The sequence below is a fragment of the Sapajus apella genome, unplaced genomic scaffold (assembly GCF_009761245.1).
Source record: "Sapajus apella isolate SASKATOON/1434 unplaced genomic scaffold, GSC_monkey_1.0 scaffold42, whole genome shotgun sequence".
Taxonomy (NCBI): Eukaryota; Metazoa; Chordata; class Mammalia; order Primates; family Cebidae; genus Sapajus; species Sapajus apella.
In genome coordinates, this window is record NW_022436982.1 from 9,451,612 (window position 1) to 9,523,700 (window position 72,089).

The 72,089-nt window shown below is 34.1% G+C and overlaps 1 protein-coding gene across 2 annotated transcripts; it reads left to right on the top strand.

The window, feature by feature from the left end:
- The first annotated feature begins 32,574 nt into the window (after positions 1–32,574).
- Positions 32,575–35,446, top strand: IZUMO3 (IZUMO family member 3). Of its 2 annotated transcripts, XM_032299855.1 has the most exons (7): positions 32,575–33,050; positions 33,187–33,261; positions 33,409–33,498; positions 33,710–33,727; positions 34,180–34,260; positions 34,685–34,775; positions 35,051–35,446. In XM_032299855.1, exons 1-7 carry the CDS (start codon positions 32,819–32,821, stop codon positions 35,184–35,186), a joined length of 723 nt encoding a protein of 240 aa, XP_032155746.1. In that variant the 5' UTR covers positions 32,575–32,818; the 3' UTR covers positions 35,187–35,446. The 2 variants fall into 2 exon arrangements, with proteins under 2 accessions (XP_032155746.1, XP_032155747.1); XM_032299856.1 differs by lacking the exon at positions 33,710–33,727 and having other exon boundaries at positions 32,797–33,050.
- The last annotated feature ends 36,643 nt before the right edge of the window (positions 35,447–72,089 follow it).

A 72,089-nucleotide genomic window follows, 5' to 3' on the forward strand; every position in this document is an offset into this window, starting at 1 on the left:
TGGCTTTCTAATCTTAACAGCACCATATATCAAACAAGACATTTCCCTCTTCTCCAAAGTGCTCCTATTTCTTTTTCATAGAATGGCAGCTACATTTTCAACAAAATTACTCATACTTTTAAATGAGGTAACTGCATTTAACAGTGGTTAAGAGGTTTGTTCAATGTCATTAATTGATGGAAATTTCAGCCCCTTGACCTATAAATTAGTTTGCTTGCCAGAGTATTAATTAAAGGTGATGAAAAGATAGTAAACATTTAATCAGACAATTAAAATTTGCTGGAGACTTTTCTATATTACCTTTTGAAATTAAAAGAATGAGGTAGGCATTATTAACTTTTAATCTCTAGACAAAGAAAATAAGACTGTAAAAAGTTTACCTAAAGGAATATACATCAGTTTTCATGTTATAAAACAGAAAAATCAGCATTTAAACTTTAATTTGAGTGATTAAAAAGTTTAATTTCTTCTAATGATTTATGTCAATGAAAATGCAAACTAATTTTAAAAAGGATGAGAGTCAATATGTTTTAAAAACTTTATAACTGGGAGTGAATTTTTGAGAAGATACCATTTACATGCATTAATGTGTTAAATTTATTTTAAGTTTATATACATATATCACATAAATTATATATATATATATATATATGTATGTGTGTATACACACACACACACACACACACACACACATATATTTATATATAGTGGGACAATGCATACTCCAAGGTAGACATGCATATCCCTGCACCAGCTAAGTGCTGCAGTTAAAAGAGCAAATACACAAGGTTTCACCATACATTTTTGTAGCCAGTAAATACCATTTACTGGCTACAAAAATTTGAATTTTCATTAAAAATGTCATCTAATTTGACTAGCAACTACTAAAATTGTTTCCTTGCACTAGACTTTTCCTTGCACTGCTAAATCATGGGGAAATAAAGATGAATAGGAATTGTAGGTAGGCAGAGCTGTATAAGCAGTGTGATATGCACGACTTAAAGTATTTGGGGAACACAGTGGTAACAGGCTCGAGAGAAGAAGGGAGATCCAAGACACTTTAAAGCTGATAACAGCTTTTCCATATAGAGTAGATGGAGTGGTCCTTTCAATAGAGGAGACCACATGAGTGAAGATGTGGAAATCTACATGGGCACAGTATGCTCTGGGTGATTCTCAAGAGCCCAGTCCCATCAAACATGCAAGGGACCCTGTAAGACTTCCCCTCATTGCCTGCCTTAAACTGTGGTCTGAAATATATGGTAATAAAAGTCATGAAAATAAGCTTAGGAAAACAGGAAGAAAATATGGACTTTATGTCTCACTCTTTTCAATTATGTTAAACTTATGTTTCAAATTCAACCTTTACCTATACGCCCAATCAAAAGCAAGAAAGGGACAAATTATTTATCTTCTTTAGTTAACAGTTTGCATCTCATAACAGACTGTTTTTCATAATTCCTAAATTCTCCTCTCTTCCTGACATTTCGTAGTTACTTATTGTTCTTCCTTAGATGGTGATGATCAGTTACAGTGGTCATCTATTTATTTACATCTTCCATCTCTTGCTTTAAATTGCACAATGATGCTGAGTAAACAAACTTTTTCTCAGCTTTCATTCTCATAGTTTCAACTCTCCTTTCTTCTCGTTTTGATAGATCTGAAGGTATTTTGAGTCCCATGCATTTCTCTTTCCTTTATCCTCTTTGAGTTTACTTTGGAGGATAAATCACAGTTTCTCATGCCTTATGGCAGTCTGTCATTATAAAATATTTCATACCTGATGACCTTTGAGCATTTCTTATTCAAAGATTCATGAAAGCTTAGCATGAGGTACGTCTAATGATCCCTGTGTAAACATACTGAAAGCTCCCTCCTACAAAGGCACAGGCAGGTGGAAGACATATTTTCGACACTCTGTCTTCAATCTAAGCGTCACTGGCAGTGCCTGACAGGTCTCATTTGCTAAATAAAGTACAATGTGTCAATTTGAAATAAATGTAAATTATCACCTTTCTTCCTTGTTAATTAAGGTCTGATTAATGCAATACAGGCAGTTGTTGAGAGTACAGTAAAAGAATGGCTTTTGTTGCAAAAACAAAACAAAATCCCTCAAATATAAATCATAGTCTGCCTCATCCATTGAACTTTGAGTTAGAAAGGTTATTTGGAATGATTTGTTCTATTGGAACATGGACAGATGTTCACATCTCAGCCTCTTAATAAATGAATCCCAAGGAGCAGATAGCAAAAGGCACTGACGCGTTAGAGGTAAGAATTAGCAGTAGAATGACCTAGACTTATGAGAAATCATGAAAGTCTAAATTCTAGGCTTAGTTTTACCAAAAAAAAAAAAAACACCAAGGGGTGTGACTCAAAAATCATGCATGTTATTTATGCATAGGATAAAGTTGAGGAATATTGTATTAGGCTAAATCATGAATTTTTATCTGGGTCCCCTTTTTCTATAACTTTTTTGTTGTTGTTTAGTCTTATTTTTTAAATTTATTTATTATGCTTTGAGTTCTGGGGTACATGTGTAGGTCATGCAGGTTCGTTACATAAGAATACACTTGCCATGGTGGTGATTTGCTGCATACGTCGCCAGTCATCTAAATTAGGTATTTCTCCTAATGCTATCCCTCCCCAATCCCCCCAACCCCCTGCTATTCCTCCCCTAGCTCCCCATCCCCCATCATTCTCAGCAAACTGACACAAGAACAGAAGACACCACATGTTCTTATTCATAGGTGGGTGCTGAAAATGAGAACACATGGATACAGGGAGGGGAACATCACACACCATGGCCCTTTTTCTACAACTTTAAGAAACGATGTGTGGATGAGTAGGAAAGGGCTGCTGAGTAGAAATCAATAGAAGCAAATTTTAGAAGGACTATCACTAAATAAGAAAACCTAATTTATTATAGTTTCAAACTCCATTTGATGAGCTGTATAATTCCAAAGTATCTCACAATGCATAGAAAAAGTGCTCTCTGAGTCATGGAAATTTTAGAAACTAAATAGGAATGCGAAAAATTATCTAACTCAATTTTATGAGGCTACAAAAGATAACAATTATTTTCATTGAAAGTACAGTAAGTTAATGGCATAGTCAGGTATGAGATACAGGTTCCCAGGCTCACAATTATAGCGTTCTAATTTATTTGTAATTTTGCTGTCTTTTTTTTCATAGATTTTCTTCATATATGTTGATTGTCTGAAATAACACTGTTGGAAAACTATAAGACCCTTCTCACATTTCAGCTAAGTATGTTCATATATGGATGTAACAGATCATTTCTTTAAATATGAGGTTTTAAATGCAGTGGATAATAGGTTTCTTTGTTATTTAATATTGTTTTCTGGGCTGAAAAATCTAAATTTTTACACCAAAATATTATCTATAATTTCACATAAATATCATTCCTGGGAACTATGATCACATACTTATGATCATATAAATAGCAGTCAGATCTATATTAACTCAAAGCTGGTAGAACAAGTGGTCTCTCCTCAATTACAATTTATCATGCTTTTGCAGAATGAGAAGCTATGCAATTTATTTACTTATTCCTTCATTCAAGAAATAGGGCTGTAATATTAGAATAATTAACAAGATTCTAAAATTCTAGAAAAGAAGCAGTTGCAATATTAGACGTTTTTAAGGGACAAATGTTATTACACTCCATAACAATATTGAACTGACCTTTAAAATGTTCCCTCTGTGCTTTTTCTTAAAACAGTCAGAGGTAGTGAACACAAGAAATAGTTATCATAGGTTACATGAAAATATATGTATACAATGACAGTGACCTTATAATAAATCCTCCATTTAATTTGTTTGCCTCCTGTTAGGAGCATAGATATAAGATGTAAGTATTAGTCACAGATTCAGAATTTGTTAAACTTATAAATGAACTCTTCCTTTGTAATGGCACCAGATTCAATATGTTAAAAAGTTGTTAAGTGTCTTTCAAGTGTCTGTTAATAATAGTGTTTGGAATGATAAAGATTTCACCCAATGAAACTGAAAACCCTTTAGCACAATTGGAGTGACTACCAAAAAGTTTTTTTGAATGATTCAGAGAATGATAGTCAAGAAAATTAATCCTATGCTTACTCTTAAGAATTACCTGAAAAAAAAAAAAGGAAAAAAAATGATGCTTTGCAAAGAGTGCAGGCTATAAAGTAACAGGCAATGAAATACTGATCCAAATCTCACTCTATGTGTATACTGGGTACTCAAGACACTTTTCTAGAGAGGAAGAAACTAATCAAATATGTGACTGGAACTTTGCACTTATTACAATGTTTAATGTGCTGAAACACCACGCGAGGCTGGTAGTATTATTTATATTTAAAAAATAACACTACTAAGATTCAGATGAAATTAAACAAATTCAGTTTATGGGGCTAGGGAAGACAGTTTCTAGCAGTTCAAAATCTATTTTTCCCAGGAAAACCATTTATTATAATTGTCCCTGCAAAAGAGGAACAATACAAACTAACTCTCAATATTGTTATAGAACTAACAAAAATGCAAGGGATATATGTTAATATTCTTCTTCTCTCTGATAATCCCCACTAAAATGTACTAACCTTAAAAAAAAATGTACATTTCAGTAGTCGCTTGATATGCCAAGTGAAGAATTGGTCTGTCCCTGTGGAGAGATATGTGGACTAAAGAGGCAAGTAAGAAAGAATAGTACACTATAAATTGTCAAGTTATTAGGGCAAGAAGGAGCAAAACAAAGAAATGTTTTATAGTAGCCAAGACTCCTAAATATGGTTGAAAAATATGTAATAAGGAGCTAACGCTGAGGGGTCTGAGACAGTCTCTTGGACAAAAAATAGCAAAAATCATTTGACTTTTGTCTAATATGCTGGGCTTCTGTTTATTAAGCACCTACTATGTGGAAAATATTTTTTACAAATATCTAAAAGAAATACCCATTTGGTAAAAAGTTGATGTTATAACTATGAAGCCAAAAGTAAATCAAGATAAATCTATAAGAAACTACTAATAAACAATTCCAGCTATGACAAAATCACTTGTATTGGATGTACACATCCACTAACAACACGAACACAGTGTATAAGACAACTCTTTTCATGTATTTCACATCAGACAGTACTGTCTGTCTGACTCTTGAGACACAAAAGCAAATAGTCATTCTGGTTTTCTAACATCCTGTTTTCTAACAGAAGAGGAATACAGCCCCCAAATAATCACAATCTTCTTAAGCAAAGGAAGAAAATATTGAACTTACTGGAATTTGTATGCAAGGTATTAGAGAAGGTAAAGTTGCTAGGAGTAATAGCATGGAAGATTTCAAAGGGGTCAGCGTCTTGTCTTTTGCCAATGTCTGGGTTTCAAGTATGTAAGTCAACACTATAAGAAGGAGCAGAGTAACACTTACAGATGCAGACTGAAAAACATACCAGAGGTATCACAGTGTTGGGAAATATTGGAGTTTCAGCTCTGCAAGAGTACAGAGATCCTAATGAGCACCTTATGCATTTAAATGAGACATCAAAAGTTAGAAGGGTCATTTCCTAGAGCACAGGACACATTAGTAATAAAAACAAAAAAATATACTTGCTCTTGTAAAGAGTAAAACCGAGTGTGACAGAATTTTTGTTTTTAAAAAGGCTCCTGAGATGTTCATTTTTTTTTTTTCAGAACAAATTTCAAGACCTTTTAAAAGAAGATGGCATAATTCAGACTACAGGCAACATAGTATTGGCAATGGCCATTATATAATAACTGCTATATATGAGAAAAAACAGAGTATAACAACCCCAAATTAAAAAGAAAAACAATACTGTATATAAAAACAGACTATAGAAAAGAACTTTGAAACTACTAACGTGAATATGTTAAAGGACTTAATGAAAAAAATGTGAATTATGTGTAAGCTTATAGAATCGGTTCATTTTATGTATTTTTAGGCTTTATGTTTATAAATAAGTGAAAGTTGAGAAAGTCATTGCCAGCTGGCCTGCATTAAAAAGTACAATAGTTCCCCAGTTTCTTTTAAAATAAAACACAGAAAAAAATTGAATTTATAGAGGTAAAGAAATTATAAATATGTTAGCATGTATTCTCAAAATTGAAAGATTTATTTAAAGCACAAAATAACTGCTGTGGTCTGCATGTCTGTTTCCCCAACCACCCAAACAGTTATATCTTGAAACCTAATCCCAAGTGTATTAGCATTAGGACGTGGGGATTAGTAAGTGGTTAGGTGATGAGGATGGGGCCACCATTAATGGGATTAGTGCCTTACAGAAGAGGCCAGAGAGCTTGTTTGCCACTCCTACCATGTGAGGACACAAAGGGTATCATATAGGAGAAACAGGCCCTCACTTGCCAGGAAATCTGCCAGTGCCTTGATCTTGGACTTTCCATTCTCCAGAAGAGTGAGAAATAAATTTCGGTTATTTATTAGCCATTGAGTTTAAGATATTTTGTTACAGAAGCCCAAACAAACTAAGGCAATAACATGTTATGAAATTTATAACACACATAGTAATATGACAGTAGCACAAAGGATAGCTGACTAACGGTATCGCACTGTTGTAAGGTTCTCGAATTTTACAGTAAGTACTACAATATAGATTTTAAATAGAATGTGAGAAGTTAAGGTTGCATATGTCAAGAATAATTACACAAACACACACACACACACACACACACACACACACACACGAGCTACAAGTTAAAAAGAAACACTAGAAGAATAAAATGCAGTACTAAAAAACCATCATTCCATTAACCCAGAAGAAAACATTAAAGGGAAAACAGAAAAATTAGAAAGCAATAGCATGTTTGCTATAAATGCAAATATATTGATAATTTTTATAAATATAAGGCCTGAATACATCAAATGAAAGTTAGATTGTAAGATGACATTGAAAAAAGTGACATTTAAATGTATGCTATCTGTAAGAGAGTGTACATTTTATAATTTAAGTATAAAGAAACAGTTTGACTATAAAAGGAATATAAAAAGATATGTCATTCAGACATGAAATACAAGAACTTTAGAAAGACTATGATCATATCAGACAAAATAGAATTTTCAAGAGGTGGGAAGGGAAATTTAATAATGCTAATTATTATTCAGGAAGACAAAAAATGACAGATGTGTATGTATTTTGAATAGAGTTCCAAAATAAATAAAGTCAAACCTGGTAGAACTAAATGAATAGACAAATCTTTAATCATAAAAGAGGTTTTAGCAATACTCTTAGTAACTAACAAAAAACCAGACAAAAGTTTAGCAAGAATGTAGATTTTAAAAAGAGTACCAATTAAATTTAACTAACAGTCATTTATAGGACACCCTCTATAACTGACAAACACACATTATTATCAAGAGCATATTGAATATTCACCAAAATATACCATATACCGGATTATTAAAAAGTTTCAATAAATTTTAAAGAATTAAATTTGTACAGTTATATTCTTCAAACCTCTAACTTTATGGAAGTAATTAAAGAAAAAGAAAAATAAGACAATGAAAATTTTCAAATATTTGGAAATTAAACAACACATTTCTAAGTAATCAATAAGATAACAAAGAAAACACAAAAGAAATTAGAAACTATTTCAGAAAAAGCAAGACATAGGCGAAATTTTGTTGTGATTTAAAGTTTTTGTATTAAAAAAACTTAAAATGAAGGATCTAATTTTTTACCTTAATATGTTTGAAAAAGAAATGGAAATAAAACCTGAACTAAAAAGGAATAAAGTACAGTGCAGTAATCAATAAAAAACTAATTGTATAAAGAAAAATCAGCAAGACTGAAATTGGTTCTTTGAAAAAAATTTATAAAATTGATAAACCATAACAACGTTGATCAAGTAAAACAGAGAAAACACACATTAAGCTGGAGCAATCGAAGAGACATTTCTGTTACAGAGCTGAAATCCATTAAAAGGATAAGGTAATACGATGTACAATGTGATGTTAATGAATTTGGCAATTTAAATGAAATAGATCATTGTTTAAAACAATTATTAAACCTGATGTTAGAAGTGAAAAAATTTCAGTATCCTATATCTCTTTTAAAATTTAATTTGTGATCAAGTTATTTCCCTAAATAAAACCCTAAGCCCACATCTTTTCAAAGGTGAATTCTTCCTAATATTTACAGAATTTTATAAGTCAATTTTGGACTAATTTCAAAATTAGAGGTGCCAAGTATACTCTGACTGCTTTTATGAGAAAATCATAATGCTAATCACAAAACCTGAAAAATAAATTATCAGAAAAGGTAATTACAAATTGATATCACTCCTGAACATTGATGTAAAATCATAAAGAATAAGTATTTATCAATCTGTAATTGCCTTTTCTGTTAATTTATTTTTCAGGTAGTGAACAGACAACCTACAGAATGGCACATGTTTACTTATGTAACAAACCTGCATATCCTGCACATGTACTCCTTAAGTTATAGTAAATGTTTAAGAAAAAACGCAGACAAAACAAATAAATATTAACAAACCCAGTAATATATAAATAAGATCACATGAAATGAGCTCTTTCTCAGCTATGTAATATTGTAGCAATATTCAAAAATCAGCCAATTTATTTCGCAACTTTAATAAAAATTTTAAAAACAACTTGATTAATTAAATACATTTTAAAAAAGAATTACCACATTTTTACACCTTTATTTTTAAATTTCTAACAAACTAGGAGTAAAAGAAACCCTCAACCTGAAAAAGCACAGCAATAAATAAATCTAGTACTAACATCAGACCTAATGGTGAGAAATTAAGAATGGAACAATTCAAGAACTTCTGCTCTTGCCACTTCTAATAAACACTGTCTTGGAAGTTCTCACCAGGAAAATAAAGCAAGATAAATAAATAAAAGATGATATGAAAGAGAATTAAAATTCTATAGCAGATGACATAATTAACTACTTAGAATATCCTAAGAAATCTACAGAACTACCAAAACTAATAAGCTGTAGTCTATAAATTCACAATTTTTAAATATATTTTTACACTTTATCAGAAAACAATTGGATAATAAATTTTTAAATGTCATTTCCAATAGTATCAGAAAACATGAGCCATTTAGGAATAACGTCACAGGATTTCTTTCCAAAACCTACATAATAACTCAGATAAATTTTTTTAAAAACTAAATAATTGGAAAGACATACTCTATTCATTGATTGGAAGACTCAACATTGTTAAAATGTCAGTTCTCTCAATTGATTCATATATTTATTACAAACAAAACTTACAAAAGATGTTTTGCAGGAATAGACAAGTATAGCCTACAAATATATTAAGATGCAAAAAGAATCCAGAGTCTTCAAAATGTACAAAATTGAAGAACTCATTCTATCATATTTAAAGACTTCATGTAAAACCACACCTATCAAATGTATTTTATTGATTTAAAAATAGACAGATCAATAAAACATAACAGAAAATTCAGAAATACACTTACATATATATCGTCAAATGATTTCCCTCAGTTTCCAAGGCAATACACTGAAAAAAATCTTTTCAATAAATGATGCTGATCCACCAACATATATATGAAAAGAAATATATTTGACTGCTACCTCACACCACACCCCAAAATTTAAGAAGCAACAGCAAAGCAAACATAAAGCTAAATGCATAGCTTCTAGAAAAAAACCTACGTTACCCTTGCCACCTTGAAATAGATAAATATTTCTTGAATGGGTGACAAAACATATCTGGACAATGCTGGACTGGATTCTATGGATACTAAAAACTTCTATTAATAAAACGTGGTACATGCAATTGGAGAAAAATACTTTTAATATTTACGTCTGACAAATGGCTTTTAACCAAATTATATAAGGAATTCTTACAATTCAATAAGAAAAAGAAACAACTCAGCAAGGAGACAGATGAGGATGAAGAACAGAACAGATGGCTTACATATATACTTCACAAAAGAAGCCATGTGAAAAGCCAGAGTACTAGAAAAGGTGCCCAAAATCATTAATTCCAGGGAGATGAAAAATTAAAATCACAATGAGACACTACTTTACTAGAATGGCTAATATTTAAAAGACCAGTATCAGAGCTGTCAAGAAACTCATATAAATATTTTCCTGATAGATGTGCAAAATTATACAAAAACTTTAGAATAAAGTTTGCAGCTGGTGTCATAAACGTATCCCATGACCCAGAAATTTTCTCGTTCTGATATTTATTCAACATAAGTAAAAGTATATGTCCAGAAAAACACACACACACAAATATTTCAGCTTCATACATAATAGCTGGAAATTATAAATCATTCAAATACCTATCAATAGCGTGAATATTCAACTTGTAGGACATTCATGCCATGTAACTACCACTCAGTATTTTAAAAAAAATAAACAATGGACATACGTAATAACACGTATAAATCTCAAGAATGTTTTGATCGGTTAAAGAAACTAGACACAGAAGAGCATGTAATCCATGATTACATTTAAATAAAGTTCAGTTAGCAGGCAAAACCAACCTATGGTGACGGAAATCAAACCAGTGCTGCCTTGTGTGGGAATAAGGATTGGAAGGGGTGCAAAGAAAATTTCCAAATAGATAAATGCAAATGCTCTATATCTTTATTGAGGCATAGTTACAAGTCCATATACATTTGTCAAAAGTCATGGAATTGCATACTTAAGATCTGTGCATTTCTATGTTAATTTTACCACAATATTTTTAAAAGACATTTAAATGCCAAAATATGTGATATGCAATATAAGAGAAATAGGAATTTAATAGTAAGTACGAATATAATTAGAAAAGATTCAATGAGAGAAAGGATTATGTGTTCAAGCATACTTATAAGACCTCGACGTTTTAAAAAGCCACACCAGGGTATGGACACAAATATGAAATAAGATGCCCAAAAAATAATTGTCCAAAATAAACAGTAAAAATAAATGTCCTACACTCACTTTAACTACAGTAGGTTACTTTATCAATTTGTTTGTTTGTTGAAAAATGCATTATTTCTATGAAGATTCAAAATAAAATCTAGTGGAATGAAAATGGGTTGAAAATTGCTAGGTGAATATCTGTCTTTTGTGGCGGCATTGTGGCATCAAGGGTGCAGACCTACAAGGACATCTTCACCTTACTGCTGACCTGCTCCTTTAATAAAATGTTTTGCATCTGAACCCTAAACCAGACCATCTAGAATAGGATCAGCCTAAGTTCAATCTAAATATTCCTGTGATTTAGGCATATGTAAACTGCTGCAACACAGCTTATATCTAAATGCCCGTACTGAGCCATCCTGTCAGTCTTGGAATTTAATCTGCTAAACTAGATCTCTGTTACACATTGCAGTTCTTCTGTGGTAGATCAAATAGTGGCCCTGATTCTTAACTTCTGCCATCATATGCACCCTTTCCATGGCTCATTCTTGGGCTTGGCCATGTAACTTGTTTTGTCAATGGAGTAGAGTGGAAGGGACAATATGACAGTTTTGAGACATGGCCTCAAGAAACCTTGCAGTTTCTGCTTAACTTTATGCACCTTTCTCAGCACCCTAAAAATATGCCCCATCAATTCAGCAAATCCCATGTGAGGAGTAAGAAATACACGGAGCAAAGTTGTCAAGCAGAGACCAGCTGCACGAGCTGTCCTCCAGCCTCCAATAGCCTAAAGCAGACCTATGGTAATAAATTACTGTCATTTAAAATCACTTAGCTTTAGGGTGCTCTGTTATGCAGAAATATTGCTGCAATACTTAATTGAAATATTCTTCCTCAGAATAATGCATACAGCACTTATGCCCATCTGCTGGAAAAACGGAAATACACATCATCTTTCCCTTATTCTATAAGGTAAATTCAAAGACAGAGGGATGATATATAAGCCAGAAAACTGAGCAGCTATAACTCTGAGCTCTTGGTTTAAAGTGACCAGAGTATGGACATACATGGATGCCGTTTTTGATATGCTATTTGTAAATTTTTGTGACGGGACCTCCATTTTCATCATAAAGTTATATCTTTTATTCTAAAATCACCTACTTCCTGGATTCTCACTTGTAAGATCTCATATTCCCCAGTAAACACTTTGGCAAGAGACCCTGTCCTAACTGAATACTTCAAACTCTTAGAATGTTGCATTTGATTTTTCATACTTCCTGAGAGACATCACTATGAGTTTCTTCGTCCTAACCTCAGCTGTACAATCTCTAATTTTCTCACCAGCTTTATGAGTGGAATGCCAGGAACTTTACTGATGAATACATCTCCATTACGGCAACATAAGCCTGGAATAATGGAGCCTTTTCCAGTTACCTTTTGCTTTGTAACAAACTCTGTCAAATGTAGTGAAATAAAACAACAATCATTTTATGAAGTTTATGAATTCTATGGTTCAGGAATCCAAAATGGGGCATAGCAGAGATTTTCCATTTCTGCTCTACAATGTCTGTGACCTTAGCTAGGAAAATTCTGTCTGGAAGTGATTCATAAAGAGCTTTCTGTTACATCCATCTGTTGTCTTCTTCACTCATGTGCCTGAAACTTTCCCTGTGGGTGAGGGTTGGGAGTGAGGGACTCATCTAGGATTATCAACCAGAGTTCCTATATCTGGCCATTCTATGTGAGGAGGATTTCTTCACAATATGGTAGTCTCAGGGTAGTCAGACTCCTTATATGATTCTCAGGTTTGCAAGAATGAGTATTTCAGCAGCAGAAGGCAGAACTTCTCATCTTTTACGACTTAGACTCAGAAGTCACATATTGTCACATCCACTGAACTCTACTGTTTATTGTTAAAGTAGTCACAAACACGTTCTGATTCCAATACATAATCTACCACATCGTGAGAGCAGTTCAGAATATTTGTGGCCATGTTTTAAAAACCCCATAGACACCATGAAAATTGATAGAAAAAAGAAGAAAGAAATTCCATATAGTAAGTCCATAATGGACAATTCACATGACCTGGGGAGGTAATCCTACTGTTTTACATGTTCACAGGAAGTCCCTTCCCATCCTCAACCACAACTGCCCAGATCTGAGAATAGCACATCAGTTTTCCTAGGAAGCTATTTTATAAAAAAGAATTATACTGTGCTAGCACATTTATTTTAAGATAGAAAACCTTGACTAAAATTTGGTCAATTTATCTTTGGTCCCAAATACTCTGTGTTCTGTGCTGTCATTTTGGTAGCTGGAAATATGTCCACGATAGAGGTATTTACACATGGAAATTTAGAAATGCCAAAAATCAGGGCTTTTTTTTTTTTTTTTTTTTTTTCCATCAACACGGCACTGCCAAGATCCATCTCACTTGAGGTGATTAATGTTATAATGAGTCTGAGGCAACTGGAATGCAGCTACCACATAGGCTAAGCAGAAGAAAAGTTCTATCTGCAGTATGCAAGAGAAGATAAATGAAACAGATGTTAAAACAAAATTAAAAGTGAACAAAATACGCCACAACACTGGGAGAAGGATAGTATCATGGACAGAAAGGGGACAATTAATGAATTCCAGTTTGATGACCTTAACTAGTTTCTTTCAGGTCTCTAAAATATCTCTGAAGACTCAATAAAGATTAATTTCACAAGACTATACTGAAAAAAGAAACAAGTTACAAAATGCCACTAACTACAAGATCAAAGGAGTTTATTCTAGTCACTTTCTTTATAGCATCTATTATTACCTGACATATTATTTATATATTTGTTCATTTAACTGCTGTCCCTTATTAGAATAAGGGAAAGAACTTTGTCAGAAATATTCTCTAAAATAACATCAGCACCTAAATAATATCTAGCACACTAAATATTACCCACAATAAATATTGCTGGAATTAATGCATAAATGAGAAAAAAATCAATTCTGTAGATGGAAGTTAGGGTACCTGTTCTGCTATCCAATAGGTCAGATCTTAGAGAAGGAGGAAGTTTGGTCATTGGTAAGGGATTCAATTTTGATCCTGCTGACTTTGAGATATATAGAGGATAAGTGTTGGTGGAGACCCACAAGAGACAGTGAACTCTGTGGCTTAGATTTTCTGGGGAATACCCAGAAATTGACACACAGGTTTGCAGCAGAAGTGATGACAGTCGTTGACTGAAAAGAAATTTCCCCAACTATTTTGTTCTTTGTTATTTGTTCTTTTATCCTTAAAGAGAACTTTGGGAGAGCCATATCCTAACCAAGCCTAGGATTTAATCTTGTTTAATGAATATGGAAAATATATTTTGAGTGTATATTAATTTCAAAAAGTAGCTACCAAGTGATTCACTGAAGGAAGCTTTAAAAACCAAGAAAAGAAACAAGCACACAGATTCAGGAAGTTACTTGTTTTCAGTAATTTCTGGAGGAAAACGATTACAAAAGAATGCCACTTACGGGAAAAGTGATAAAATCCTGCTTTGAAGTAGGCTGGCACTTTCTTTAGCCTCAACTGATGCTGTTAACATTCATTCCAGTCATAACTTCACTTTTTGACAAAGAGATAATCAAAATCTGAGAAAAAGGTAAAGTCCCTGAAGTTTTTCCAACATTGTAGAATAAGCAATCGCTATTGCTTATTGAACCTACTGAACTCAGTCTCTCCTGCTCCTTCCTTCTAACATAATCATCTCCATTGCATATCCCTCAAGAAAAAAATATTCTACCAAAAAAATTAACCTTATTGACCCCAAGATATATTTTTGTTGTTGTTTGTCTGCATGCAGTAAAGATACTACCTATTTCTCCCCAAATAAAAACTATCTTTAAAAAAGACCTTAGGATGGGATCTTTTTATCTTGAATAAATAAATCACTATCTTAGACTTATAATACCAAATTTTTCCTGGGAAATGTGTATTTTATTATTTATTGATGGGCCTGTGCTTTTCATATAAACCCAATGAAGATGGTGAAAAAAGTATATCTGGGGTTCATTTTTCCCCTGTATTCACAATGGTGAATAGAGAAAGAGAAACCCTCCATCCCTGTTTGTTTTTTCCATTTATCTTTCTCAGTAGGCTAGGTCAGAATGAATGGACATTACCAACAGTATCTGAGACAATCTCCTAGGCCATTTCAAATACGGTAACTCATCACAACCTCACAATAAGCACTGAGATAATCATCTAGAGATCAAGTCAGAACGGTTGTGTCCACTGTTATGTTAGGTTGGTGCAGCAACTGCTTCTTCTGCACCAGCGTAATATCTGATAGGTGAAGTGATCAAGAATTTCTTATTCACTTCTCTACCTTCACAGAATTAAGTAGAGCATCAATGATTAAAGGAAACTGGAGGTAAAAGATCTCTCTCTCTTAGAACCTACCATTTCTAAGAGAGACAGAGAGAGAGAGAGAGAGAGATAATCTTTTACCTCCAGTTTCCTTTAAAACAAAAAACAAGCATTACATAGCAAAGACATGGAATCAACCTAAATGACAGTTGATGGAAGACTGGATAAATAATATGTGGTAAATATACATCATGGGATACTCAACCATAATAAGGAATGAGATCATGTCCTTTGCAGGAACATGGAGGGAGCTAGAGGCCATTATCCTCAGCAAACTAACAGAGCAACTAAACACTGCATGTTCTCACTTATATGTGGGAGCTAAATGATGAGAACACATAAACACAAAGAGAGAAACAGCAAACACTGGAGCCTAACGAGGATGGGAGGAGGAAGAGGAGCAGAAAAAATAACCATTGGGTACAAGGCTTGCTACCTTGGGTGACAAAATAATCTGTACATCAAACCCTAGTGACATAAGTTTACCTATAAAACAAACCTGCACATGTACCTCTGAACCTACAATACAGATTTAAAAACAAAAGCGTTAGAAAGGCTAGACTTACATATGAGCTGAATTATAACTCTTTTCATTAGCACAATGATACATATAATGATTTCAAACTTGTTTCAGTTAAATATTTTGTGTTGTTTGTATTTTTACTACAAAGAAGCAGAATCACTGGATTGCTGAAATTAAGAACAGAATACATTAATTCATTGGAAGGACACTGGGGTTTCGCACAAAACTAAGATCCATGAATAGAAATTTGAATTGCTTTTTCCTACCCTAAGACCACACAAGGCCCTTTGCAATCTTACTTTCCCACAGTCACACATTTTCTTCAGATACCTGGAATTTCTTAAACACTTGGAATACCTGGTTTTACTTAAAAGGCCTGGTTTTACTTCCAGCCTTTGCACTAACCTTTGGCCTTTCCTCCTCTGCTTTTTCTGTCTTTCCTAATCCATATTCCTCTTTTAAGTGTCAAGACATGTCCTGTTACTATTTCAGAAAGTCTTCGGGGATGCTTCACCTCCAGTGCTCCTTCCCTTGTCCAGTATCACTATGTGTCTTTTTTATACAAAAATAAATAATAACAAAAATGCAGGCTAACCTACTATATGCCAGGTACTGTCATAAACAGCTGAATCATTTTATCTAATATTTACAGCATTTGTGGGTCTCAATTACTGTTGGTATCTCATAGACAGTAAATGACTACCCAAGGCTATATAGTCAAAAGTGATTGAATTTAGACTCCCAACCTAACTGTGTTGGACTCCAGAGCTTAGACTCACAACTATTCTGCTACATTCTTATTTATCACTATGTATTATAACTTTTTATTTTCCTGTATGTATTAATGGTAATAAACGTGAATGCATGAAATATGCCTTTTATATTTGAATTCCCAATACCATGAAAATTACCTTGCCCAATAGGTGACTGTTTAAATGTGTGAAATGAAAGATTAGATGCATAAATCATACTCTCTTTCTTGCGATACCTATTGCTTCAACTATCCTATTACTAAGTGCTAGAGAGAAGTGGTGAGAACAAATGAGAACTTAGGTAAAAGGCAGCAAGATCCAGCATTAAGAATCATATATCGATGAACAGTATTTAGTGCTTCCTTTGTGCCCATCACTCTATAATTTTATGTTGACACACTGGTACATTCAAGTGGCTCACATATTGGGTTTATGCTTAAACAGTTCTCACCCCCAATTTCTTCCCATCCTCCGCTCACAACTGTTTAAAGTTACTGAAGATTTAAAAATACATTATCAGTCCTAGTAGCATGCAATGGACTCCACTATTACTGGCTTCAAGATAGGACATGACTTAAAACAGAAACTTATCCATTGCTATTTATAAAGTAGCAGCAGAATAAATAATCTAATAAAAATAAAAATAATTTTTCAAGATTTGTCATTATCATATGACCATCTCAAAGCTGATTAACTCAAAAAGTCTAGGAGGTCAGGCTACACGAATGGCATTTGGGGTACATAGTCCTGGAAGTATAACAAATAATACAAAGCAATCATAAGTATATTCCAAGCACCATGCAAGATGCTCTAATCTGACCAGCAAAATTAGATAAGCATCACTCAACTGTAAGCATTTGACAATTTTTTGTAATTTGAGGAATTTAACATATTCATATTCAAAATATAGAATTGCGACTAGATAAATTGTGGGGAAAATCTTCCAAAGTTCCTATATAGTGTGAAGTAAAATCACTCATAAAGGCATACAAATTTGGCTACTCTGTGATCTTAGAGAAATTACTTTATTTATTCAAGCACATAGATACACAGACATAAATTTATCTTTCTCTCTCACCAAGAAGCAAGCTTCTTAAGGGCTTGGATTTTGTTTTGCTGTTGTTGTTATTCACTGTTATGTCCTAGTGCTTAGAAGATGTTGGGTACACAGTAGGCACTGTCTAAATATATAACAATAGATTGCCCACCTTTCAGGAAATAACAAAGTATGAAACAGAAATAAATTACCAGCTAAAGGACTGGAGATCCTGAGGTCCAAAAGAAATGAAGACTGAGCAGTGTTAACAATGAGGTGTCAGGTCAAGATTAATCAATAAAGGAAGAGGTAGAAGAAAGTGGAAACTTATAGAGAAGACAAGCAATCAGGGTTGTCACGTGTACTTTTGTGTAAGGAATCAGGAATCACGTATACTTTTGTGTAATGTATTTCTGGGGACTGGGATCTTGACCTATGAGGATGTTGGAATGTGACAGATATGCGTATCTTGTCCTACTGTAGTCCATCCGAAGGGATCACTATCTGACCAAGTTGATAACGTTAGCTCACTATTTGAATTCTGTCTTTTTTATACAGACACTCTGATGACCCCTATTTTACTCTTTTTTAACTGTAAATCCTTAATTTGTCTAATTGGAATTATAATATGTGGTCCATTAACCAAATAGAAGCAATTTGAGATTTTTCCCATTGTCTTAAAAGAAACCATTAGTTGTTTTTATTTTAAAAATTCTTCTTCAATCCCACCTAAATAACATTTCTATTTCTCTCCTCTCCCTTCAATTAAACTTAAAAGAACTATATTTTTTTGTTTTCATTTGTTTGCCTCCATATTTTTCAGTTTCCTACATTCTGGCATCTGACCTATTATTCCATATAAACAACCCTTGCTAAGGTCATTATTGACCTTAAATGATGATGGTCAAATAACTAAAATCAATAGCCATGTTTCAATGTTTGTCTTACATGATCTTTCACTGGACAATAGTAACCATTTCCCTTTTATTCAAATACCATCTTCCTCTTCGTGTGCATGATGCAAGCTACTTTGGTTTTCTTGCTATCCATCTGGCCACTTTTTCTCACTCTCTTAAAAGACTCATCTTCTCCTACCCAGTCATTAAACAATAGTGTTCTTCAAACAGGTTTTACTTCCTTTTCTCTTTTCACTATGTTTTCAGGGAGTCAATCTCATTTAGTCCCATTTCAAAGACCATCTAAACACTACTGACTCCTAAATATATCTGTATACAGACCTTTCCTCTGAACTCAGATGTATATATCTAAAAATTTACTTGCCACGCCTGTTTGGATTATTTAAATGACTTAAAATTCAACATATCCAGAAATGACTTATAACTTATTAATTTCTTGCCCTGGCCTATATAATAGTTCAGGTTAAGTTGTTATGGTCATAATCTTTCCCATTTTGCAGATGAGAGAAACAGGGGAACAACAGGTATAAATAAATTGTCCAAGTTCATACAGCTAACAAGTCTCAGACCTAAGAGTTAAATCCAGGCATGAGGATGGAGGCAAAGACTAGTTTATTAACGACTACATCACAGTGCTGATGAGTCTTCCTGCCTAACCCTGGTCTTCTTTCAGTGTTATTTATCTCTGTGTATGGCCCTTTACTGGTCACCTGTCACACAGCACAATAGGAAGCAACTTCCTTTGTTCTCCATCCCATTTGACTGCCACTTCAAATATACACTGCTTTTTCCTTGCTTTTATGGAAAAAGCTTCAGTGTAATCCATACTTCATCAACTCACTTAAGACACAGAAGAGCCGAATTTCACTAGTTAAACTATGAAGGCCCATGTAATAGTTCAAAACCCAAATTTTATTTGTCTAGTCTTAGGGCTACCACTTTCATACCTCAGGCTCAATGTACCATTCTCTTGCCTTGACTACCGCTTTTTCTATATACACTCTAGTATCCTTACCTGTCTTCCAGCCTGAAAATTGAGCAAATTTTTCAAACCTACATCTGATAATATCAGCTGCTGCGTAAAGTATTTCAGTTGATTCTTTCTATTCTTAGGCCAAAGATCAAAATCTTTAACCTCTCCAGTGTAGTCTAGCCTTGTCTTTTTGTTCTCTGCCTCCATTCAATCAAGTTTCTTTCTGTTTGATGAATTAACTATATTCCCTCTATGCCTTTGCACATACTTCCCCTTGTATCTGGAATGTTCTGTCGCAATTCTTTACCTTAGTTATACCTATTAATTTTTCAGATCTCAGCTGAAATTTATTTCTATTATGAGAAACTTCCTTCTGTTTTCAGTATAAGTGAAGTTCCTGTGCTGTTCTAAAACCAGCTTCTTGTAACTTAGGGCCTTTCTCTCAGTTATAAAAATTCATTTTCTTGCGTAATTAGACTCTGAGCTCCACCAGAACAGGGGCTTTGTTTCACTAACTGATACATCCCAGCACCTAACTAAACGCTTACCATATTACAGAAACTAAATGAGTATGTTAATCCAGGGTGTGAATTAACCATGCTAATATGCTTTTTATGCTATAAAGCCTATTAGTATGCTAACATTCTATATATAAAAAAACCTATCTTTAAAATGATTCTAGTATTCATTATCTCAGCATGCTAATTATAAAGATAAAAAATTATATATTTTCATAAATGTATTTAAGAAAAATATCTTAGCACACAAGTTATATTTTATTATGCCCACAAAATTTGTTAAAGATAGACTGATTTTTCTTTCGGGTCATAACATCTTGATAATCCCCACATGAATCAATCAGTATTATTCTTCAGTGACCTCAATTTATACCATCTGTCCCACTAACACGTGGTGTGGGCCATGGGGAAGATGGAGTGAGTCACTTTAAACGGATTAGCACAAAATTAACTTCCTTAAGTTGAAAATCACTGGTTAGTGTTAAATCACATTGTATGATTTAGAGTATTATAATAATTTTTGCTTTACTCTGTAGAGGGAATAGGATAAGCAGTTGAAAGAACACAGGCTTGGGGCTCAGACAGATCTGGGTTTGTATCTCACTTCTACTGTTGACCAACATTGTGACACCAGCAAACACTGTAACATCATAAACCTGACTTTTTATCTTCATATACGGGAATTAGAAATACTATCTTCACAGAATTATGAAGAAGATTACATATAAGACCAAATGTTACAACCAAGGTTTTCAGCAACCAAAAAATTACACATGGAAATTGCATTGATCCTGTATCAACTAATGATTAGCTATGACCTTGGTTTTATCTTTTATCCTCAATTTTCCCCATACTAATAATTTTCCAGTGTTCCATGCTTATTCCTTAAGAGATAAAGCTTTATTTTCTATCTTTAATTTCCCTAGGTATTTTGTTCATAGTTCTTCAATAGGTTCATTTTTTAAAAATAAACTTTCTTTCTTTGCAATATACTACCCACTGCAAACAGAAATTACAAGCAGTCTTTATATCACATTCATAGAAAAAATATAGAAATTCCATATGTTTGTATTTTCTCAAGAATTAGCATTCTCGCTCATTTAGAATTTATAATTTGAATAAACAACTGTTTGGTTTCTGTGCAGTGATTCCATTATCTCTTCTGTCTGGGAAGTTTTACAGCCTAAAATGAGGTCTTATTTGTAAGCCATATTTTAATTCCTTAAATACATAAACTAAAATCTTATTTAGTATATCAGAAAACAAAGATCAGTTATTTGTATATCAATATAATTTTCCTGCATTTCTTATCATCTTACATAAAACCACCAATTTCTAAGTAAAGGTAATTAACTACCAAATAAGAATTACCTTCCAGTTTAAAAAATAATCTGTTCTTCAGTCCAGATTTATATATAATTTTCACCTGACAGAGTTAACTTTTTCTTTCAGATTGATTTTAAATTAGAGGCAAAATTATTAAATGGAGTACTTACAAAGGGGTCGCTTTTCTAGTGTAATTCACACCAAATTCAAAGCTAGGGCAAGGAACAATTTCAATAATCTTCTTCATGCCCTATTATCATTTCTCCCCTTTCCTTAAAGAAATGTAGTATTCTGGACATAATTAGTGCTAAGTAAATATTTTTTGAAGAAGCAAACGGATGAGAAAAAAGATGCTATAAACTAAATTCCGGAATGATCTCTATCATAACTTAACTGGGCTGGATTTGCTTAGTTTCTCCTTAGAGGCTACTTTTTTCTTCCCAAAAGCCTTCAGCCAAGAATGGTGATAAACACTCATTTTAATGGCACCTGATATTGCAGCTCAATTACATCTATATCAATACCAAGTGGAATAATAGTGTGTCATATAGCTTTATAAAGTTTATTCAATATACCTTGAAGATCACTAATCATTTAGGCATTGTCAAGCCCCATTCGAGAAAATTCATTTTAAGATTAGAATAGCCCTATGTCTAGGGCTGGGCTGTAGATAGGGATTTAGATGTCAAAGTCATAGGAGCAGTTAAGATTAAGTAGAATGAGAATAGAAGGGGCTTAAGAGGAGCCTTGTGGAACACTTAACAATTACGGGGTCAAAACAGAAATCACATTCTGTAAAGAAAATGAAAAAGAGTTGATCTAGACAGGAACAGAGAGAAGTGCAGAAATAAAATTGAGAAAAAAGTGAATTATACTATTCTGCAATAGGTAGTCTTCCTCTCTAATGCTACACAGGCTAATGAGATGTGGAATGAGAAGACACAGTGGATTTTTCTAGTTAGGATGTTATCACTTCTTTTAATTTATTATATTTTATAAAATACAGTAAGTCCTCATTTAACTCTGCTGATAGGTTCTTAAAAACTGACATAAGCAAAAAAAGCATAATAAAAGCAGTATTTTTTTCTGCTCAAGTTTAGAATGAAACAATTTTAAAAGAAATATTATTCAAGGACTTTAAAGTCACAGTTTCTAAGGACTTATTGACAATAGTAAGTGAAGACTTACTGTACTTTTACAGGCATTTTATAGTTTAATCCTCAAAATAACCTTTCAAGATTAACATGATACTATACCAGAGCCATCTTTATAAATAAATCAATTAAGGCCTAAAGAGATCCAGTGAATTGTGCAATGTTTTCAATTACTAAATGAGAAAGGAAGAACACTTTTATTTGTAATAAAAACATCAGTAACAACATTTAATGAATGCTTCCATTTAATAAATATAACGTACTTTTTGGTAAAATCTTATCATCTCACTTAACCTTCATAAAGAACTTTAATCTTTTCTTATTATTTTTCCCATGTCACAGATGCAAAACCTTAGGCTTCTAAAGGGTAACTGACTTCCTGAGGGTCACACAGTTATTACTTTAAAATATTAGCTATTTTGATGGGACAGAAAATGCTGTTTTTCCAAATTCCTTTGTCTCTCTAAGTCATCTGTTTGATGCTGGTTATTTCACCTTAGCAAAAATCTCAATTTTCCCACACCTAAAAGATCGGATGAGTCTAGACACACATTTAGGCTTTTGCTCTAGCTTGCTAATATTTCCTAAGCACCAATCCAAGTCAGAGGAATAGTTTCCAGATTTATGCTAACCACTGTCATCAAATGCTGTTTATAACTCAACTTCGATATCTGTGAGAATTAGTTCAACTGTTCCATGTCTTGCCCACTGTTTCATGTTTTCTTTTATCCAAACAAAACTAAGAACAGGTTTCTCCTTTACATTTTATCTCACTTATTATCCTTTTGATTGGGCTAAGATGAAATATACATCAAAATGTTTAGCTGACATGATCTAAGTCAGCAAAGTATTGGCAGTGGCGTTGGACCCAAACTCTTGCCCTCATAGGATACATAAGCTTTAAAAAGTAACTTCTTCTTTTGGAAGTTCAGTTTCTTACTTAATAATGGAGTAGATCAGATCTTTGTCCACAGAGATGCCATGAAAATCAAGAAGAATAGTACTTACAAAGGTCTTCAAAACCTATCAGGAGTTTATTAAATTCTGAAGATCAAACTCCTTTCTTAATATAGTCAGTAAATTTATTACAAAGATTTTTGTCAAAAATTAGCCTTAAAAAGTGAACCAATGTTTCCCCATTAATAATTTATTTGTGGTATCCTAATTTAAGTATAATCCATTTCATTTTGACATTGAATACATTACACAAAATATTATAGAATTTACTTCTTTAGTGATAAGACCCACTAAATTTTTATTTCTGCATCAATAGAATTATAAACCTCCATTGCTTACCAGTTATATTAAAACAGAAGTTCCAATTTCTCCACACTGTTATTTTGGAATTTTCTTCTGTTTAGTCTTTGTTTGTAAGCTCAGTGGCTAGTTAGCTAGTTATTGCTACAGAATGGCATATATGGCCTTACAAATTTTACTGGCGCGACACTTAACTAATTTTACTGGTATGTACATTGCGAATTTGACTGGAGTAAATTTTATAATTGGAGTAAGTGTACAGGTCAATACCACATTTTAACAACTTAACCTTTACTTCTGCAGGCAAATACACACCATCAACAATTAAAATGCCTTTTCCAAATTATCAACCCCCTAACTGCCTGTCCACCAGAGTTACATTGTCAAAACTCTCAATCCCCCTCTTACAATTCCCAGTACACATACTCTCTTTTTCTATAACCTCAATTAGCTTTTAAGAATTCTCTTGAAGTAACGCTAATTTTAATATCCTACCTTCAAAAAATAATGTACATTGTTCCTGAAACTTTGTTATTTTGTGAGGAAGCTATGTGCTCACATAAGTGAAAACTCCAGAGCTAGGGCAGGTTTCTACTAAAGCTTTATCTGGTAGTTGAACTTAGAGCAACAAGACCTCATTTCTCATGACTCTCTACTGGTCTCACTCTGTGTTTTCATGTCTCCACACTGTGGACTCATAGTAAGCTGGCTAACTGCCCCTCCAGTTAGTGACTGACCCCCTTTGGAAGTACTCCATTTAAAAAAGGAAAGAAAAAATTTAAATAGCCTTTACTTGTATCATCTGTGATTTCTGAGATGTAAATACCCCCACCACAGTCAGTTTCGAGCTACCACGTGCAGAATTGATTGTACAATGAGCTTTCATAAACCACAGATAAGGGCAACCCCAATAAGCCTCTGGCAGTTGCAGCTTCAGTGTTCACATTTTCACATCAGGAAGTTCTGGAAAACAGTCAGAGTTTTCTCTGATAACTCCTAAAAAGCAGATAATGTTGTTTTTTGTTTGTTGGTTTTCCCAAAAGCTTTCATTAATATTTGCCAGGATCTCATGGGCTGTGATTGATTTACATCCTCATTCTTGATTCAGTTTCTAGACGAATAGAACGTATTGACTTAAGTCACTCTTTGATCTGTGAACCATCTCAGCCAAAACTTTCCCCATTTTTTTTGGAATGAAGTAAAATTCCCACTCAGAAACATGAAGACTGTTAATTTTAAAAAATAAATATATATATGTATATATGCATATACATATCTCTATCTGTGTGTGTATGTGTGTGTGTCTAATGAAAAATAATGCTAGGGAAAAACAAAAAAAATGCCACCTCAACACATTTCAAAAAAAAATTTCTATTAAAATACCAGTCTTCCACTTGATTGCATGCTGTAGCAGAGGTACTTCTGTACCATTCTCTTTCTATTGATTCTACTTAGCCAGGTTTCTGGCAAATAAGTGCTCAATAAATACTTGTTGGATGTAAGTTAAATGTAGGCACTTAGGTGCTTTTGGCTGGATAAAGTCATAAATTTAAAAAATAAGATATTACTCATTATTAAATTTCTCCTTGGATTTTGACGCATGGGCTAGTATCAGTGTCAATAGTTTTGTGAACAGCTCTGCTACTTAGGGTAATTCACTCCCTTAAAAAAAATTCAGTGCCGTTTATATTAAATTCTAGCTTATTCTAGGTTATGCTGAAGTAGTGGTATATTTTCCTGGCTTTTACCATGAGAATTGTTCCATTATCATTGCACTCAACAAAGCTGTTTTTGTGTAAGAATTTATTTTAGCCTTTTAATAGGCATTTTTACTCACTCTCACATCCAACTAATGTCTCATGCAGTTGGATTGTGTAGTGGTCAGCCATACATGTTGGAGAAAACAAAGATCAACCAGAAAAAGACTCATCTCTGTGTCCATCACAGAGATGCTTCAGTATCAGCAGGTCATTATTAAGAGTTTTTTCTATCTTTGGAAGATTTGAAATAATAAAGGAGTACTGCAATCAGATAAGCATCTTCTTTTTATTTCCTCTCCACATAGCATTCTGCAAATGTTAAAATAGCAACATGATTGTTTTCTTCCTAGTGTCCTGTGTATTTTGTGAACTATGTGGAGATTAATAGCAGCCTACAATAATCTGTTGTCCTTTGCAGAAAAAACTATGCTGCTGTTTCTGGAAAGAAATAATTGGTACGTAGCTTATAGAGTCAACGTCTGAATTTAATGGAGCATAAAGTGGTGGTGTTTCTCATGAAGGAGGCATATTATCCGTTTAAACAGCTTTCAGTCTTGCACATAAATTAGGCCTTCGACAAGCTTTGGAAAAAGAGAAACCACACGGTAATGAATTAACATGCTTGCATATTCCTAACAAAGAAATCTTCCCTTTTGAAAAGAAGAAAAAGCTCCCTTGTCTGTTACATTTGGAAATCTGAAATTAATTATTGACTTTTCCATATTGTTTGCAGCCACTTTGTTTGCTCATTTATTGTAAAATGTGTATATGGTAATTGTTTTATGGGAGCTCATAAAACTCAGACTGCAAATGAGATAATGTATGACCAATTTATCACATCTGCCCTTCAGACATAGAGCTAAACTTGGCAAAAATAAAAAGTAGTCAATGCATACTTTGTCAAGGTCTTTTCTTAAGGCATCAGATCAAAAGAATTTGATGAAGTACTTATGGTGAAATACTTAAATAGCTACAATTGAAAACCATTTTATATTTTTCTAGAAAATATACCTCTTACCATGTTAAAAAACTGATTTGGAGTGTTTTTTAGAATCCATCTTGGTGAATATGTTTAGGCAAAACGTGATTTAACAAGTGTAGAATATAGAACTTGACAAACTCCATTTTCATGTAGTATGTGTAATACCACAGTTTTCATTTTTCAAAAAAATTATATATATAAAACATCTGAAGTTATACTTGCATTAAATTTAAAAACTAACATAAAGGAGGAACTTTTCATAGCATCATTCTCTAAATACCTTAACTAGTGTAACAGCTATGTCAGCTAGGAGGACCTCCAATTCAGTAAACCCCAAACCTTGAGGCAGGCCTGCCCAACACTGAACAGTGGAATGAAGGAATGCAGATTCCACACCTTTTGTAGCTTATTCCAGATATGGAAGTTAACGACACATCTCATCAAGATTTTCTTTTCTCCACTAAACTGAAACCTTCTTGCTGTTCACTGTTGGCCTGTTTGGTTTCCTCATTTATGTTAGTAAATAGGTAGACAGCAAATTTTGTTGAGTCCATTTTTCAGAAGACATGGCAAGATATAATGGAATTTGATTAAATTTCTAACGATCTTATACATAATCCAATACCTACAGGTATAGTTTGAAAAGAGGTTGTATTATACAGAAAGTATTTACTCTGCATATTAGAAAGAATCAAGAGAAAATTATCCTAATCAATATTGCAAAGCAAGATGACAAGTAGAAGTCTGCTAACAGAAGAAGATCCAAATGCAAAATTTCATAATAAAGAAAAGTAGTATAATGTAAAAAAAAAAAAAAAAAAAAAAAAAAGGTAAAAAAATAAAATTAGTTTTTGAAGGGTAGCAACCATGAAATTCAAATTCAACTAAGAGTTCACTCTCTTGACTCTACACTTTGCAGAGAGATCTGTTCCCACGAGGATCAGAATTAGAATTGAATCTAGTGTCATATTAGTCTATAATGTCTCATCTACTAAGCATAGGTTTATCAGAAATATGCCAGTTTGTTAGGCACGGGGACAGGGTACTTTTTTTCCTCTTGGCTACTAAAAAATGAGAATTTGGTGGTTAAAAGAATATTAAAAGGTAATCAGTTAAAACAGGGTAAAAATTCAAGTTCTACTGCCAGGGAACTCTGTGATCTGGTAAAAAATACTTAACCACTCAGTCTCAGTTCTCTAATCTCTAAATGGTTATAATAGGACCAACCTCTTAGAATAGAGATTTTATAAGGTTATACATATAAGGAATATAAAACATTATTTGACATAGACACTTTGTTCAATGAAATTACTTCTTGCTGGCTACTGTGCTCTCGATGTTGGTTTTATTCTTGTATTTTCATTCTTTCTGAAGGTAGAAAAGAAGAAATGCTACAAGGACCTGCTATTTATTTACTGTTAACTAGATTAATATCGATATCTTTTATATGCATTATTAAAGAAATTATGTACTTTAATCAACAGGCAATTTCTCTATACCAATAATAGGGATGAATGAAAAAATTTGGCTATGGGGAGAAAATTAAAAGATGGTTGGAATTACAGATTCCATAATTTTTTAAAACTTGAATGAAAAATAAGAACACAGCATCTTTCTTTTTTCTCAAATACAATTTCATTAAGAATACCTATCCTTGCTACGTTGAAGCAATGATGCTGTGACCTTGGATTAACTCTCTTTAGAAAACAGTTATGGTGTTTTAGAACATGGATTTGAAGGCAGATGAGTTTGTGTTACAACCCCCAAATCTTTATCTTACTAGGTGTGTAAACTTGGACAAGTCCTTTAATGGCTCCAAACATCAGGCTTGTATTTTATAAAATGGAAATAGGCTAGCTTGTCTTGAGAATAAAATATTATGACATTATGTTGCAAGGTCACACATTTTTCACACTGCTCTCAGATACATGAAGGAAACATAGCTTCCTCATAGCCTATTGGTCTCAGTTTTCTCTGAACATATTTTACCCCTTTGAGTAAAAAATAAAAAGCAATATTAGCATAATATAATAAGCCTAATATCACCAAATAATTTAAACCCTTTTTTTTTTTTAAGATAACTACATTTCTTTCGGAAGAATCACCCTTTCATATTTTCTCCCTTTCTCCTTTCTTTCCAAAACAGGATGTAAGAACGGGAAGGTGGGAACTGATGCTGCCTTATGGCACTGAGTGGTTGAAGGGTCCATGCCTTGCGTGTATAGCATGTAGAAGAAAGTTTTCCACTTACAGTAGTGTTTGTCTACAACATATCAAAACTGTTACGTTTCATGCCAACTAGCTCTCACCTCCTGAAATTGATAAGAAACTATGAAGTCTGAGTAATTCTGGGATCTTAGAACTTCTTGAGCCAGACTAAAATACCTTCACCATCATCAACATCCAGGCTTGTTTTACACAACTAGAAGTCCAGTCATGGACTCAATCCTTCCCATCTGTAGGTTAAAATAGTAGTAAATGGAACCACCATGGACTCCCTCTCCTTCTAGAAAGGAGTTTACAAACTCCCAATATTTCCCCTCAGTAAATTGTGCAGTAAATTTCTCCACTAATGTATGTTTCAGTTTTTTTACCACGTTGGTATCTTCCAAGGTGAAGATATCACCTTATTTAGTATCATCTCTGAATCTTCTTATAGTGTTTATTGAGAAACTCTGCACGTGGGGAACTTTGGAGCTGTTTTCCCTCAATAGCATCAGGAAGTGGTGGTCTTTTCTAACGATTTGGCCCCATCAAGGCGCTGAGGCTTGCTGCAGACTCCATTTCCTTTCCTGGAATGGTACCAGTTCTGCTTTCCAGCTGTTACACAGCGTCCCTTTATTTGAAGCCCTGGTGATAAGCCAGCAAAGGTCCCTGTCAGATCCTGAGTTAAGTTGTACATCCCTCCCCAGCAGCCAGTGCAACATCTTAGCCATTCCATGCCACAAAGGAGCTGACATGGTCAAAGGAGCACCTTCTATTAACCTATCCTGTAAAAGCCTTTAAAGGAAGCAGGTCAAAAGCTCATCTTCCCTCAGGATTTTACGTAACATTTCTAATATAAAGAGAAAATAAGCTGTGACACATATTTTCTACTTCGACTACCCTTCTCCCCTCATTCTTCCCACAATCACCTTGATGTGATTAGTTTTTTTTTTTTTTAATATAGTTCATTTCCTGTCAGAGATTGCTTGTAAGTCTTCTAGGCTATCTAATAATTTACCCACCTTTATGACTATTCCTAAAGGATAAGTGAAATATGTGTAGCTAAATTAGCTTGATAACAATAATATAAATGGGGATGCATATAGAAAATTAGGCTTATTCTATGTGTGAAATATCTGGTATACAGTAATTACTTCAAATGTGGTTATTATGCTGCCTAGAAATATAGCTTATAACATGGCCAAATGTCAAGTAATGGCTTCTTGATCTCAGATTATAGTCAAGAACGTAGTTAACTACATCTGACTATGAAAGGTATCTAGATTATTTGTCAAATTTTATGGAATTCTGTGAAGTGATAGGTAGGAATGGGAAGCAATAGAGCAGAGCTTGAGGATAAGGATTCATCATTTTTATTAATAAATCTGGGAAGTCAGATCTACTATAATATAAAGGAAAATTTCTGCAGAAAGCTTTTCTTTATGAAACTTACTCCTTCAAATTGCAAACCTCAGTGCATTATGTGGTTTGTAACAAGGGCCAAATGGTACAAACAACTGATTCTAGACCTTAAAGGAGCGACTCTCTAATTGCTAGTGCTTTAGTACAAAAACTACCACGCATTAATATCTTATCTGTGTTAGAACCACAAATGAGTCAATATGTAGTGCCATTATGTATCTGTCATACTGTTTTAAACGGAGTTTAGCTAGTCTGCAGATTTGTACTGACTGTAAATCATAGCTATTCCTGCCAAGCCAAACCATATACCAGCATAATTATTCTAGGAATTGGGTATTTGTCCTTTGCCTCACAGACATAAGTATTATTATTTTAATTAAGTAATCTAACCATTATATTAATCAATTTCCAGATAGCTGTTCTTTCTCAAAACTCAAATATTTTACATTTATGAAATTCAAAGAGCTATCCAATTATAATTGTGATTATTTTCTTATATGTTACACATTTCACTATCAGTACTTTTAGAATGTTCCCCCTGAAGATTCCTGAACACTACTGGATTCTCACTCATCATGATAAATTAATTATTGTATCTAGTCTCCTGGATCCAGCCTTTCTATAAAAACTTTCTCTAGATTTGGCTAGTGCTGTTAAGTTTTTCTGTAAATCTCGATGTGTACCTCTATCTTTACCATTAGCACATTGTGTTATCCGTCTACTCTTTACTCCATGAGACTGAGATTTCCTTCCTTGTTTTTCCTTTTATATAGTAGATATGTATTCCTTCAATTACAAGTTCTACCTGTCTTATTAAAAAGTGACTTGCCTTTTTCCAGTCTTTCTAAGACTATCCATAAGCCAAATTACTTTTTCTCTCATCCAAAAAACCTGAGTGAAATTTAAACTGAAAGAGTGAGACAATGATAAAAATAATAGATAGACCACTAGGTCTGGGTCAAAGTAATGTGCCATTGAATTAGGTTGAATTATTCAGTAATGTGGCAGAGGATACTCTCCGAACTGTCCAAGTGAAGATATGGATCACTGACTGGAAAATATCTATAATGCATTTTCTTGAAGCACAGTTTGTTCTCATACATTGCCACTTGTCTGCCAATTTTTTAGCCCCTTTACCTTCCAACTTTAGTTTCCAGAGCTAATTTAATCCCATTAGCTCACTTTGCCTTCAGACCTCAGCATGTGAAAATCTTTTGGGAAATCCTCTAAAGTGGAGATCATCTAGCTGAGAAAATTAAAACAGTCTGAGTAGAGATGCTGATTTTAAGCTACTAATCAATAAATTTGACTTCATATTTTGATTTATCAAATTCCAAGAGATAATTTTCTGTATTATCCCAGAAAGTCATTGTTGATAGACGGTAAAGCATATAGGGTGTGGAATCAGACAGATTTGAGCTTGAACCCTGAATTCATACTACTATTCTTTCCAGGAACATTCTTTTACATCTCTGAGCCTCAGTTTCTTATCTGTAATGTGGAAATGACAATCTCCAAAGGATTGCTGTGCCATGCGAATTTGTGACTCTCTGAAGTGTTTAGCACAATGTCTGTCACATGGACATGATAGACAGAATGATAATTCTTTCCACTTCCCTCACAACTTTCCACTCTGATCACCCCATTTCTTAGATATAAATCCTACCACTAACCCTGTAGATTGCCAGTGTTTCCTGGTTTCCAGGAGGTCACAGCCATACAGGCAATTATTAGAAAACAGGTAACCAGTGCTCTTAAGAGTCTGTAAAGCAACTTTGATTTATTTAAGTAACACAGAATATTTTTTATTCAAAGGGCCACTTAAGAAATAGCATATTTGGCCATCTTCCATGTAGGTGGCCTGAGCAGGACGCCCATGATAACTGTTATGTTCTTATATGTTACATACTTCATCATCAGTATTTAGAATGCAATTGTTAAAGGACCTCAACATTATCGGTTGCGTCACTCTATATTCCTCAACTATTGTTTCTAGTATGTGACTTCACACTATCTATAGGAAGAATGCTTTAAAAAGATTACAAATCATGTTTAGAGGAATTATCCTAAAGACAAATGTAGCCTGAAATTTCTGAGGAATTATAAATTACTGTATATTAAAATTACCAATTATTATTCTAGATAAATGCTCATTCTTTTATTCTCAACAATACTGCCCCCAGTAGGGACTACAACCCCCAAGCAACTCAATATTCTTGGCTTTTCTTAACTCCAATGTAAAAGTAGAGTTTGAGTTAAGCAATGTCTAAGGTTCTATAGGATCATTTCCATAACCCATCTCTGGTGACACGTATCTCTGAAGGTCAGGCAGGGGTTAGGAGTCTCCTGAGGATGCAAGTCAGGGAAAGGGCTAAAGAAACACTTTTTCTGAGACATCTCCCTGAGAAGAACTCTGCTTGTGTGAGCTCAAGGCTCTTCTATCTCTTGGTGTTCTACACTCAGAACTCAGGTATGGGCTCCCCATCTAGCAGTTCCCTCTCTGTAGGATAAAAGCTAGGAGTCAGTAAACAACTGAAGATCCTTAAAAAAAATGAGACTGCCTGATAGTGGGATGGAAACAGAGGAAAGCTGGAGTCTGACTATCCAGGACAAGGCTCTCATTCCTGGATTTTTGAAGGAAAAGGAACGAAGTGAACTAGTTGCCAGGACAACCTGCTGTTGGGGAGCAGGGGGTGGGGAAAGAAATGGGTGACCTGCGGTTATTCCTGCTCCTGCCCCTGTCCCTGGCAGCCTTCCATGGAGCCAAAGGCTGTTTGGAATGTGACCCCAAGTTCATAGAGGATATTGGCTCCTTGCTGGCAAATCTGATACCTTCAGAAGTCCCTGGCCAAACTCAGCTACTTGAACGACAGGTTCAGGAGATGATTCGTTTAACCTTCAAGGTCTCCCACAGCGATAAGATGCTTCGATTGCTGGGTGAGGGAAGCTTGAGTTTCTGAGAGTCTGGGGGCTTAAAGGGAGAAGGGAGGCAAGGAAGAGAACACCTGGGTCCACGTAACTTCCTAGAGAGAGATAATTATTCCCCTGCATGTACCTTCCCCTCACTCTCTAGCTGTTCAAACGGTCATTAAGTTGAGAACATGGCTGAAGAATGAATTTTATAAACTGGGCAATGAAACATGGAAAGGTGAGGTGCTGTTTCAATGTTAAAAGTTTGTATTGCTCAAGCGAGCCTGAGAAAATTTGGTTGGGAAAACAAAGAAAAAAGCAGAACAAAACAAGTTTGAAGGGAAGAGCTACTTCTACTTTTGACACCCCTTCCACTCCCTCTTAGGTGTCTTTATCTTCCAAGGCAAGCTTCTTGAGGTCCGCCAAAGCCTGGAAGCCAAACTGAAAGAATTATTAAAGAACTTTTCCGAAGTTGGTAATTAAACCTTTCTGTGTAACAGCACTGAAGTTATATAAAAGGAATAGAAAATGAAGGATGAGAGGAGAAAGGCAGGTTCATAATAGAGTTATTTAGAAAGGGTGGGGAGGTAACTGAAACTTAAAGGGTAAACAAAGGCTACTTAGGTATAAATATGGCTAAATCTGGCTGGTTTAAAACTCATTAAAACTTTCTGATTCTCTTCCAGCTTGTTCTGAAGATTGCAGTGAGTAAAGTACATGTGACACCTTGAGGTTTCAGCCCATGTTTTCCCATCTCCTTTGCTCTATACAGCCCTATCTCTTCCACCTGTTACACTGGAAATCCAATTCCTAGAGCTGTGGTTACAAGGGGTAATGTCAATAACACCTGTTAACAAAATTTAGCTCATGAAATCTGACACTCCACATATTTTGGAGGTAATACAAGGCCTTCTAACATATAGTTTACAACCCATTGCCCCAGTACAAGCCAAGGCTTCCTTTTTTTTTCTGGAGACCTGACTTACAGATTTTGACCCACCAAGATTCTTGATTTCTAGGGGGAGAAGGAATTCACAGCAATGCGCTTAAGAGTCCTGGGAGTGCTTAAGATCAAATACTCCACACCTAAAGTCTGATTAAGGAACCCTCACGCCATGCCTTTTTTCCTGATTACCTTTCTTCTCCTCTGTATCAGTTGTGGTTGAAGGTCCCATCCTTGATTGCTGGACCTGTCTTCGCATGACTAGCAGATGCTTCAAAGGAGAATATTGTGGAGGTAACAAAGATTGTGGTATGGAAGTTCGAAGGGCCAGGGATCAAGGAACAGGGTTGCTCACTGATTTATTCAACATATATTTGTTGAGCATCTTCAATGCAGGTCATAATGTTACAAAATAGAACGAGAGCGTTGGGTGAAACTGTGACCAGTATAAATACTTTGGCACTGAATCAATAGAAGGCTGAGAAATGAAAAGGCTGGGCTTGGAATGAAGAAATTAGGCTGGGAGTAGCAAGGACAAAAGGTTTGTAGAACCTAAGAATCTAAAAGTAATAAAGGTCAGAATAACCAAGGGACAGTGATGAAGTAGGAAACAGGTCAAACTGTTTGAGGTTAAAAGACTTTTCTATTCAGAATAAAGGTCCCGAGGTAGTTCTCTTCTCCAAAACTCACTTTCATATTTTCCTGTTTCTCCTTCCAGACGAGGATCCAAGGAAGGCTGAGAGTCGAGACATTGCTCTATTTCTCATATTGCTGGCAACAGCTGTAATACTGGGAAGTGCTGTGTTACTGTGAGTTTCCTCTCTCCACATAACACTGGGTCAAGTGTTCCTTTTGCTAAGAGACTACCCAAATTGCCTCTTCCCCCAATGGAAATGAGGCAAAAGAAGTCATTTTAGATTCTGGGATTGATATTGACAGAAATAAAACACAAAGTTTGATAGGATAACAGTTGGAACAAATGGAAATGGAGAAGTATTCAGCAAAGAGAAAAATAGTGTATGACTGGCTTAAAGAATGGGGCTACTGATATTGAAGTTGGGATTATTTTCTTTTCCTACGCTAGATTCTATTTTTGCATCTTTCATCGAAGGAAAATGAAGGCAATACGAAGGTCACTAAATGAATATTTGGAGAACAAACTTGAAGAATTAATGGAGAGGATAGATGAGGAGGAGAAAGATTTTAGACCCAGAAAATAAACACATCGACATGAACAAGAGGTCTTTCATGATTCTCTTAAGTACTGACCCTAAGTACAAAACTGGGAGTTAAACCCTTTCCTGGTCACAAAGTCATAGTATTTTAAAACTGAAATAGAACTGAGAGTTTCTCTAGTGAAGATCTTTATAGATATCCTGAGACAATGGAAGTACTGAGAGAGCAAATGATTTAGCCAGAGTTGTGCAGAAAGTAATGCTGGTGTGAATGCACATGAAAGATAAAATAGTGAGTAATAAAGAATGTACCATTAATAACTCTCATTAATGGCTGTAACTAGGATAACCTTCACATTTCTAAGTCTGCTTTTTACTTGTTTTGTTACTGTTTTCATATTTATCATTAGGTTCAATGTGGACAATTTTATTTGATAATATACAGCATTTCATCTTCATTGTATTACACACACACACACACACACACACACACACACTTGCACGTAGGAAAAAAAAGGAACAAAGTATTAGTTCTGAGTAGCTGAGGTTTGCCACAACTATTTCCCCATGGATCTATGTTGTTTTTTTTTATTATTCTGGTTGTTTCCACTGAATACTTTTTTAGTATGTGTAGCACCCTAAATAGTGCTTTACATGTATTATCTATCTAAATTCTCACAATAGTCCTACAGGTAACATTGCTATTATTTCTACTTTAGGGATGAGTAAACAGAAGTATCTCCATCTAGGCTATGACAAACTCCTCTCCTCTAGTGGCTGACCTTTGATCACCCAAACCATTTGAATAGTATTGACAGCTGTCGGCATATAGTTATGATACATAAATGGAGAGATCATAACCATGGCTTTGTCTTTATACACTCTTGATTATATAGTATGTGGCAAAGCCTAAAATAAAGCTGATGCCTGGTTAACTGTAAAATTCATGACCTTTCACCCTATTTTGTTTCCTTTTATTCTGGAACTTATTTTAGAAAATAAATAAACACCATCATTTAACAGCAGGAAATAGTTACAGGAGTCCTGCTTCAGGGGTGGGTATAGGTATTTGTAAATCTTTCACACATAGTACATATCTGAGCGGTAGCATATGGTTGCTCTTATATTAATGAGATAATGGATGAGAATGCACTTGATGAGGACCTGAAGTCCGATATCTCTCAAGTGCTAAATTTGAAATTCACGTAAAATTCCCAGATAAGACTGTTGTCAGGCATCTACTATTGCCCAATGATTTAATGTTTATCTCATGAAATATCCTGTTTGATATATATTAACTTCATTCACAGTCTTAATTATTGTCTTTATATTTTCATTATAATTGTTTGTAAGTAGAATAACATACTTTCTAGATTTTGTTTAAGATATTTTTGTGTTGTGGATTCTTATTTATATACTTTTATGTTTTTTATTTTACTACTTTGTTTTACATAAAGTTTATTGTATATACTTAAGGTATTAATGTATTTGCTTGTTGTTCCTTTTCCCCTATGCTGCTACTCCATGCTCATCACTCCTTCCTAGGAAACCTCGGATAACAATTTAAGATAGGTCTTTCAGGTTTTGAGTTCAAGCCTAAATAGTTACAAGTAAATAGACATACATACACATGAACACCATTATGGATAAATTTTTTTTGCAATTAAAAACATTATAAACACTTTTTCACATGTTGATTTTCATACTTAAGTACTGTGCGGAAATTATTTTAAGTGATGTAATTCTAATTCACTCTTTTGGCCGTTATATACAACACCATAGTGTGGGGGCACTAATACTTTTATTTATAAGGAATAATGTTACAGAACTGGGATATCAAAATGATATATGTACCTACAAATATGATGAACCAACTTTTCATGTTTGCCACATCCCGGTCACCAACAGGTAATAAAGCTTTTACATTTTACAGTCTAATATGATAATTAATTTACTTATATCCTCTAGTGTGTCAGCATCTTTATATATGATTCAGTAACATTTGAATTAGCCCTAAAGTGAGTTACCTAGTCATATACTCTGCTAATTTTAATCTGAGAATTTTTTCTGTCAATTTAAAAGATGTTCTTCCATAACACAGACATTAACTCTAGCATCTCTTTTTGCAAATGTATTTTTCCTCAAATCTATCATTTGTCAGTTGACTATTTAAGGTGTTGTTTTAGCTATCTATATATCTAACCACTCTAGGTCTGTTTTACCCATATCACATAAAATAAAAGCCCATTTATTTTTGCATATTCACTCTATAACCAGCTACTTAATAAATTTGTTTCTTAAAGTCTCTTGAATTTTCTAGATACTCAGTCATATTTCTATCCCAAACAAATGTTTTCTGTTTTCTTTTCTATTAGTACCAATCATTTTGCTTTTTAATTCTAGTTCATTTGTAAGAATTTTAAGTCAGTCCTGAATAAGTTATTATTTTAAAAAGAATGACAACTCAATTATTGCATAACTGTAAGTCTATAAATAGTAGCTACAGAGAAAGTTAAAACATGAAGTGACTCTTAAGCAAACCGTAAATTATTATTTTGGGATTATTTCATAAAAACCTGAAATTGTATTTGAACACCCATTTACTCTGTTGAGGTTAAAAAATTCTAGTCCTATGGGGAAGAATTCCAACATGCAAGTGTCTTTATAAAATATCACTGCCTTGAGAAGGTTGAATCTTAAAATCCTTCATGAACTGGTTATATTTCATAATAAGTTAGGTCGATCCTTATCAGTAATATGATTTGTCTTCTTGGTCTCAGAATATATAAAACATTGTCCAGAAACCAGAAAAAGAAATATCTTAGAAAATAAAGAAGAAGCACCTAGGAAACTGTCACAAGGAAGAAATAATTTCTCTCCCTCAAGCTTGCTCAGCTCTGTTAATAATCTCATTATCTCTCTCTGTGACATATGATTTTATGTAAGAGAAAAAGAAAAAGAAGCAAAACTACACAAATAAAACAAACATTAATATTATGATTCAATATTGACTATAAAATCAAACAAATTTTGTGTCAAAAAATTCGGGGGAAATAAGTACATGCTTTAAGAAAAGGGAACTAAAAGCAGATGAAGGATAAGGGAGTTTAGACAAAAGCAACAGATGCCAAGGTCCTTGTCACGCATACACACACATGCATACATAAGATACTTTTATTCTTTGTTATGAAATATTGGAGTGTGACTCTTAAGGGTTGAAAATACCATACATGACATTCACAATTTCAAAGAGAAAAAGGGGATAAATCCTATTGATTCAATAAAAGTAAGTAAGAAGAAAATAAAGAACAGGGCAAAAGAAAATACAATAAGCATAATAAATATGTAAATGAAGTAAATACATCAATCAGAAGATCAACTATTAGATATTTTTAAATCTAATCACAGGCTACTTGTAAGATAGCAACCTAAAACAACATGAGAAGCTAAATGTGAAATTAAAGAAAACCTAACCAAAATAAAGCAGGTATTTTATTATTGACATTAGTCAGAAGAGAATTTAAGCCAAAGAACATTAACAAGAATAATGTGATACTAGAATATGAAATTATATGAGCCTAACAATATAGTCTTCTGATTTTAAAAACGGAAAAAGATTTTCATAATCATGATGGGAAAGTGTAGTCCTCTCCTTTAGAATCTGATAAATCTAACAAACAAACTGTTAATAAGGCTGTAATTTGTAGAACACAATGAACAACTTTAAATGGCATGATGCATTAAATGCCATACTCAACTAGTAAATAGATTTTTCTTTTTTCTAGTACAGAAGGAACATACACAAAAATTAACAATATATATGGCTTGAAAGACATCAGTTGGTTTTCTCCTAACTACATCCCTCTCCTCTTGGACACATGGTTAAACTGCATTTCCCTGTCATCCCTACTGTTAGATGGTCTATGAAGCTGAATTCTGGCAAATGGAATGTTGGTGCAAGTGTATTAAATGTTTTCAGGAGCATCTAAACTTAAGGGTCAATCCTCCAGCCTCTTTCTTCCCTGATTAGTGGTTGGATGCCAATATACAGGAATATCTTAGAATCCTGAAGATGAAGATGCCTCTTAGTTGGAGCATTTGTTTTAGATTTCACATGAGTGAAAGATATTTATTTGATTAAGCTTCTGATATTTTTAGAACTAGAATTAACTTATCTAATACATAGGCCAAAAAGGAAATTGTAATAAATTCCAAAGAATATTATAAAGAACAGTCATTCAGACTATGAGCAACAAAATTAAAACCACAGAGAATATTCCCTTATTTCATATATTGGAAACTGAAAAATCCTATCTCTAAATGAATTAAAAATGAATCTATAAGCAAATTATAAAATACTACTAAACAACAATAAAAATATTACCTATCAAATCGTCAATGTGCTTACCAAGCATTTAACAATATCGCATTCTAATGACAGGTATCAAAAAGATTTTAAAATGTATATTTACATATGTATATATATTGAACAGGGTATTCAAATTAAGCAGATAGAAGGGCTGGGCACAGAGGCTTACGCCTGTAATCCCAGCACTTCGGGAGGCCAAGGTGGGTGGATCACTTGAGGTCAGGAGGTTGAGACCAGCCTGACCAACACGGTGAAACCCCATCTATACTAAAAGTACAAAATTAGTTGGGTGTGGTGGTGCACACCTATAGTTCCAGCTACTCAGGAGGCTGAGGCAGGATAATTTCTTGAACCCAGGAGGAGGAGGCTACAGTGAGCCAAGATCATGCCATTCTACACCAGCCTGGGCAACAAGAGTGAAACTCTATCTTGGAAAAAAAAAAAAAAAGTAAGCAGACAGTGAAAGAGCAAACTAACTAAACTCAAAGAATATACAAAGGGTGAACATTATATCAAAAATGAAATATAAAGCAGAAAAAGGTAACACAAAATGCTAATAAAAAATTTTCACCCACACTGAAAAAAAATTTTTTAATAAAAATATATTTCATAAAATAGAAATTTAAAAGTAGCAAAACTTTATATTTGTTTTTATATCTTAAGAGACTCTTTTAAACTAAATTGCAAAAGTATTTAAAACTTGGCTCAAAGGGCTATTTAAAATAGAAGTATAAATTACCAGTATTGACATTGGAAGAAAAAAGAACCACCCCCACCCAAAATATCAATATTCCTTAAATAAATTTAAAACACAGGGGCTTACACCTGCAGTCCTAGCATTTTGGGAGGCTGAGAATAAAGGATTGCTTGAGACCAGGAGTTTAAGACCAGCAAAGGCAATATAGTGAGACCCTGTACCTACAAAAATCAACAAATATAAAAATAAAAATTTAAAAGTTGTATGAACACAACAATTGAAAATAAATGCCATGCTTAGAGAAAAGCCCAGAGTAAAATACAACAGGTTGACTGATTTTACTTTGATGGTGGAACTATGGTTTCTCCCAGCTTAAATATTTATATTTGGTTGTATCCTGCAATAGGAAATACAGGAGGACAAGTTTCATGGGAAAGATCTAAGTTCAGTTTTGAAATATTAAATATGAATTCTGCTGGGATACTTAAAAATACATGCCTTCAGTGTTTGGACTTGTCTACATGAACAGAGCTAATGAAACACATTTCAAAGACACTAGAACACAGTAAATAGCAAAGCTGAAAATATGACTGAGATCACCTGGCTAGAGGCTGGTGCAGAAGAGATACAGACCAAGTACAGAATACCAAAGATCATTACATTATGGTAAAATCACATGAAAATGTAAGTTGACTGTGAGAAGCCAGAAATATAATAATTATTAAGATATTTATAATATTAAGATACCCCAAAATCCAACTGTTCTATGCAAACATATTCCTTTCAATGACTTTGAGATGATGCTGACTTTGAATTAGAATAACGAAGAATTCCAATAAGCTTTGGACTACAGTTTTCTTCTTTTTTTTTTTTTTTTTATTTTCTTTTTTCAATAGTTTTTTCAGTAACAGGTGGTATTGGGTTACAATGGTAATTTCTTTAGTGGTCATTTGTCAGATTCTGGCATACCCATCACCCAAGAAGAATACATTGAACCCAATTTGTAGTCTTTTATTCCTTAGCCCCCTCCCACTCTTTACCCCAACTCCCCAAAGTCCACTGTATCATTATTATGCCTTTGCATCCTCATAGCTTAGCTCCCACTTAGGAGTGGGAATACATGATGCTTGGTTTTCCATTCCCTAGTTACTTCACTTAGAATAATAATCTCAAATTCCATCCAGGTTGTTATGAATGCCATTAATTCATTCCTTTTTATGGTTTAATAATAGCCCATCATATATATATATATATATATCACAGTTTCTTTATCCACTCTAATTACTGGGCATTTGTGCTGGTTTCATATTTTTGCAATTGTGAATTATGCTGCTATAAACATGTAGGTGCAAGTATCTTTTTTGTATAACAACTTCTTTTCCTTTGGGTAGTTACCCAGTAGTGGGATTGCTGGATCAAATGGTAGTTCTACTTTTAGTTCTTTAAGAAATCTCCAGTTTTTCATAGTGCTTGTACTAGCCTGCATTTCCATCAGCAGTGTAGAATTCTTCCCTTTACACCACATCCATGCCAACATAATATGATCATGCACTTAGAAAACACTAAAGACTCCTCCAAAAAGCTTTAGAAGTGATAAATGAATTCAGCAAAGTTTCAGGATAGAAAATTAATGTACACAAGTCAGTAGCTCTGATATACACCAACAGTAACCAATCTGAGAATCAAATCAAGAACTTAACCTCTTTACAATAGCTGCTAAAAAAAAAAAAATTCTTGGAATGTACCAAACCAAAGAGGTGAAAGATCTCTACCAGTAAAACTACAAAACACTGCTGAAAGAAATCACAGATGACAAAAACACATGGAAATACATCCTATGCTCATGGATAGTAGAATCAATACTGTGAAAATGACCATACTGCCAAAAGCAATCTACAAATTTAATGCAATTCTCATCTAAATACCACCATCATTCTTTACAGAACTAGGAAAACAATCCCACAATTACTATGGAACCAAAAAAGAGCCTCCATAGGCAAAGCAAGATTAAGCAAAAAGAATAAATCTGGAGCCATCACATTACCTGACTCCAAACTATACTATAAGGCCATAGTCACCAAAACAGTATGGGACTAGTATAAAAATAGGCACAGAGATCAATGGAACAGAAGAGAGAACCCAGAACTGGTCTTTGATAAAGCAGACAAAAACATAAAGTGGGGAAGGGACATCTTATTCAACAAATGGTGCTGGGATAATTGGCAAGCCACAGGTAGCAGAATAAAACTGGATACTCATTTCTCACCTTATACAAAAATCAATTCAAAATGGATTGAGAGCTTAAATCTAAGTCCTGAAACTATAAAAATTCCAGAGGATAGCATTAGAAAATGCTTCTAGACATCATCTTAGGCAGACTTCATGACCAAGACCCAAAATCGAAGACAATAAAAACAAAGAAAAATAGGTAAGATTTAATTAAACTAAGGAGCTTCTTCAAAGCAAAAATAACAGCAGAGTAACAGACAACTCACAGAGTGAGACAACAGAGTGAGAACAACAGACAAGCCACAATCTATACATCCAACAAAGGACTAATACCTAGAATCTACAAAAAACTCAAACAAATTAGAAAGAAAAAACAAATAATCCCATCAAAAAGTGGGCTAAGGACATGAATAGACAATTTCTATAAAAAGTTAGACAAATGGCTAACATAGGAAAAAGATGTTCAACATCACTAATGATTAGGGAAATGCAAATCAAAACTGCAATGCAATATCACCTTACTCCTACAAGATGGCCATAATTTTAAAAAATCAAAAAATAATGGAATATTTTGTTCAAATGGGTGTTCCTTCTATCTGCACAATCTACTGCAATTGCTTTATAATATAAACCCAGAATCTTGACTTTATTATTTCAAAAATCACCAGAATTACAAGAAGCTTTTTTTTTATGTTTATGTGTTTATCATACAATAAAATGAAGATCATCTAATTAAACTGTGTGTTCATTCACTAGGAAAGGTCTTGTGGTGCTTATTCTTAAAATGTAAACATGATACAAAATTAATTGCTTACAATTCTAATTTAAGCTTGAGTTAACAGTTAACATAACAAAGCAAGGCTGTGTAAAAATATCTTTTCAACAAGCAAATGCTCAACCAAAACCTCATCTGTATCAATAAATAATACAAATCATTTTATTCTGAAACAACTGTATTTTAAGAGCTAACAATACTCCAGTGCCCTGATGTCAGCCCTGCATGAAACTTAGTTCTAAGGTTTCTCGCAGAGCTACAAATCATTAGGGAAACATATTTATCTGATAATCTTCAACCTTAGCACTGATGGTACAGTTTCTGAGATCCCATTATTCTTGGGGCTACTTTATTAATAATCAATATTGTGTGTGTGTGTGTGTGTGTGTGTGTGTGTGTATCAGCGGACAAAGATGAGGTTTCACTTAGCTTTTATTGGGTGAAATGTAACTTATTTTATCTAAAGATAACATTAAAACATGCTACCATTTAAAGTACTCATATGTTAATAGATAAAATACAAACACATAAATTAAAAAAATAAAAGTGACCTGATAGGATAAGACCACAGCTGAGTTAATACTGGAAGCTTCTCAATTTCCATTTACTAATATTCTTTCTAACTTTACTCCCTTAGATTTTGACTTAAAGGGAGGCTGTGCCTTCTTCCACCTTAGATTAATGTTTCCTCCTGTGTTTTTTACATCCTGAACTGCAGCCGCTTCTAGAGCATTCTTTCATCATTTGTCTCCAATCATTATCTTCCTGCTCTTCTTCAATCCTAGGTTCTTATTATTCTTATGTATTATTAGGAATTTAAGCCTCTTTATCCTGTATCCCAGCTCTCTGTGCCAAACTTCTTACAGAGCACTCTATTTCTCCTTACTGTTTCTATGTTTCCGTTCTCCCCACAAATCACCACAATCCGCATTCTTCTCCTCACCATCATACGGAGATTTTTCTCTCCAAGGCTGCCAGTGATCTCTTAGTTGTTATATTCAGAGTTTTCTTCATTCCTCAAGCTGCTTGTGAGCTATAAGAGTGGTCAGAGTGCTAATAGTTCCTTCTCAAAATACCCCTTGTGGTATACTAGGCACATGTTCTTACTTTTGTTCTTGATTTTTAAATTTTCTATGTTTAAACCATGTTTTTATCAATTTTTTGTGCTCTTCCTCTTCTTCTGCATACTTATTAGATATTGGATACAAGAGAACTCATTTCAAACATTTTCCTACATTTTACCTGGAGAAATCTCATCCACTGGTGTGATTTCAATGATCACTTAATCGTCATATCTCCAAATTCTGAGGCTTCAGCTTGTACCCCCTTCTCAAATCCTCAGTCCTTATTTCTGAACACCTACTGGACATATCCATCCAGACAGACAATGCTAACTTAAAAACTGGCATGCCTAACACTGAATTCATCTTAAATCATTTCTAATTCTAATCAGAAATGTATATATAGTTTATAAATATATATTAGGATAAATTATTAATTATATATTAATTTAGGATACATTAACATATAATTTATCCTAATAGAGGATTTTTCAAGGATTTTTAGTTATCTTCCCAAGAATGTCACAAAATTATTTTAAGCCACTTTTGTACAGATAAGAAAACTGAAGCTCATCACATTTAAGTAACTCCTTTCGACCCCCATAATTCACAAGCTGTGGAGGCAGGATTCAAACTTCAAATCTTTACTTTTTCACTAGCTAGCAGAGGTCCCACGAGCACCATAAATTATGCAGAAGGTAAAAATCTCAGTATTACCTAGAATTATCTCTCTCCTTTATCTGTCCTTGCCAGTCACTCTTCAATTAGCACTGTGTTTCACTCCTAAATATCTCTTGAATCTCCCTACCTACTGTCAAAGTTGTGGTCCTTCCTTCCTCTCTCATGGTTATTGCAATGGCCTCCTACTTAGTTTCCCCAAGTCCAGCCTATTTAGGAGCCAAATTCATTGTTCCTTTTGCACTCAGAAATATCCGTCTTAAATTGCAAATCAATGTCAAATCCTTTATTAAAATATTAATTCCCTTCCCTACTCCAAAAAGAGAAGTGTAAATTCTTTCATACAATATTTTACGTGTCTTATATTGTACCAGCACGCTTTACATACAACTTCACCTTTGGTCAATTGCCTTCCAAAACCTCACTCTCTACTTACAATTTGCCAAACATATTAGCGTTTTTTTTTTTTTTTTAGCGCATTGTCAATACTTGCTATATGCTTCCTTGTCTTGATTGACTGGTAATCTTTCTCAGCATTTATAATTAATGTCTTCCAAAACTCACATCTAAAGTAACTCTTCTCTTAAGGCCTTTACTGAGATGGTTAGAATTACTCACCTACAACCTTTGGAATTCACTACAATTCAAATGCTTTTGTAGAGTCTGTTTTGTAGATGACTGTTATTGGTCTGCAAATCTCTTTCCTAGACATAAAATTCTCAGGGATAGGGACTATGTTATGCATATATTCACCATCACAGTAACTAGCAGTGTATCAGGGAACATTTAATCAGCTTAAATGTCACCTCAGGGAGATTTTCCTGAATCCTCATATTATGTTAGCACTTACAGTTACACTGTATTATAGCTCACTCTTTTTTTGCTCTATAGGAATTAAGGAATATTACATAACTATAAATTAATGTCTTACTTCAAGAGGTCAGAAATCACATCTGCTGTTTGTTCATAGATGTACCTATCCTTAGAGCTCATTAAAAAGACTGGCACAGAAAAGATGAATATTGGTTGAATAAACTTATAAATATACAAATAAAAGTATTGATTAATTCTATCACTTGAAATTGAGTATACCCCAAATATTCTTAATACCATCACATATATTTTATCTGACACACTGTCCACTGTAGTGGTCCTAGAGTAGACAATGTGGTGGTATTTCATTTTATTTCCTTTATTTAAAAGATGTTAAAAATCCTTTGCAGCTTGATGACCAGCATTTCCACGAAATAAAGGCTTTAAGTACCAAGTTCCCAAATCAAGCACACAGATTTCTAGTGTTTAATCAAGTTCAGGGTTCTTACAGGAAGTTTTTAGCACCTTCACCTGCATCTCAACAAAGTTTGATTGACTCTTCCCCTTCAACCTGCCTTACTACCAAATGGACCAGAAACTCAAAGAAATCGAGAAATCCCAAGGAGTTCCAAGAACGTTTGGCATTGATCTACAACTGGAGATTAACTCAGAGTTCAAGAATCTGCAGCATAATCCCCAAAGCTACCCTTATTACAGGGACAGGGTGGGAGTTGGGTACGGGACAGTAGAGATGTTGGTATTTATGTAACTAATAGTCTCAAAATCAATAAATGGAAGATCCTGGAAAATGACACTAAGCCTTTGTTTTTCCTAACTTCAGGTTGCATGTTTTTATTGTTCAACTGACCTAAAAATAGGCTGAATATCAAGACTGAGTGAAAGGACAATAGCTAGAGTGAAAACCAGAGAGCATGGAAGTAACTATCTCAAGAATTGACCAAGGACACTTTGCACTCCACTTTGTCTTGAGGAGTCTGCCAAACTTTAGATCCTCGGGTTTGCATTCCCAGTTACAGCACTGCTACATTTTCTATGTTGTTTCAAACTTGAGTGTGCATCTTCCTCTTAAAGAGGAAACAAAAACTCTCACCAAAGGTCAACATTGACAGGTAGGCATGTTTGTCTAGCATTTGCTTAGGATGGTTATAAGGCTTTCTATGAGGGATTACTCTTGAAACACTTAACGCCTTTACCTAATGAGGCTTCATGAATCTGCTGATAAGGTGACCCTTGATGATTTCTGCTAAAAGTACTAATAAGCACAGACTCTTGAAGATTCAGAATTCTTCCTTTTTCTTTCATCCTCACTCTCTCAATTTTACTAATGATGTCAGAAACTGTTCAACAAGATTTTCCAGTGAATAAAGCACTTCCTGACTTTATGTTTGGTGCTTTGGAAATCTATATGAATAATACTTTCAAGCCAACAAGACATCATTTATTAAGTTGTTGTTCTACAACAGATAACCTCAGTCTGGACTTAAAAAACAGCACAAAGAGAGTTCAAAGAAAAGGATGAAAAGTATTAAATACAGAGTTTGCGATGCAGTGCTTATTAAGGCATACCAAACCCTGGCTAAAAACCAACTATGTTTCCTTGAAGAAAATGCAAGGAAAAATTACAGTCATTATTTCTGGGTGGTGTGGGTTACAAGTGATTATTGTTTTCTTCTTTTTGCTTGTCGGTATTCTGATTTCTCTGCAGTGAGCTTGCATTTCACTTACGTAGAGAGAAAGGCTATTTTAATTCAACATGAGGGCAATAAGACTTCCATGGCAAACACAACATAATACAATTTGTTCCAAACTGTCCAAAGGATTAATTTAATCCAGTTCTTAGCTATGGAGTAGATTTGATATAACAAAGTGCCCCAAGTTAATGTTCCATTACATTTCTATCCTGGGAAATGAAATTTGTTTTAACATTCTTTTTTCTGTCCTATAATTCTAGGAAATCTCTTTTGTTTTAAAGTTTATTATGATAAAATCCTTTATATGTCTCCATGTAAGGCATTTAATACCATATTGTAGGCTGAGAGAAAACTGAAATACAGTAATACTTTTAAAAAATAATTAAATTTGTTATTATTGGCCAGACTCAGTGGCTCAGGTCCATAATCCCAGAATTTTGGGAGGCCGAGGTAGGAAGACTACTTAAGCCCAGGAGTTTGAGACAAATTTGGGCAGAACAGCATGACTCCATCTTTATATATTAAAAAAAATAATAATTTTAGTTAAATTGTAAAAATAAAGGTATTATTAAAGCAACATAATAATGTACTTGTTTGTCATTGATCATAAGACACGAAACACTGAAACGTCATGTTCTTGATCCTGAGCCCTATGTCAGTTCAGAAATCACAAGCTACTGACCTGCCAATGTATCAAGGACCTGTTTCTCTTTGGGTCCATTTGCTACCCACTCTTACTGTGCTGGCACTAGTTCCTCATCCTGATCACTGTATTCCATCTGCAACCTTGTTACCTCAAATATATTTCCATTTATTTTCCTCTTCTGTTTCCATAGAAATTTAGTTTAAACCACATACAAAATTTTAAACTTTTTAGTAGCTACATTAGGAAAATAAGAAACAGGTAAATTTAATTTTAATATATTTTAACCCAAATATCCAAACTAATACCATTTCAATATACAATCTATGTAAAATGACTAAGGAGCTATTTATTTATTTTAGCACTAAGTCTTCAAAGTCTGCTCTGTGTTTTACACTTTCAGCACATCTCAATTTCAAATATTTGGCTGCAAACACTTGATCTGTATTTAGATATCATAAACGTATTCCTGAAAAACTAAGTCTGAAAAAAATGAAGTCCAAGCTAAGTTGTTTCAAAAATACTTAAAAGTTTTCCAAACACTGAATCCAGTGTTGCCTTTTAAATTAACCTTAATTAATGTAAAATAAAATTAAAAAGACAATTTACCTGTCACATTAACTACATTCCAAGTAATCTACACCTACATGTGTCTAGTGGCTACCGTACTGGACAGCAGAGGTTTAGAATTCACAGGCTAGTTTCTGCTTCAGGCCTTCATATATAGGGTATGTATTTTTTAACAGGGATTAACCTTCAGATCTGGCCAACACACACAAACCCAGCAGTGGCTCTTACAGACTTACAGATGGCTTCTACAAAGGACATACATTTGAGAATGACCACACCCTACACATATGCATGTAAAAAACACTTCAGAATACATTCCCTTCTGACAGTGACTCCTGGTATATAGTGGCTCCATTTCTCAGGGAACAACCATTGTGCTTTGAATGTAGATGAAATAATTCCTGGAAGAACACAATACTTTAACTATATAGATGAAGAATATTAGAAAATGTAAATGAAGACATAAATGGCCTACTTGGAGATATATATGCATTCCATCAGATATTAAAGATTTATTATCAACCCAAAGATAGTCTTTTGTAGTACTCCAAAGCAATAAATCCTGAGAGTCACATACTGTATTTTTCTTGCTCGTGACTGAATTGGGGCCTTTTTCTCGCTTTAACTAATTCCCTTGTTGAAAAATACACCTAAGAAAAGAAAACAAAACAAAAGGAAAGAAGAGGAGATGTTTTAGGTAGTCTTTGTTGGAAGAGAGACAGTGCTGTTTGGTTTTGAGTTTGCAGGGATAGATGGAAGGGGCCTGGGCAAAGATTCTTGCATAATTGATTTGTATTGACTTCTGCATTTAAAATTCTTCAGTGAGACAATAAATTTCCACAAATTTTCAGACCATATGAGGGAAGTTTCCTTTATAATCACAATGTCTCTATTAATACAAGAATAATGCAGGAATTACAGGTGAAACATATCCTGTATACAAGAACATGAACATACATGTTTCACCTAACAAGTATTTTGCGTTTCAGATTTTGCACTGTTACCTTTCCACACATTTATGATTGTATTTTATTTTTCTTATAGTTTTCAAAATGTGTAATATATTTTGAATTGTATGGTTGATTTACAACAATTTATACACAAACTAAAACAAATTTTATGGCCAGAATGTGAATCATTTTAATGTGTTTCTGAGGAAGTCAAGATTCTTTATTCAGAATGATAATTCCATCATCAGTGATTTTCTTCACATACCACATAGAACAGAAACATGAGACATTGAAAGAAACATGAGACAAATTACAAATGCAAACCACGTGAGTAATTTTAAGTATTTTCCCCTCGGTGTGAAAAAGGTAAAAAGCAACAAGTAACATTGATACATTTTATTAAATCTTATATCCCCAAGTGAAATATTTTACCTTTTTTTAAAGAAGATGAAACATAAACTAATACAGAAATCTGGCCTGTATTTTATACCTACCTAGTCTAAATCAATTCAGATTAACCACATTTCAAGTTTTTCATAGCCGAACATAGCTAGGGCTGCCACATTAGACAGCAGAAGCAGAAACAATTTTTATAGTGAAACTGGTTACTTTGTCAAGCAAGTTGAACACAAGACCAGCTCAAAATTAATTTTCAACAATTTCTTCATGTTAAGTTTACACATTTAATAAAACCAAATTAAAATAAATCTTTATTATTTTCTTTGAAAAAAAAAGTGTTCCCTGGTCTACAGAACATAGCACTTTTCTATTCTTTTCTACTTGTGTTATCAGCAAATTTTCAGGCTGGCTCACTAGATCCATATAACATAGACAGTTAAATATCCTTGATCACAGTTTAAATTAGTCCTTGAAATTAGTTCACATAATTACCTGTCAGTGGACTACGTCATTAGTTTCTCTTTTCTTTCCCCAAAATATTTTTAAAATCTAACATCTTCAAAGCTCCCTTAGGAAACTGAATGAAATATTAGAAAGACATACACTGAGTGAAAAATGTTAATTTCTGTCTCACTCTTTCTTCTTTGAAATGCATTTTTTCCAGTGTTGAAAAATCTTCAACATTAATCTCTGTGACTTAAAGAATAACCATATTTTACAGCACCGTTCAGTAAGACACAAGATATGCAGCAGACGTATTTACAAAAAGAATATATCCAGAAGCTATTGCACTGTCATACACTGGGGCACCTGTCTGCCTATGTGATATTTTTCTCCATGTTCAATGGGGCATATCAAGTTAACAACCACAATTTATTATCTAATGTATTGTGTGATTAATGAGATAGCTCATATTTTAATCAGCAATAGATTTCTTGTCAATGAGATCTACTTAAGCACAATGCAGACATAGAATCTAACTTTTTACAATAGCTTTTTGTCTACTTTCCCATTTGTTTTTAACAAAAGAGAAGTCATGTGAGTGCTGTTAATAGATTTAATAAACCATTTCGTGATATCTCTGTATTTTAAGAGACCCATTTCTTTAGCTCTGCTAGAGTGCTTTGTATTTGGAATGAGCAACAACAGTGGTAAAAATAGTAACTACAGTTTATTGATTATCTTCCACTAAGTCGAAAGGTATCTCCCTTCTCTTCTTACCACTGGAGAATTTTTTCCGACTTGATTTTACCTATCACAATTTTAACTTACATTGCATTCACTTGTGTATTATCAGTGTAACTCTTGCTTGATTATAAGTTACTTAATAAAAGGAACGATGTTATACTTATTTTCAATATTTTATAAAAACTAGCAGAGTAACTTACACAGCAGATGCTTCACAAATATGAGGACTCTATATATGAATCACTGTAAGTAATCCAAACCAAAACACAGAATCATAATAGCTATGTCAGCTATTATGAATACTACAATAGGGCTATTCAATGGTTACTCTGTTCTAAATGTTTTACACATTTGCTACAGTGATTCACTTAATTCTTTTATCAAGAGAATTAAATGCTTATAAGGTAAGAACTGTGAATAGGCTGGCTGCGTAAATGAAGAAACTGTGGTTCCAAAAGAAAATATACTTGTTTTAGAGAAAAGAATGTTAAGTCCGGGTTCAGAAATTTGTCTATCTGATAGCAAAACTGGAGTTCTTTACTACTGTACAGCACCACCTCCTGAGGCCTCCAGTTCTGGAAATCTTAGATGAGAATACCCGTGACAATGGAGCTCCTAATTTGGGGGATGCTTCCACTAAATGATATGCATTAGCCTTATGAAAGATATCATTTGTAAGTGTAAGAACATTAATACCAAATGTCTGAAATCTTATCTTCAGCAGTAACTTTGTTACTCATATTTAGTAAAGTGTCATTTTTTTCTGAGTAGATATTATATACTTACTGTGAAATATCCTATTTCTCTTTGATGTTTTAACTCATTTATTTTTTTTCCAGATTCTCACACATTTGCTTTTGATTGAAATAATTTCTGATCTTTGAGAATGTGGTTAAGTTTGTTGGTTTCTAACTATAGTAAAATTTGGAGTGGCCACTATAGATTTTTTTGAACTTGACTAAACAATTGAATTGTCTCACTGACCAAAGGCTATTAAGAGTTTATTTGATTAGGGTTACTTGCATTCATTTTTGTTCTGGGTTGAAAGATCACTTACTATCAACCTGTCACAATATCTGTTGAGACACATTCCTGAGGGAAAACAACAAATTAAATTAAACTAGTAAAAATACACAAATAGGAAGTCATTCTCCTATACTTTCCTTTTCACATATTTCTAGAACTTGTTTCTTTGGGAAAATGCAAAATTTGCTTTTTTACTATAGTTATGTGTGTATGTGTGTTTGTGTGTGCATGTAATTTGAATTGCTTGAACACCAAGCAAGTCATATTATAAAACTATCAGAACATAGGTTAAAAGTTAAAGATCACAGCAGAAGCATTCCCTATGTAATATACAACAATGCCTGTACAAGCTCCGCTGGTTTGTTCCAGAGATCCTAAAAGCATGATTCTTTTAAATGCCTCCATCTGGACTAAAGGGAAAACTACAACATCCATTTTCTGCTTAGTCTCTTGCCAGTTCCCAACTTAATAATGCTCTTGAATTCTGTGTTCAGAGAGGTTTTTTGTTCCTAAGTACTTTGGTTTCCTTTCCATACATAGAGACAGAACTGAATATGGAAACATATTGGCAGCTGTTTGGCATAATCTCCTTAATAAGTCATTGTAAGCAAATGAGTATTTTCAAGTGAGTTTATAAAGTGGTTTGCTTGCCAAAGTTCACATTTGTGTCAAATTGGGCTCTTACGTCAATTATTACCCATACTCTTGAATTGGTCATCAAAAAATGAAGAAAAGAACAAAGGAGAGAGAATAAAAGGAGGGAGGGCAGGAAAGAGGGAGGGAAGGAAGAAAGGAGAGAAGGAAAAAGGGAGGGAAGGAAGAAAGGAGAAAGGACAGGCAGACTGAAGGTCAGACGGATGATTTGCATTTCTGATTTGAAAACTCCTACCTCTCCTTAAATAATGGCATCTTCAGAATGAAAGGGAAATGAGAAATGAAGGATGGAATAATCAAGGGTATACCAGTGTTGACTGAGAGCAATTATTTTACCAAAAAGTCTTTGTCTCATTCTCAGAAGTCTTTCAGCCAGGTCCATGAATTAGTCCAGCTGCATGCTCCCCTTATTTCCTATTTAACGCAAAGTGATTTCAGTTTGGCTACATTCCTCAGCACAAGGAAGCAAGATCAAGAAATATGTGAAAGAGAAATGATAGGAGAAATACTTTATCTCTCTCTCTCTCTCTCTTTCTCTGTGTGTGTGCGCGTGTGTGTGTGTGTGTATATTTTTGCTGATTTAATTTAGTTTGCTGTTTTCCTCAGGAACATGTTTCAACAAATGTTGTGGCAAGGTGATAATAGTAAGTGATCTTTCAACCCAGAACAAAGATGAATGCAAGTAACTCTAAACAAATAGAATCTGTTCCCTGTGCATTCATTCCTTTCCCACTGTTAATCCTTTCATAAAACATCACCAGCAACGTCTTAGCATGTAAAAGCATAATGAATTATTTAGAGAAACCTGTTCAGTAAGTATTTATTTCAGCCCTTTTCTGGGAAGAATTTCTTCTGTGTGCCCCTCTTTTATTATACTGCCACGTGGAAGGGCACCACAGCAATGCTTTTGGCTAGATATCTTACATGTATTGTGTTGAATATCCATCAAAACTTTGTACTGTGGAGTTTATTATTACTCCAATTCTATATGCGAGAACTAAGGCTCATACAGTTTAACTAGTTAAATATCATGAAGTTCTTAAGTGAGAGTCATACCCAAGTGAGATATGCCGCTAAAACTTACTAGAGGTACATCTTTTACTTCCTTTTATAATCAGGAGAGAAAATAAATGGAATGTACTAGTCTCTAGATGCTCTTCAGTGCTTTAGAGTGAACCCACACAATGGGAGGGTTGAAATGTAACACAATTTGAGACACATTCCAGAATCACTCTGCAGTTGCCGACTTCAACAGGTATCTCAGAAATGCAAAACCTACCCTAAGTTACAGTTTATACCACGCCATTTCCCATGCCTAATAATACAACACAGCACAAATGATTTCTCACATTTCCTAAAGGTGAGCTTAATTTGAATAGAATAAAAAGGAATCCTGAAGGGGAAAAATAATAACCACCACAGAAAACCATGCCACTTAATCTGAATTCAGAGGTGCTGGCTAGTTCAAACAACTAATAAAGAAAATGGGAAGAATACAATTTGTGGCAATTTTGCAAAAGGGGAAAAAACCGAACTTTACAAATAGCTTTGACTTCATATCTAGCCAAGCAAGCAGCAAGGCAGAGGCAGATAATAATGTGATTACTCTGGTAATGATATGCATTAGATACATTATGGGAAACAATAATGCTCCCTACTGAATGCAGTCAATTCAGTTATTGATTTTTCTTAATGTTAAAAGCGCTACTCTAAAACTGAAAAGAGATATTCTTTATTTATTCTCTTTCCCTTTCAGTCTCCAAGTGCATAGATCCTTTGATGCAGAGTAGTATACCAAGATAATGGAGTAATGTATATCTAATCTGACACCTACTGGGTCAGGCTAATGTTTCAGATAAAAACGTCTAGGTTACTGCTGCTCGAGGAAAAAAGCAATGGATGATAAGAAAAAAAAATCTGAACTTTCATTTTTGTTTGCTTTGTTTTCTAAAGAATCCTTGCAGATCAAGCATACTTTCCTTTTATATCAGAATGGTAACATATTGATTAGTCCACAGACAAAGCCCAGATGTACATTAAAATGTTTTTCTTCCAAGAATATGTTTCCTTTATTCAAGCTTTTTATACATTATTGTTAGAAAGAAAACAGATACACTACACATGCGCCTGGATATAGTTCTTTTCTTCTATTTTCCAATCTACTGTTCAAATCACATTTTCCTACATACACCCACCTCTGCCCTCCCCCCCCCACATCCTTATCCTATTGTGCCCTATTCTATACTTTACACTTCCTCTTAATTACAACTCAGAGGTAGCTAGAACCAAGTATTTCTAATGAGCATCAGAAAAATATTTCAGTAAGTACAAAGCATTTTGGTAAATCCTGACTTTCTTTTCTCACTTCACACAATAGAGAAGCTTTAAAGAAATCTTTAAATATTTTTATGCTTTGTCAAGTAAATAATTAAGCAAAATCATACGCAGACTGATGTCAAAAGTCTCTCGTATGACTCATCAGTTCCACGAGAAAAAAAAAAAAATCAATGTATTTGTACCAACCTTTTGGCTGTCTGATATTCATTTCCCTCACTCACCTTCTGTCCCCACTACATTTTATTTTTTTAACTCTGCAGAATAAAAAGCATTTCTTTTTGTCATATTTACTTGGCCAATTTCATTTTAACTGTCCCCCATGGATTTGAAACAGCATGTCCAGGGTAACAGACCTATAATCAGTTATGCAGAATCAGTAATGCCGAAACTAAAAAGCATTTCGGTATCTTACATTGTTTAGCCAGATGAAATTATTTGTGCATTTCTAACGAAGCATTTGATATATTTTTAAAGTTGTATGAGCCAACTAAACCTTATTTAAAAAAAAAAAAAGAGAATAAAAGCTACAAAGTAATTCAATTTTATAAAGGTACTTAAAATGAGATCTGTTTGTACCTTAATTATTAAGAATTAGAAAATTGCTTAAATTTTAAAGATCTTTCCACATAACAGATTTTTTATTTGGCATACTGCCTGCTTGGCCTAAAGTGTTTAGGTGAATAAAATAAACTATGTTGGCCTGGTGAAGGAAAATAAACAGAATAAAAATTAATTATTCAGTTTTTCTAAATGGCCCTAGGCTACCTTAAGGTAATTTCTCCAGAATTTTAATAAGAAGATGTGAACTATAAAACACTTAGTATAAAAAATAGTTTCTTTTTTCCCAGTCCACTAAGTCCACTGTTTTTCCCTTTCCAACTCTGAAAGTTGACCATACGAATTGGGTTATCTCTGTCATACCCAACTAAAACAAAGTCAATGGCTCAGGGACAAAAAGCACTTAGGACATATAATATTGCTCCACAAAGGTAATTCTCTGAAGTCTAGCTGGTAAAAGTGCCTGCTGTAACATAAAACCAGTTATATCCAATGGCTTTTGAAATAACCTGATGAAACTTTAAGACTGTTTTTACCCACAGTCTTTACTGACCAATGAAAGATTGCCAGCTCCGCAACTGATAACTGGTCCTAATGGTAACTGGTCCTAATAACTCTTTTGAAAAAAAAAAAAAAAAAGTTTAGTGAATCTGCAAAAAGTTATATTACAAAAAGCTTGAAATATTTAGAGACTAGTTGCTCAAGTTTTAGCAGATCTCTATAAAAAGTGGACATTATAACCTTTTCAGCAATCAGTACCAATAGTAATATGCTCAAATGATTTTTTTTTTTACTTAGCTCATATCCATGCCTAAAGTTACCATATAAATAAAGTGACCTAACTATAAATTATTTCCACCCACCAAAGTATAGGCTGGCTTATAGCTATTGCTAGCTTGATGATTATAAAAAAGATATTACCTTACAGTTAAAAGAGTTTTATATTACTAATATTTATTTTGTAAACTTTCACAGCACTGGATTTTATGAGTCACACATTCTTTTTACATTTTGACTTTTACATACTCATGAAGTACCAAAGTTTAATTTTGTTACATGCATAAAATGCAGAGTGGTAAAGTCAGGACTTATAATATATCCATCACCTAAATGTTGTACACTTTAAGTACAACATGATTAGGTAATTTATCATTATCCACATCCCTCTCCCCCTTGAGTCTCCATTATTTATCATTATACCCTTTATTTTCATGTGTACACATTATTTGGCTCCCACTTATAACTGAGAACATGTAGTATTTCACTTTCTGTTTCTGGGTTGTTTCACTTAACGTAACAGCCCCCAGATCTATTCATGTTACTGCAAAAAATCCCTATTATTTCATTCTTTTTTATGGCTGGATAGTATTTCATTTCGTGTATGTACCACATTCTCTTTATCCAGTCATCTTTTCATGGACACTTAGGTTGATTCCATATCTTTGCTATGGTGAATATTGCTGCAATACACATTTAGGTGTTCACATCTTTTTGATATAATGACTTCTTTTCCTTTGGGTAGATACAAAACAGTGAGATTGCTGAATCAAATGGTAGTTGTACTTTTAGTTCTTTGAGGTATCTCCATATTGTTTTTAACAGAGACTGTGCTAACTTACATTCCCACCAACAACGTATGAGTTTTCTTTCCTCCATGTCTGCACCAAAATCTACAGCCTTTTGTATTTTTACTAAGATCCATTCTGGCAAACTATTTAAACCATGGTTTCTTAATCTGTAAAACTGGAAGGAAAAATAATTATCTCATCTTTTACTTACATGTAAGTAACATAAAATGCAAATATGATCCACTGACTTGTCTATTTTAATATAGTGAGGAAAAACAGCAACCCAGGTGTTCTGCACCTAGCACAATTTGTTCACTCATTTAATCCACCGAAACTCTCGAGGATGTAGCAATAAACAACAAGACAAATTTCCTGTTTTCATGAAGCTTGTGTTTTAGTGGGAAGACCATAAACAACTCAATGCATCATATGGTAGTAATACAAAATAAAGCAGGGTAAAGGGATAAAAGTTGATTTGAGTGAGAATGGTAGGGCATCTTATATAGGACTATGGACGCAAGCCTCTGTGATGAAGTCATATTTGAGCAGAGATCTGAAGGAAGTAAGGGAGTAAGGCATGCTGGTATCTGGTAGATCATTTCAAGTATGACCATTGTGTCCTAGAGAGAGCAAGGCAGCCAGGGGGTCTGGAGTAGAGTAAGGTAGGAAGATGAGCTCAGAATGGTGGAGTTGGGGGTCAGATTTTTTAGTATCTCCCAGTCCCTTGTTCTGAACAAATTGCTGTCCTGCTCCTCAGAGAATCAGCGTAGTTTTCCTTTCTTGTTACATGAACTCTTTTTTTTTTTATGGTACATATTTCTTTTCTTTTTTTTCTTCATTTTTTATTGCATTTTAGGTTTTGGGGTACATGTGAAGAACATGCAAGATTGTTGCAGAGGTACACACATGGCAGTGTGATGTGCTGCCTTCCTCCCCTTCAACCTATATCTGGCATTTCTCCCCATGCTATCTCTCCCCAACTCCCCACCTCCCACTGTCCCTCCCCTATTTCCGCCCTACAGATCCCAGTGTGTAATGCTCCCCTCTCATTCTCAGCAAACTGACATATGAACTCTTTTCTAGTACTCTCCTCTCTTTTCACCCAGCCATTCATCAGTAGGTTTTATCAGTGCTCCTATTCTAATTTTTTAAAGTATGAAGTTTATCATATTCTTTCAAATATAATACTTATCCATCATCACAGTGAAAGCATTGTCAATAACATTTGACACATGAGGAAACAGACGCTGAAGCCCAGGATGCTTTAACCAGAGCCATAACAACAAGAAACAACACGGTTTTGAAAACCCAATTCTATTGCACCCTGCAGCCTTCACTACATCTCTTACAGCTCAGCATGTTCTTCGAATAAAAGCTCCAATTAGACTCTTCTGTTAAAGTGAAAAGCCTTGATTTATAAAGATATCACACCACAATGTTGCCAAGTACAACTAAATAATATGTATTTGAAGTACTATGTATCATGATGATCAGAAGAATAGGATTTGCTCAGAAGAGAAAACAAACTTTACTATAGATTTTGAACAGATATCATTCAAGTATTAGTATCTTAAGAAAAATCTACCTCATTATATTGATTGAATGTGGTTCTTTTTCACATTTTCTTTAGAGGATATCTAATTTTGGACACATAAATGCACACGCACACACACATACAGAGAAACAGAAATACAATAACAAAATAAAACCTCATATAATTTTTGTATACCAAGGCTGTTTTATATATCAAGGCTGCTTAAAATGAAACATCTGTAAAAGTACATTTTATAACACGTCTCCAATAACTCTGACCATGCTGTACTACCATACCTTTCTGATTACTGTTAATAGATATGTAATGTAATAGCAAAACAACACACATAATTTGTTCCTCAAGTCTCATACCTAAAGTTAGAAAAGTTGCCTGAGTGATATAAATTAGCATGGACTTCCACAAATATTTTGTCCACAGTGAGAAAACCTTTAAATTTTGTCTATAGTAGGAATTATCTCCATGCTGGCCAGCCATCACACTTAATTAAATTTGTAAGGGTCACATCAGAGGTAAAGAATATTATTCACACAGGTAATGCCCAAGGAATACTAATTCACTTAAAGGGGTCTCAGTTGCCCTTTCAGCTTCACCCTTTTTTATAGAAATTCTTATGATTTATCAGAATGAAAATACCAAGCCAAGCAGATATATTTACTCGTAACTCTTGTTTAGGCCTAATTTGAAAGTCTCATAAAATCATCCCTTGCTATGGGCAGTAAGTATATTGAGGCTTCATCCATCTGTTCTCATTCAAATAGAAGAGGCGAATGTTCATATAAAAAAACTGTATCCCAAAGAAATGTGTTTTTACCATTTGCTCCCCATAATTAACAACCAAAGTACAGTAATTTTGGTAGGTTTCACAGTTACCAGGCAGGAGCTACATATTTAAATATTACAGTTAGCAACTGTAAGAACTCATCAAAATTCACCACCATAGTCTGGTAATTCCTTCAGGCAGGTTGTCCTTTAAGGATACCTTTTTCCTGTCAACCTGCTACTACAGACAAGCTAGTTCTTGATGTTTACAGCTCAGGTTCTACTGTGGACTAAGGCTGATCATAATTTTCGGTGTAATAGATTAAGCTCATTTATATTTTGATGCTGTCAATGTTTGCCAATAGATAATTAATGTGCTAGAACTCCACTGCTTGATTTCTTCAGCAGAGAGTCAATGAGAAAGAGTATGGAGGTTTGGAAATGTGCAATTTCAGTTAAAATTTTGAATCCTAATATTTGTGTGAAATACATGCAACTTTTGTAATCTCACTGAGCCTCAGTTTCTCTAATGGTAATATGTTGATCATATTCCCTACCTGATGGAACTGTTGTCTCAAATGAAACAATGTCTATAAAGTCACGGATACTTTATAATTGTATACATAATCTTCATATTACTTATATTTTATATTACTTATAAAGATTATATAGGTATATATTAACATCTTTCTATTTCCCTAAGGTACATATAACCTATAAAATCACAAAAAAATAATCTGGTCTATAAATATCAAATAAATTAATATAATCCCCAAATCACTAACCCTAAGTCAAACAGTAAGTAGAAAAAGTTACTGCATCCACTAGCTATGTTGACATTAAGTAACACACACATTAGAAAATGTAGTCTTTATTTTTAACCTATATCACTTTAGTCTATATCACAGTATAAGTGATTTCCATCCATACTTTGCCATCCATAAAAATATTTTCTAAATCATATTGAATTTTACTCAGTAAATATAAACAGGAAACAGTTTTATACAACATAGTACTAACTGCTGAAGAATGAAGAAAAATTAGGAAACCATTTTCTGCTAAACTATAAATAACTCTCCTTTAAAAATGTTATACACTCACCCTACTATTTCACATCACAAATATTAAAGGATTATGCATATAGACAAATGCTTATCTAAATTCATCACCCAAACCCCTTCACACTGATTTTAAAGCACTGCTTCGAGAATGAAACAATAAATACCATAATCAATCTGGTTTAGAGAATGAACTACATTTTAACACAAAAGACGAGGCTTATCAATTTACTGCTCTGGATCTCAATTCAACAATTCGGAAAATGATGAGTTTGGAATGTTCAAGTTAACTTCTTAGATTTTTAACCAAAATCATAGTTGTTTTTCTCAAAGTGCTAAATACTTCACCAATGAAAATACAAATTTATTATTACTGTTACCTAGTTAAATGTGATAGTATCTCAGTCAAATATGTTGACTGACTCATGTTTTGGGACTGAAATATTTTTTCTGAAGTTATTCACATAAAAAATTTAATTATAAAATTAGTGAATACTCATTAAAATACAAGAAGAGCAATTTAAACTGGAAACTAGAGAAATAGAACCTTTTTTTTTTTTCAGAAAATTATTCAATTTAAATATGTTGAAGTATTTCCTGACCAAATGTGATAGGAAACTTTTTTTAACGGTTGTAATCATAGATGCTTTATATAAAAGATTTCTTAAAATTTGCTTTCTGTATCTAACATTGAAAGAGTAGAAAATGTATGCTGAAAATTTCTCTACTTAAAATACGTGCAGGATAAGAAAATGAACAAAACTGAAAGATAATAAGTTAACTAGAATTTGATGTGCATTACTATTCAGATAAAACATGATGTAGAATTTCTCTCTAGAACTCACAGTCCAGTTTTAGAAAAGACAATACAAAATCCTAGTACAAAGTTAAGAGTGAAACTGCCAAGATTGACTTCTATTTAAAGTCACAGTCTTCCCCAACTGCTAAACATACCATACACACTACAAAATTGTGAGTAGGAGTGTGTGTGTATGTGGGAGTAGGGTGTGTGTGTGTGTGTCTGACTGACTGGTGGCTGATATTTAAAAAAAGATAAACCTGCCAGGAAAAAAGTCTTTACTCATAAGCTTTGGGTAAAGAGAGTGACTGTTTCATTATACTTGCAATTGTCATTTCAAAGCCCTGTCTCTAGTTTCTTAAGGCTCTGCTAGTTCTGTGATATAACTAGATGGAGATCATTCTGCTGTGACCAAGTTACATCTCAATATAGAACCCTCATTTTTCATGTCTCCTGCTTAAAAACAAACAGTGTGCTTCAGAAAAAGACATGCAGTTAGCTGATATGAACCTAGGCTAGAACAATGGGATTTTTAGAAATGTAATAAACAATTCTGAAAGAATTCCCATCTTAATTTTTTTTCCACAAAGAGCTTTCTAAAATCTTGCTCTTTGAGGTACAATCTAGTTTTTATCTTCCAAAACAGGTCAACACTAAGCTGTTTGTGATGCTGGTTTAAACGGCAATCTGGAGGGGAACAATTATTTTCTTCTGAATTTCTCATTGCTAACTTTTTTCTTTTCTTTTTTTTTTTTGCTTTTCATATGAACGTCTGTGCTTAGAATTAGTATATTCAACATGTAAAATTTCAAAAGCAATGCATAGTGTGAGTTAATAATTCACATGCAATCAGAACTTGCACAAGAATGATACCTGGAATGCAATCAAATTAAAACTTAGTTTTTGCTTCCCAGTGCCCATTTAACATTTATCGAGTGGGAAAAGCAATTCCCTTTACGTTTTGATAATAAATAATTATACAATAACTTTATGTTACAAAGCCCTGTCTTGATTCCATAATTAGATACATCTAATATCAAGATTATTAATTCAATACTTTATCTCTTTGCCCTTATTTTCCTCCTCCAGAGCAAATCCTGTACTTGGTAACCTGCTTGTCTTCAGGGAGAGGATGTGGTAGACTCCTGCTCTCTTTATCTGCTCAGGCTTTCCAGCATTTCCTCAAATTATCTGCCACTGTTTAAATCTCACCAAGGTCAAAGAGTGAAAGAAAGAGATGTCAGGACAGGAAAGTACTTGCTTGTTCCCTGTGTGAGGAAGACGTTTAGGTGCCTTTAGGGGCTCCACAGTGGTCTCCTGCTCAGCCTCTCGCACTGCAGGCTCCTGGCCACTCCTCCATCCTCAGCCCTAGTTCTCCAGTTGTCTACCACACACACTTGAGTGCTCTGAGCCTCCATAGGGTCCCTATTGGCTAGACTAAACGCCAGTTCAGATTACGCTCTATTGCATTCAGTGTACATGACTTTACTTCTTGATTGCAGCTTCCTATTTTCACCCCTTCCCCCACCAAAATCAGCTTTAGTTTCCATTAGTATATTCAGGAATCACAGCAGGGTTCCTCAATTGCAAGGAATACATAGCAATTCTTCTAGTAACTCCAGTTGAAGTTCTCTCTATTTCTATATGGAAAGATGGTGTGCTAGCCATGCTTCATTTATAGAAAACTCTCTACCCAAGAGTCATGAAAGCCATTCTAATATATTCCATTTCATGATATCCCATCCCAAGAAATTCACACTCTTCAAGATCTGACAATTTTGTTGTCTCAGAGCCTGAGCTGAACTTTAATTTTATCTAGTTACAATTACATACGTAAAATACATTTAACACATAGAATGTGATAGAATATCTGATATCGTAAAAGCTCACTTAGTGGTTGTTGCCATTATTATCATTATCATAATCATCAATATAATGCTTATTGTATTAGTTTGTTCTCACAATACTATAAAGGACTACCCAAGCCTGGATGATTTACAAATGAAAGACATTTATTGACTGACAGTTCTGCATGGCTGGGGAGACCTCAGGAAACTTATAATCATGGCAGAAATGGAAGCAAACACGTCTTCTTTACATAATGGCAGGAAGAAGTGTCAAGCAAAAGTGGGGAAAGCCCCTTATAAATTCATCAGATCCTGTGAAAACTCACTCACTATAATGAGAAGAGTAGCAAGGGAGTAAGTGCCCCCATAATTCAATTACCTCCCACTAGGTGCCTCTCATGACACGTGGGGATTATGGGAACTAAAATTCAAGATGAGATTTGGGTAGGGACAAGCCAAAGCCAAACCAGATCATCACAGCCCTGGCCCCTCCCAAATCTCATGTCCTCACATTTCAAAACACAATTATGCCTTTCCAATAACCCACCAAAATCTTAACTCATTCCAGCATTTACTCAAAAGTTCAAGTGAAAAGTCTCATCTGAGACAAGGCAAGTTCCTGTTGCCTATGAGCCTGTAAAATTGAAAGCAAGTTAGTTACTTCCTAGATACAAAAGTATTGATACAGGTGTTGGATAAACACACCCATTCTAAATAGGAGAAATTGGCCAAAACAAAGGTGCTGAAGGCCCCATGCAAGTCTGAAATACAATAGGGCAGTCATGAAATTTTAAAGTTCTAAAATGATTTCCTTTGACCCCACATCTAACAACCAGGTCACATTGATGCAAGTGGTGAGCTCTCAGGGCTGTGGGCAGCTTCACCCTTATGGCTTTGCACCATACAATCCTCTCCCAGCAGCTTTTATGGGCTGGAATTGATATTTTACTCTCATATTTTAAATGTATGGACAGTGATAATTATTGGGTAAGTTCTGAGTAAAAGATGAGAAGAATGCAATCATAAATGCCTTCTTCATCTGTCCAGCTACAATTTTTTTTTCTGATGATCTTAGTTAGCAAGCATGTGAATAATTTAGATGTATGATAAATTTACTACAGGATTATGATTGATAATATGAAATAAATTTTATTTGTTGTTGCAGAAAGCTTTTTTAAAAAACTATTCAGCATTTAATTGATTTTAGTATACATCATTAAAATAGTAAAATTCTGGGAGTTCAATGAGAACTTAAAACATACTTGAAAGATATTATCTATTAAGAGGCATTATTGCAAAAGCCAGTGAAATCTATTATATAATTATGACACACATACCTACAGCTATACTCCCCTCCCCCACAACACACAAAAAACACAAAAAGGTAAAATTATGTGTTCGATGTTTGAATTTGAGTAACAGATAATCTTTCAGAACTCTGCATTGAGAGGCAGACTGGCCAACTAAGCCTCAATTGCTTCAGTAGTGAAATAAGGGAAATATTACATCTGGCTTAAAAAATGATTGCTGATGCACATAATACATGTCCCTAGATTTCTTCTGACCTTTTTTGGAGGTTCTAGCTCCATGCCTGCCTATTCACCAAGTGCAAGCAACTGGTGCAAGATTACCTAGCATATTCCACTGAAGAAAAAATAACCACAAAATTTTAACAATTTGTGCCTATGATTAAGTATTTCTTTATGAGTAGATACAGCAAAAACCCCTAGGGTTTGGTGGTAAGGAAATTACCAAAAACCACTGGAAAAAATGTGCAGAATGCTAACTTGGTAGTTCCACAATTAGGCATAGAATCCAAAACAATAATCGACATCATGACTTGAAAGATTTCAGGTTTTAACTCGAAGAGAAGCATGCCATGATGAATTCTGCAGAAATGGGTGACTGCATCCACTTTGGAAAGTAGGGGTTGCAGGATGGCAAGAAGAAGAAAGCATAGGGAACAGGCAAAGTAGTAGAGATTGAAATCTCTTAAGGACTCTGAAGTCAATATTGTTCCTGAGAATAAAGTGATAGCAAAATTCTTCCAGTCTTTCTTTAATGCTGTGAAATATTCTGAATCGCAATCTTCCCAATTGTTGCCTGTATCTGATATGACAAGAAACTGGTGACAGATTTCTTTGCTCAAGGATCCATCTTACAAAATTATGCCATATTAAAGAGAGAAAAATGTCAGATTATGCCACTTAGTAAAATGTCATTCTCTAAAACTAATAGAGGGCACCTATTCTGATATTCCTCTAGGTCTAGTTTTTCACATGAGCCAATAGTAAACATTTAGCATCAAGCTCTCATCACCACATATAACATAACAGCCCTCTTACCCACAAGTCTGTCCACATTACGCTCCTTGACATTCCTTCATGGCACTTATTATCACCAGAAAATTATTTATGCAATAATTTGATTCTATTTAATTTCTGTCTTCCCACACAAAAAGGTGAGCTCCTTAAGAGCATAACTGTTTATTCTGTTCAGTCTTCATCCCAGTCCCCAGATGTACATCTGGTGGACAATAAACATAGGCATTCAAAAGACATCTAGACATTAATGAACACTTTCATGAAATAGGAGAAAATGACCCCAATTTTTGTCTCTGTAACAAAACAATTTCTATACCATATCAATGTTTTCTCTAAAGCTAGATAACCCTACCAAGGAATCACTGTAGTATAAAGTTGAAGAAAGCCAAGAGCAATTAATACTTAGGAAAAGTTGTTATATAATCCAAAGTACACAGATAAAATGTGTAACTCCCTATCAGTATCCACATCCAAATCATGAAATGAATTTATAATTTCAGAAGAAAAGATTGAAAAAAATCTAATCATCCGGTTTCTTTTTTTACAGGATCTGGAACACCCAAATATTTATTAATAGAAACATCTGGAGAATAGATTGGTTCTATCATTTTTACCTGAATAAATGAGATTATGCAGAGACAATGACTAGAACCATTCTAAGAATATTTTTGTATTTTTAAAAATGCATTTTCTAAAACTGGCCATACTGGTAGATCACCAAGAACAACATTTATATTTTTCTTCCATTTTCCCTTTCCCAGCAAATACCAGAGAGGAAAAAAAAGGTCAATTTGTCTTGTAAAAAGCTATAGATTTGCAAGAAGGAAGAGTTATTTTAGTGAGATCAGTCCCTACTTGCTTTTCACAGAAGTCTCACATTCAACACCAGGATCTGTCCTTTGTCAGTGCAGTGGAATTTAACATGTGTAGCTCCATTAGCATTAGTGGCTGTTCTGTACACATCGATCCCTCAGCTGTCAATGACAGAGTTGTCCAATAGTAGACACTTGTTGAACAGCCAACAGGACTGTGCCAACTACGGCATAACTGAGAGCCTTTCCTTTTTCCCTTCTGTACTCAGGAAGTCAAGAGCTAGAATAATGTCTTATTGCAAAAACCATGGAGCAGTAGAATCTGAACCTACCTGATCTCTCCCAAGATCCCTTATCCAGAACATTGGCAGAGCTCTGTCAGTACTTCTACAACATTAAGTTCCCAAATTGTATACGATTTGGCTACATGTAGCTTAGTAATGAGCTTTTGCCAAAGAGACTCTAAGGCTTGTCCTTGATGGCTTCTTGGAGTTTATAAATATTAAATATTTCTGTTTCAGATTTTGCTTGAGCTCTTTTATTCAAACAAACATAAAAAAAATGCCACCTGTCATTCCAGAGAGCTACTCATATGAAGGTGCTATACGGAAAAGAGATAAATTCTATTTTCAGAAGACACCAACAATAAGAAAGTCAAAACCTGGCCTTAAAATTATGTTTCTGATATTTATCTTTTGAGGCTAAGCTTACAAAAAAAAAGAAAACATATATGTGATCCAAATATAAAAGAACAACTTTAGGAGATGTATGCTACTAAAGGAAACACACATATATCTAATCTCTACCTTGTTTACAATAACAGACTTGTAATTAACTATCCCTACATTAGATGTCTGCCAGACAAAATTTTTTCATACAAGAAATGTTAAACCTACAAATTTTTGAGCACATGTGTATGCAATATTCACTTTAGTACATACTGCAATGCATTTCAAGCTTTTATATTAACATATATATTAACAAGAGAAGGTACATGTCAGTATTCAAAGACTTAAGACCGAAGTTAAAATTCCTGACCCTGTAATTTATGAGCTGTGTGACCTTGGGAAATCACCAAACCTTATTGATTCAGCTTTCTCACTTATAAAATGGGCATAATAGTACTATCAAAACTTCATGTTTCCATGTCTGTCATGAAAATGCTTCATATAGGAAAGGTATTAGCATTCATTATTAAGTATCCATTTAAAACATGATAAATTGTTGAGTGTTTCAGAGAGAAGAGTACATAGTGTGTTTTGTATATGTGTATATATATACACACACACATATAAATACCCAACAAAAAGATATGTGTATGTGTGTGGATCTATACTTATATGTACATAAGCAGGTAGCATGACAACTTTTTAAAAAATATTTTAAGATTTCATTTTATGATAGGACCAGGAATATCAAATATAGTATTAGGAAATTACAGATATGTAAATAAAAATTACAATTACTCTTTCAACAGCTCAATTACACAGCCAAAATATTGAAAGTAGAAAGAGACTTGTTTTTTTACAATAATCTGAAATAAAACTTTTCATTTCACAACTAAGAAAAATTGGTGAGAATCATTAAAGATGTATCTTATCCTCCTTTATTTTCTTCCATTCATTCTAGAAGACTTCAACATTGCTTTCTAGCAGCAACTTTCAAGGAGAAAAACTTCTATTAAAACACCACGCCAAGTAATTTCTCTCTTTGTAAATCAGCCACTGAGCTCTTTGTAATTCTTTGCCCTAAAACTATGTTTCCTTTTCAACTTGCATCCTGGTAGGCATTTCATTCAAAACCAATATGCTCCCAGGACTGATGTCCTAGGGAGCAACATCATGAAAACCATGACTTCCCAAGATGGCTTGAACTCTCAGGACCAAAGTGCAAAATATCCTTGTGCACTTAAACTTCAAGACTGAAGCCTGCACCCTGATTATAGAACTGGTCACTCCGTAATTAACTCAGTGTTGGTTGATTTCCTGTATTTGTCTTTCAACAGAAGAGGATATAATGCAGTAGCTTGAGAAATGAAAGACCTTCTCATTTACACATGAAAAACCATCTTATGTGGTAGCTCCATGGGGCTGTCTGCAGAGCTCTGTGTATACATTGAATTCGAGGGCTTAGATCTCTCTGCACCTGCTGCGTCACTACAGACCCCCACTAGTTTGAAGCCTGTTAGAGCAGGAGACTTTTCAGGTTGTGTCTACAGGACGCCAATACAGCTGGTCAATTCAATTCATTTGATGAAGGAAAAAAAAAAATTCACACTAGTAAGGAGAATACTCATCAAGCCATTTCTTTAGTGTTGTGTAGGCAAATAAACAGGTTATCTTCTTTTTCCATTTTGCCACCTGTTTTGCAGGGTATATGGACCCAGCTCCAGGCTCACCATTTGTTTTAATCACTCTAAATGCAGCACTGAATCAAGTTTCCAATCAGGGAGCTGCCATCTGTTCAACTCTGAAGAAGAGATTTAGAAGATGCTACCCAGTTGCAGCCTCACAGGGGCCTGAGGCAGCTTTTCCCAATGAAAAATGTAGTGCTGGTTACTGTTTCTGTGAGACTGCCCTTACGAGACAAAGTATTTTGTGTATTACTATATAAAGAGATTTATGTTACTGACCAGTTGTTTATAATGGGGATGTAGTGTTACTGAGCTGATAAAAGGACAGTAACCATTATCCAGTTAATAGAGTTATTAACTAGAGCTAAATTGGCTCAATGATCTGAAAGCAACAGGGAGTAGCTCAGAAATTCTTTGACCACCCACACACTGCCAAAGACTTTAAAGGTAGTCACCTAAAGGTCTAAAGAAAGGCAGAAGCACCAATGATACAACACATAGCCTATTTACATTGTATGCATTGATTTGTCTGTGATCCACTCACGTATAAATCTCTCTTAGAAGATGTCTTCTCAGTATCCTCATTATCAGCTACTGCTAGCAGGAAAGTTAACCTTGAATGCTAACACATTAACAGAAATGTGACATTATTTAATATAAAGGCTAAAGATATATTATCCATGCTTCATAAATTACTTGTATATAGAAAGTCATTTAATATTTATGTAATGTAAGTATGTATTTTACTATATATTTAAATTTTAGTTTAATCATATTTCCTTCAAGAAACTGTGTCAAAATTTAACCATTTTGTTTTCAGGAAATCAGGTATTTTAAGTGTTCCTATATACACTTTTGTTTCTACTAACATAGGAGAGAACATAAATCAACAGTGAATATTAAAATCATTTAACATTAAACTTAAAGTTTGAGTGACCAACAATATAGTCCCATAGACATGGCAATGAAACAAAATAGGAAGTTCCAGGAAGGTAGTTCATTCCAAGGGATAGAAAGCTAAATTAAATTAGTAAGACTTTCAAAGGTCAGTAAATGGCCAAATTCTCTTCACATTTACAATATTCAGAGAAACATTATGCTACAGAATTTCAGCATCAAAAGATTACAATTGGTGAAAGTCATGAGTTGCCCTAAAGTAGCTTTCAAAGTATAGCCTCCTTCATTTTGTTTTAAAAGTACCATGACAAAACAAAACAAAAAAAAATTATTTTCACTTTCAATTTGAAGCAAGCTTGATTAGAAAGGGGGAGAGAGAGAGACAGACAGGCAGAGAGACAGGGAGAGAGCTCACACCCTCAGGCATTGGTCAGTTGGTATCCATACAAAGCACCAAAAAGGAAAGAAATAATAAATACATCTAAGTAGCAATTTAAGAGATTTAACTGCGACATAACAGAGAAATTATTAGCAGTGGGAAATTGTTAAGTGTTAGAATGGGTCATATAGGGAAGAATGAGTTTTCTTGTAAAAAGCAGATTTTAATTTGTCTAAAACATTTGAGTGCAATTTTGCCAGAGGTCAGAGGCTGAATTCTCAGGGTCTTTACTGGCAAATTAACAATTTGAACTGGCAAGTAACTCAGCACTATTAACGCCCAGTTTTATTAAATATGAGGTATCCTGGACTTTTAAAATAGGTAAACTAGAAACCAAGCCTCTGATTTAAATGAACAGTTATTCCATCAAATACAGGCGGCAGAAGATGATGTTATGCTGTTAGTGTTTTGTAATAATAGCTTTCTAAGAAGGCATGTGTGGAAAGTAACTGTTTATTATCATCTATGTCTGCAAATTTCTTCATTTTGTCCTCAGATTAGTTGAAAGTTTGGCTGCATATCAAACTATTCATGGAAAATGTTTTATTCCAAATTTTGAGACACAATCTTCTAGCTTCAAGTATTGCTATAGAGAAGTTCTGTGCTTACATCATGATCCGTATCATGATCTACGCTCTGTAGCAAGATCATTAATGTAGAACCCATTTTTAACTCTGAAAACATCTAAGTCCTTCTCTTTAGTTTTGACATTTGGCTATGTTATGTTGCCTTGAAGTTGGTCTTTATTCCCCATTTTGCTGAGGGCTTGGTGGCCTCTTTCATTATGGGAACTTCTAATTCCCACTTCCTGAAAAAGTCTCTTTTCTTTGATGTTGGCATCACCTGATTTTTTCCTTCTTTTTCCCTTTCTGAACCTCTTATTAGTTGAATACTAAACTTCAGTTCTTTGTCTTTTTTTGTTCTACAGCCCAGAATATTACATTAACTTTTTCTTTTAACATTTTGATTTTTTAAACTATTATATTTTCAATTTCAAAGGAATCCTTCTTATTCCCCAAGTATTTCTTTGATTAATAGCATACTGTTTCTGTTTGATGACTGTGACATTTTCCCTTATCTCTCTGAGAATATTAATCATGGTTTTATGATGCTTTCTCCCTTTCATAGTGTGCATTGTTTTCAATGAGTTTCTTATTGTAATTTTTACCCAAATTTCTAGTGGTCTTTGTTCACTCAGAGTGAGTAATTTAAAAATTGATCTTGAATTCTGTACATGGGCTGGGCTCATGAATTCATGTTCTGCCCTATAAGCTAATAGAGTCCCTAGCTCGATTTTTATAGGAAAACTCACAAATGTCTAATTCTGACTGTAATAATTTACCGTTATAGGAAACAGACAAAGTAAAAAGATGGGTGTTCTCACCATTAACTATGCAGACATTTAGGGAAGTTTCTGGCTTTTACAAAGGAAGCTAATCTCACCTCTGTTTTGCCTGGAATCCCTAATTCCAAGTCACTTCCAGGTCAGTTCCTCTGAAAAATGGACTTAATTTCTCCTTCAGGTTTGAGAAGGAAGTAGGTGTTTGCTGTGAGAAGTGGGAGAAGGCATCTGACATTTCTGCTTCTGTTACAAAAATAAGCCAATTCTTACTTTTTTTAATCCTCCAAATTTTGCCTTTCACGGAATCTGGTTCCTCTAATTCCTTAGACCCTAAGGGACTTTCCAAGGCCCAGGGGGGACAAAGTGACCTTCTCCTCTCTAAGTGTCCTTCTCTATAGGCACCCGGGGTTCCACTCTGCTCTGCCAATTCATTCATTACACACCCATCTGCTTTCACCTGAAGTTTTGTGTCATTTCTCAGCTGCTGTTGTCTTCACTACTGTTTGTTCCTGTAGACTTTTACTTTTTTTATTTTT

What these genes read in the sequence shown, in the direction of transcription:
- IZUMO3 (XM_032299855.1), top strand. Translation starts at nt 32,819, where the DNA reads ATGGGTGACCTGCGGTTATTCCTGCTCCTGCCCCTGTCCCTGGCAGCC. An exon ending in TAAGATGCTTCGATTGCTGG is followed by an intron (nt 33,051 to 33,186) that starts GTGAGGGAAGCT and finishes CTCACTCTCTAG; the next exon opens with CTGTTCAAACGGTCATTAAG. An exon ending in CTGGGAAGTGCTGTGTTACT is followed by an intron (nt 34,776 to 35,050) that starts GTGAGTTTCCTC and finishes TTCCTACGCTAG; the next exon opens with ATTCTATTTTTGCATCTTTC.